Raw genomic sequence first — 72,089 nt, 5'->3', positions numbered from 1 at the left:
CCTATTTGTGATTGTTTTTAGAGATTCTAGAGGTTTTATACTAGTGCTGCCACTAACAACTAATAACTAATTTTGTTGTATAACTCGCACTCCTCCTTGTCCACAGGTGGCAGCAGTGCGGTGGAGGCAGAGTGGCAGCAGTACGATGGAGGCAGAGTGGCAGCAGAGCTGGCCTAAACAAAACAGTCTTCAGCCCTTGGAACCGCACCTGGCTCTTTGGCCCCAAGAACAAACCTTCCCGTCATAGGTGCCTCTGATAGTGCATCACTCACAAGAATGGTAACAAGAATGCACTTAAAGAATGCCCTGGCAGGAGCATCACATATGAATACTTTCACAGACAGTTGAAGTGCTTTGCCTCCATGAACAATGCCATCTTGCTGTAACTGCTGCAACTCCTGGAGAAAGTCACTTAAGTACTCTTCCTCTGAATTTGGTTTAGCAACTCCACAGTAGATGGCCACAATGAAAGGAGCAAAGTTGTGAAAGTTGCAGAGTATGGGCCACATTTGGAAGTTGGAGGATTTAAAAAGTGGCACACCATCAATGTTAAAGCACAAATGTAGGTGCTCAACGATTCCTGGATGCTGAGACAAACGTTTGGTTTTGGAGTAGCATTGTCGAGAATGGTCAGAAAAATCTACCAAAAAGTTTGTAAATTAAAGGATGGAAAAAGTATGGGATTTTAAAATAGAAAATGTGTAGGAACCCTGTTAAAAGAAACCTTTTCTCTGTCTCTCTCTATTCAACTGGATCTCTCAATGTTCTCCAACATTCCATTACTTGTTACTACATTGTACATGTTGTCATACATTGTTCATATTTAGCCATATTTATTCTGCCCTTATAAGATAACTACTAATACACTGCACATATTTAATTTATATTACTCTAAACCACCTTCTATAAACCAACTGTATACTACTGTCTACACGGCACTGTATATGCACCACCTGTCTATACTTTGTATATCACTTTTCTGCTTTTTTGCTAGTTAGACACAAACTGCATTTTGTTGTCTTTGTACTTGTATTCTGCACAAATAATCAAAATATGTCAATAAATGCTGATGTAATTTTGACATCAATGTTTGTCGCATTTATGTTTATTTGACATTGAAGCTTGATATTGAATGATATCAAAACAACATCAACATCTTGACATCAAATAGATGTAGAATTGACATCAAATGCCAACAAAGCTTGACATGGAAATGACATGTTGATGTAGAATAAATGTTGAATTGACATCAAAGCTTGACATTGAATGATATCAGAATAGCATCAAAACGACATCAACATCATGACATCTTGATGTCAAATAAATGTCGAATTGACATCAAAGCTTGACATTGAATGATATCAGAATAGCATCAAAACGACATCAACATCTTGACGTCAAATAAATGTTGAATTGACATCAAATGCCAACAAAGTATGACATCAAAATAACATCAAAACGACATCGCGGAGGTCAAAATCTTGACGTCAGATTGACATCAGTACATTGACGTCGATACAACTTTCATTCTAGACCTGTTTCTAGACGTAATTTTGACGTCGATGTTTGATGTTATATTGATGTTGAATTGACATCAAATGCCCACTGGGCACCGGTGCAGTGATCTGATATCAGTTGCTTCTTTCTAAGCTCCCTTGTCACCTCTTAAAGAGAGGCAACTCTTTTCTTAAGACACCTGGTCTTTTGCTGCTCCATTCTCATCCTCTTTGTATATTTCTCCAAAATCGCCACCATGCTGTCATTCTTTCTTTTTAACTAGTGCAGTGCCCGTTCAAACATGCTGTAGCCCAATTACATGCCTGCAGGTAGGCTTGCTTTAAAAATAGGATAGGGAAAAACATAATTCCAGGTAAGCATTCAATAATGAATAGGCCTACAGATAATATAATAATTGTGAAGTGAGCAGAATTAAGCATGGCTGCATGTGACATTTTTTACAAATCAAAATGACATAATCCTAACAGCTGTTTTGAGTCAAGGCTATATGCTTAGGCATAAAAAAAAAAAGGTTTGGTTCCTGTTGGTTGTCAGTTGAGGCCATGGGTCGGTAGGGAATTTTTTTTTTTTTCCAGTGGCAGTAAGGGATAAGTAGAAAATCAATCCCACCAGGATTTCGCGAGGTTTTTTGAGACTGTTGCGACCTAAAATGCCTGGATGGAAGTTTGCGGTGATTTTAGCTGTTTCTTGTGGAGAAATTGCGGGAGGAAGTGAAAGTTGCAAAAATAGTTTAAATTTAGGGCAATTAAGGTTAGTAAGACCAAAATCACACTGATAATCTTCATGCGTATTAAAAAGGATAATCAAAGGTAAACAGTAAGGATTACAGAAAATCAAAGTAGGGCATAAAAAAAAAAAAAGTTTGGTTCCTGTTGGTTGTCAGTTGAGGTCATGGGTCGGTAGGGATTTTTTTTTTTTTTTTTTTCCAGTGGCAGAAAGGGTAGGTAGGAAATTGCGGTGATAGCGGAACAAACATTTAGTCAACATGAATAAGCAATATTTCATTTAACACCTTTAATAAGTATTAACCTCAATACTGTCACAAACCTTTCCAGAAAGACTTTCAAAATAACATTTAACAATTCAAAACATTGAACTGTACCACAGAGGCATGAAAGGAAACTTATGGCAGCCATTGACACAGGCTCACTTTTGCTTTCCATATGGTCTGGCTACAATGTGCTTCTTGCCAGCTCTAATACAAACTTGGCAGCAGGGTAAGACAGTTTTGAATTGTTCTAACAGTGATGGCAAGCTGTTTCCTTGAGGTCCACCACAGTGCGTGCATAGATCCTGCCTCCCAAAAGGTGCACGGTAGTAAGCCAACTCTACAGGATCCCCACATGAGAGAGCCAACCTGACCTGGACAGTTGATCAGGATGTCCGCGCGGTAGTAAAAGGTAGTAAAAGGTAGTAAATAGAATCTACCAAAATTAAGGCCCTTGAAAGGTAGTAAAAGGTAATAAATGCAATTTGACTTGGTAGTAAATTTTTCATCACCACCTCAATATGAGTTTACATTTTTTGCTTAATATTTGTGTCTACATGTTTTAACTTCATCTTGCCTAATTAAAAAATATATACTGTACGTGCTAACAGGACCTGAGTGAGTCGGAGTCGATAGCAATGACGTAGAAGTAAACTGTGTAGAGTTCCGTGGTTGACAGCCTATCAGCGACGCCAACAAACAACATTTTCGCCTTTTTGCTTCAGTTGATATTACAGGATGCAGGGATGCTTTTCGGCGACTCTCGCGTTTTTCACGTCATCTAGGCCCTACCGCAGGCTACCAGAGCAGCGTTTATCATATGGGCCTGCTGGTCCGGTGTCCGGTGCTTCTGTCACTCATCTAATAATATTTGTTCATGTAGCAAAGGAGCGGTAGATGTAGGCCTAGGCAAGCCTATCACTCTGATAGCAGCTAAAAACATATAGGCTACACTCACTCCGTTAGGAGGCAACTCTCTCAGTTTACACTAGGCTACTTCAGCTGGAAGTTTTAACAACTGTGGACTTGACTAGTGTAAGCTTTTGTTCAGCTGACGGTAGCGCTGCCATCTGACTGTGATCATCTAGAACCGTGCAATAAAATTCCACCTATCCCATCAGTAACAAAGTTCGAACTAGTCACTGACATAGTAACCGACAACATTTTTTTAACGCCCTAGACCTAGTATCTAATGTTACGGAATTGCAAGAAAACGAGTGAAAACAATTCCTTAGTTTTAACCACGCAAGTGCGCGTGTCATTTATTAAAACGGTAGAAAACGGAATCAAAGACGGTACTGTCCATCAACAAAAACAGCATGCAGTTTAAAAGTCCCGTTATTTAAAGTCCCAGACATTTAAAGGGAAAGCGATCACTCAAGACAGACCTACACCACAACTGAGTGATGAACGTGAAATTCTTTGAATAGCCTACAAAACACTGCATTTAGATGACAACTGCGTGAAGAACCACGCTAAAGTTAATGGCGAATTAAGTTTATGGCATTCACATTTAAATCATTCAATAGCCTATGAAAACTTGATCAGTTAAATTGTTCTCATAAAAGGAACAGCAGGCCTACAAAATATTCCAAATAGGCTAGTTTTATTGCAGTGACAGAAAACTGCAACATATGAGTTTAAAACCATGTTAAATTTGAAAGCATCTAGCTAGTGACAGGAGGTTTTAGGGGGGGAAAGAAACTCTGTAACCTACTTGATTCCACAGTCAATGTTCAGTATTTGGCCTATAATTTAGCCTATAATATTGGCATTTGAATCCATGAAAACTAACCAAAATCTATAATTTCCTATCGACAACAGACCAGTAATGCATCGAATCGCATTGCTACACATTTTGAAGTATTGAAAAGAATCAAATCATTGGCTTAAATAATCTATATTTTATCAAATTGTGATTAAACTTGATTTACACTCCTTACCTACCTACCTAACTGTTGTTTTGGGAAGTATTTATCATGCAAGCATCGTGCATCCATGCTGAGTAATGCAATGAAATCATAGTTTTCAATTTTGCATTAGTAAAGCAGTCCACTGATGTGCATGTTTTCACGGACTGCTTTGTGTCAAATGTGCAACAACAATACCAATAATAATAGCTTTATATATCCATAAATAGATTTCTGGGCCTATCCTTAGACTGGAGTGGTTTTTTTTTTTTTTTTTTTTGGGGGGGGCGGGGTAGTCGGTGGTGTTTGTTCTTCATTTTTCACCACACGTGTTTGGTGTTTTAGCGTCATTTGTGCCAAGGTTATCATTCACCTTATTAGGGCTAAGGGCTTGGGTTAAGGTAAGGACAACTGAAACTGAACTCCTCGACACTACAAAAAAACATTGTCATTGACAATGACCATACTTAATGATCACAATTAGAAATTATTAGTCTACCTAATATTTATGATTTATACCTTATAGCAAGTAGTAAGTGGTACCCCCCCCCCCCCCCCCCCCCAAAAAAAAGGGCTGCTGCTTGATGTCGTGTTGGTAGTAAAAAATATTGTGGAGGTAGTAAAAAAGGTAGTAAAAAGTAGTAAATTCAACTCTATGATTCCTGCATATACCCTGTTGATGCAAGAACATGACTTGGCTCCAGGATGTGACTCCCACAGGTGTAGTCAAAGCCGTCATCTGACAGTGCTTCTGCTAGTGTGGACTGGTGGCGAGAGGAGAGGAGCCGCATTGAGTAGATAACTCGTGGTTTGGAACACTCCATGCAGCTAACTACGGCCCGTGCATGCTGGGCAGTGAACAGTCCAGAATCTTTCTGTTGCTTCTCCAGTGCGTCTGACATAAAGAAGTCAACACATGCAGCTTGCTTGTGTTTGTGGCACTGTTGGACAGAAGGTCGATGGTCGTCATCTGTGTCTTTGCCCATAACCTCAGCCAGAGACAAGTAATGGTCACCTTCAATTAAGCACAACACAAACATATTTAAGTATTTTGCTTTCAACTGTGGGCGTCATATGAATATGTGAACAGATGTAATAATTGACTAAAGCATGTTGAGTGAATAATTCACAAAGTTTGCCTACTTTACAATGTATTGAATGTTAAAATACATTCTTACCAGAGGCATCAGGCATGGGGTCAGGAAGCCACATCATCTTTTCAGGCGGGAGGACTGGTACTGAGCAGCATTCAGTGTCATCACATTTGCATATCTACAGAAAGAAAGAAATAGAGATTTTTTTAGCTATATAGCATCTTTCATACATTTAATGCTGCTCTAAGTCCTTTACAACCAATATATAATAAAATAATCATTGAGTTAAATGAAAATAGTCAAAAACAGGGAAAAAGTTACCTGAAACATATACTGGCGTTGCCGGCAGTGTTTCTCCACCCACCCTGTGAATGCTGGATCCTTGTCAGCTTGTTGCTTGGTCACAGTTGCTGGATTTATTGCTGGGAAGAGTGTTCTGATTACCTTCAAAACAGAATCTTCTTCTGCATCTGTGACGGCATCTATGACTGTGATTGGCTCTCCCTTCAATTTCAGCCGACCGTAGCGTCCTGCCACCGTGTCCAGCACTGGCGCAACTGAAGTGCTCCAAGCCTCAGCCAGCTCTTTGTTTTTCTCACCAGCTTTGCGGATCTCTGCCATAGAACTGCACCGCTTCAGCAGGTTTTCCATGTCTTCTCCTGTCTTGTCTCTCTCCAATGCACAGTTCTGCAGGCCAATGTTAAGTATAGCCATCACCCTCTCAACTGGATTCTGCCAGCTCTGGCCTGGAGCTGCTCTGCAGGCAATGAGCATGTCCAGTGCTAGCATCTTAAATATTGCGATCAGACTGAGCTGAACTTTGACCAGTAGGGTGCGATGTTCTGTTCCACCATCACTGTACTTGACATGGATTGGTTTGCATCCTGAAGGGTCTTCCTGTGCGAGCCTTACTGTTGCTGCTGCATTTCTGTATGCAGTAGACTTTTGGAAGACAGAGTCCTGCACCACAATCTTTACCTTGCCACTGTACCATGAACCCTCTGGCTGACTAGGGACATTGGGTTGCATGTATACAGTGGATGTGATGGACCCCTTGCCCGTCATGTCATGATCCAGTGCTACCAGTTGGCTGGTTGAAGGTGTGATTGAGTGGCGACCTCGGACACCGGTGGACACAGGTTGCCCTGGTTCTCCAACTGGGATCTTGGCCTTATCGTCGATGAATAAGCCAAATATGTCTGAACGCAGCTGATGCATGCGTAGGCGCAAGAACTTGAAGAGCGCAGCACAGAAATGCGCATCAGGGTGAGATGCTCTGAGCTGTCTTCGCTGGATCTTGTACTTGAGTTCAAAGCGTGAGGTGAAGTTCAAAGCTCTCCGGGTGTAGGGATTCTGTGGTGCAAATTGCAACCTCACAAGGGCTTTGCTGGGCACCCTGGTTCCTTCAGGGCATTTGGACTTCACCTGTTCAATGAGATCCTCTAGCGACAACCACTGCGAAAGGTGGGCAGTGCCATGTCTCCGATCATCTGCAGCAGTGACTTCATTGACTGCTTCTTCCATTTTAGAGAAGAACTCCTCAAAGTTGTCACCAGGACGACCACTGTTAAGGGTGCGCAAGTCGACAATAATGCCAGGCTCTCCCTGGAGAGCCACTTGGATGCGCTGGTTCATGAGACGATTCGATGGGGCTGAAGAATCAAGTGAGATTTCCTGATAGATTGCCTCTACAATGCTAGGTGTCACCTTAGCTACGTTCGCTACCTTCCTCTTGAATTCTTTTTTCATGTATCTGGTGTGGTACTGTGGGAGAAGTGGCTGCAGAGAACTGACAACTCGAGTGGTCTGGGTCAGCTGCTCGTCCTGTGTTCTGGTGCTTTCCACTTTCCACAGAAAGGTGATGCCAGTCTTGCTGCCCCCAGGTTGGTATTTCAGCACATCGACAGCTACAGACAGCTGGATTCTGTTAATGAAGTCAAATCTGTGCCATGAACTTCCAAAGGATTCCTCCAGGTGTAGTCTCATCCAGGAGCACAGGTATTAGAGTATCTGTTTGACACATAACATTGTCCAGCAGCTGGTACCTTGCAGCCACCTCGGATGTGTTTTTGTGGTGTGTCACCGAAATGTTCTCCGATACAACTCTGACAGGTGTATGTGAGCTATGATTTGCAGATGCAGTATTTCTCTTCCTCTCCAGGTACTCTGTATACTTCTGAAGGCATGTGGCAAGACTGAAAATGTCCTCCCTTAGTGCTCTCCAAGCATCAGTTGAGGACATGTATGATCGGTCACACAAAGACAACAGGGCTTGGGAGTGACACTTCAGAATGGCAGCAGACATGGGTTGCTCCTTAATTTTCTTTCTCTTCACTTCATTGTATCCCTCAAAGCTCCAGCACGATGGAATAGCATGCACATCCCTGTCTTTGAGAGACGCATCGCGGATAACAGTGTGTTGGTTGGTAATGCACCAGAGGCCATTTGTTAGTGTCTGAAAATACAAAAAATAAAAAAGTCAGCTTTTTAATATTTAAGTGGCTTAATATTTTAACATAACTAATATACATTTTTATACATTTAAGTACACTACAAATCAGCAAGCATGTAGCTAACATATAACTTCTACCATTCTGCCTGACACAAAACTACTGAAATATTTTGTTTACGTAGGTGTGATAATTTGGAGTAGGCTATGTGTACATTTCCGTATGTGTGATAATCTGCACGTATTCTGGCTACCTATGTCTGTGGATCCAATCCACTGACCCTATGGCAAAATGGACTAGTCTGGACTTGTTCTAGGTTTAGCCTATACATTTATTATTTTCCTGTAACCTCTTTATTCAGTCGAAGCAGAAGGCTTTATGAACAACCTCACATTCACGAACCTCACTCCAACTATTGCTTAGCCTAAACATGTTATCCATATGATATGAAAAATATATTTTAGGCTAACAAACATGTCATTAGCCTACAAACGTTACAGCTCACTTACCGTCAGCAAATACGACCCTTCCCAGACAGCAAAATATATTTGGGCCAGATTTGGTCCAGATCTTCATTAGCATTTGGCGCAAATCCTCTAAACGGACCTGCCCCGGGGTCATTTCTTCCAACGGGCCAATACCGGAACAGGTTGGAATTACGGATCAGAGACAGATCTGGGCCAGAACTGGCCCAGTACAGTTAATATTGCCATGGCATTTGGTGCGGATCTGGCCCAGACTCATATTCTACATCTGGGGCTCATCTGGCCCTGGTCTGTGATTCATATTTAAGCTATCAGACAATAAGACCCACACAATTTGTAATTTTCAAAATAGTTTTTTATTTTAAAAAGGCAAAAGAGAACACTGTGTCCGCTAGCCTAAGCTTAGGCCTAGGCCTACAACATAACAGAAACCAATATGTGAAATATAAGGCTCATGTTAATAAACAAACTCCGCTAAACGCACTGAAAGAAAATGTCATGTTAACATAGTCCGTTGCATCTAACCGGGTGATGTCCCGATGATGATGACGACGGCGCTCAGCTGTGTCGGAGGAAGATTACTGGCAGTCTGGGGAGCACTGAAAGCACAGAACAGTTGGGCGATCCTGCAGATCAGCAGGTCGGTGGACTTTGACAGCGACAGTTTGTTGTTTCGTGAGAGTTCTTCGACGTTAGCTAGGCTACTCAATCCAGACTGCAAGGCAGGCTATCATGGCAGCTCGCAGGTCAGCAGCAGTTCCTTGGTCGCGGCAGCGGCAGATCTCTCGCAGAGGCTAGTAGCTGTTCTGAGAAATATTTTCGAGCAGACGGTGAATAGCAGCGCCGTTCACGGATGGATGTCAGAGGACCAGGGCAAAAACTAGACCAATGGACTAACGTTTAAGTTAGGCATCAACCTGCGATTCTTCCTCACTGCTCCTGTGAGACGTACAAAAAGCACACAAAGCAAAGAAACAAAGAGTAAATATTAGATTCAACATCCAGATTATTTATTTTATAACAGTATAGTATGCCAACAACGCATTGCATCCCAAACCGGATAAACTGGAGGACAGCGACAATTCTTGTGGACCTTCGATAAAAAGCTTTACAGCCAAGTTTTTCCACTCTAAATCCATTTTAAACAGGCTTAAAAAACGCTGGCCGTCTAAAGCTACCTGCAGTGCTACTAGCAGCAAGGCTAGCTACAGACAATTGGCTACGAATTTGCAGCTAGCAGCTAACACACAATGGACACGATATTAAGCGATTTTGGTGAATAATAAGCAAAGCTCACCAATTTAGCCTTAAAGCTCATGTTCACATAGTTGTGGATGCATGTTTAAAAGAACCTAGACTACAAGCTAACCGTAGCTACCCAGCTTGTCTGGCACGTTTCAGGTTGTCAGAATTTCGGAGTAAACTAAGTTTGTAAACTTTCATGTTTAATACAGAACAGGCCTATATGTTTGTAAACTTTCATGTTTAATACAGAACAGGCCTAAATATTTAGCAGACTAAAATGACATCAACACCAGTTTACATTTAAAATGATAGGCCTACTTATAATGTACTTACCAATAATCACAAAGACGGTGCAGCCTGTAACGTTAGTCTTCCACTCTGCATAATCACATAACGTAGTTGCAGTAGCAGGTTTATGTGGGAGAAAAGTGTTCCGTTAGTTGTGGCGCGTCAGGTCTGCGCAGCTCCTGCAGATCTGGCCCACACCCGCCGGGCGGACTCAATTCAGTTGTGGCGCGTCTGGTCTGCGAAGCTGCCCCGGATAGGCGCCGCACCCGCTGGATGGACTGTCACAGTCAGAAGCTACAGACAAGTCTGGCGCAAAGTTGGTGCAGATCTGCATAGTGAGTGCGACTGCTGCGCGAATCTGCCGATTCAAAAACGGATCTGGCACAGATGTAAATGCTGTCTGGGTAATTGGTTCGTGCTCTCTGGCACCGAGAAGCCCACTCTTCGAGTCCGCAGGCTTTTCAGGATGTCATTTCTCAGTTCGTCCTTTTTTGTCAGTGGCACTTTGGGCGGGGGCAGATGAGTGAGTTGTTGAGCTCGAAAGAGCATCAAGAAGGCGGACGGAGTTTCAGTAGGGGAGCGCGGGGCACAAAGTAACGCGGGGTTAAATGTAACACGGACTTTTTCCCTATTTGAAGGGGGTTGATCGAGGCATGCTATTGGTCAGTTAATCACATTACTATGAGACGGTGTTCCACAAATTTTCAGTCAGTATGGACGTGTTTCCACGTAGATCTGCAGCAAAACGCCTTTTGAAGACATCAACTTTAATGTCTAGGTGGTACTTGTCTTTCCATTACTGAGTTGTGGGTGCAGCTCACTGACTCCAATCTTCTATCATCTTAATAACCGTCTTGTAGGCTAAAAATGAACACCGTTTTGAAACATGTAGCCAACTCATAGCAGGAGCTAGCTTATCTTATAACAAACGTGACCCAGCGGGGTTAGTTGTAACGCGCTGTTACAACTAAGCCACTCATACTGTACAATGATGTTGCAATACAAAAATATGCGCGTATTAGTGTTAGTTTAGTTAGTTGTTGTGATGTTTTGCATTTTGCCTCATGTGTTTTCAGGTTTGAGGGCTTTTCTTGGCAGGATTGACCTTGGTAAGACTCTTTGCTTCCATTGGCGCATATTTCTCATGTTATTTCTCCGTATAGAAAATAAAGTCAATTTTCGACACACGTCTGTTGTTAGTTCATGACTTATGTATCATAAATAGTCAGATCCTATTCTATCATACACATTCAGATACATTTATTGAATTCATTTAATTAAAAACAGCCGTTGGGATGAGTGTTACAACTAACCCCGCATATGGGGCAGGTTGTAACATTTCACCTATCGCCACTCTCGGTGGAATTGTAAAAGAACAGTAGCTCCTACAAACAAACTTCCAGTGCATATGTGTAACAGAGATATGTATGTTGCTTGTTAAAAAGTATAACTAGTGAAACTCAAATGATTTTAGAATTATTTAGCCATAACCAAAAAGTGTTACTTTGTGCCCCGCGCTCCCCTAGGCCTATTTTTAGCCGTGGAGAATACACATTCTGGCACTGGGCTACACTTCAGAACCAAATATTTAAACTGAAATAGAGACATGACGTTACTGACTATTGAACCAAGGTGCTTGTTGGGGGTCGACACGACATCGCTAGCGATATCTGTCCATTTGTCAGCTCGGTCAACTTTGCCGGCTGCAGATACGAAAATACAAGGGCACGTTTTCACCTCTTTAAGGACATCGTCAAATGACTTTATACCCAACCTCACTATTCTGGTCTCCACGCTGGACTTGCATGGACAAATCACTGACACGTTGCACATGTCCATTGTAACAGAAAGATGAATTAACAGAAGATGAATATTCGTGGCGGGTGATTCCGACTGTTACTTCACGTTCACATTGTGCATCAGAGCTGTGCATCAGAGATTACGTTTTCGCCACCTACTGGCAGGTAGGCCTATTCAGAACATAACAAGTGGCCCAGTAGTAATCGGTGCTTGGTAGTGACAAAACGTCTTCGTGAACAGCTGTGCACTAGGCTATTTCGTTTGTTAGCTTTTTAAAAAGAGAGAATACGCTCATCCCTATTACATAATGCAATGGGGTAATTAATGTAAAAGTTCGCCTTTTATTTGTGGATTTATTTAAGCCTAGACTATTTAGTGTTATTTCTTCCCCAAGCTCATAAAATAAATTTGGGTCGCACATAAATGGACAGGGTCGGTCGGAAACCGGAACCCAAGAATTTTTTTTTTTATGCCTTAGCCTATTGAATAACTTGATACAGAAAACAAACCATTTTGTGGAATGATGCATCATATGAAATTTGCAACGGTGTGACTCAAAAACAGTTATTGACGTCCGGAGCAAGTTATCATTTGGTTATTGCGTGACGTTCGGTGCAGGACTTTCTGGGGACGTCACAGTCAGGTCCCTCGGATGACATTTGCATTTGGTCATTTCAAATACCTCCTAAGGACCCGACAATAACGTTATACCGGGGACATGGGGGGGACATTTGTTTATTCACATGTAACAGGGTGGTGCATAGGAAGGGCCAAGGGGCCAATCAAAGTAGCCTGACTACGCCACCCTGAGGCCTAATGCATCAGGGAATCTTTAAGAGATCGTACCTCTAAACAGAGACAGCTCGTTCAGGTTCAGATATTACACAGAGTTTGGGAAGTGGAGATCTGAGGGTGGCAGTTATGGAAGTCCACACAAATATCATGCAAACATCATAAAACGTTCACCTGTTACACAGCAAAGGCACACAGCAAAGCTATAAGCAGCACACCAGAAACACCACACGTGTGCTTAGACTAGACCTCCCTCAGAGCCACCTCCCTACTAAATAAACATAAAAGTAGGGATGTGACGCTCGAAGCTGACGTTTCGAAACAGTGTCGAGCTTCCGAAACGCAAGTGTTTCGAAGTGTGGTTCAAAACGCCCATGTCACGTGACCATGGCTTAGTGAGGCTTCGTGGTGTTTCAATTTGGTTTGGACAGGTGCACAGCCTTACCGCGCGAGCCAATTACCCGAGTAAACACCTGTTTGATCTAAATTACAAACACATCCTATCTTTGTGGGTTTTTTGTGAGGAGAGAGATTTTGAGAGATATAGCGACAGAGACATATAGAGATATAGCGATTTATAGTGCATTCTTGTGATTGATAGGTTAGTGATATAGATTAGTTGACAGGCTAGAGACAGACAGTGAGCGATAGTTTAGATAGATATAGTCTAGTGACGTTAATATTTAGATAGTAGCAGAAGTAAAAAAATATATGACTGATGCCTTTATTTCAAGAACAGCTGACCCTTTGAAAGACTGGCAGGAGAGGAGAGTGGTTTATCCAAACCTAACTGTGATGGGCAAAAAATATTTGTGCATGCCAGCAACAAGTGTGCCTTGTGAAAGAATTTTTTCCAAGGCTGGGGAGGTTTATTCAAAAACAAGAAACAGATTAAATGCCAAGACGGCAGAACAACTGTTATTCCTAAATAAAAATGTATGTTGACATACAAAAACTGTGTTGTTTATTTTTCCCATGTTGTACCTGTTTAGTCTAACCTGCTTCACATGTATCCTTTATTTCCCTACAACATGTTCCCAAAAAAAACCCTGGGCCATAAGCATAGCCTACATTTTAAAACCATTGTAGCATTTTCCTCTCCAGCATATTCCAAAGGATAATGTACTATGAAACTGAAATAACAAAACATCTAACTGGCAGATATAAAAAATATTCTTGTTATTGAAGGCATATAGTCTGAAATTTCTAAGCACCAGCAGGAAATCGAACACCGGACGCTCCGGCCGAATGCAAGTGTGTTAACCACTCAACCACGTAGCTGTGGACGAAATCGTGCGTTCCATGTTGGCTATTTATATTCTTCGTCTGAAGCAGTTGTGCTTCACGGTCAAAATGTGATGGTGACATCTAGTGGCTAGTTTTGCTAACATGGAGTTACGGGTGTCGGATTGTTTCGAAACCTCGACACATTCCGGCGCAATTGCTTCGAACGTTTCGTTGTTTCACAAAGCCTCGTTCTGCCCATCCCTACAGAACACAGAAGATTAAACAATGAAAACACCACAATATACATAACATAAAACCACAAATGTTTATGGGGAGACAGCATACCTGACGGTAGCACAGACAGGGGCTACACCAGTGGAGTCTACATTGCTACTCGCAGGCACTGTGTCCGAGCGAGTGTCCCGTTGTTGTGAGCGAAATTTGGTCTTGGGTTGATTTTGTGGTGATGTTTGCATTACCTTGCTCCATCATGATTATATTGTATATCAAAATCTTTGCCATTGCCAGGAAGCACGCCAATGCCATCAGGGCAGCTAATAATAATCAGATCAATGTAAATGAAAGCAAGAATGAGAACATGCCCAAACGATCTGAGAGAAAAGCTGCCAAAGTGCTGGGAATACTTGTGTTTGTATTTTTGTTATGTGTTGTTCCATGTTTCACTGCTAATGTCATGGCTAGGTTTATCAACGGCCAAGTGTTAGAGATTGTGCTAAACTGCACAAACAGTATGGTTTACCTGAATTCTTTGTTTAATCCAGTTATTTATGCTTTTTTCTACCCATGGTTTCAAAATAGCATTAAGTTGACTCTGAGGTGTCGTATATGTACCCCCGAGTCCTCTTTCATGCAGCTGAAGTGATTTTTTTTGCTGTTCTTGGTTGTAACAACCATGGGCCTCATTAGATGTACAGTAGATAGATAGATATACTTTATTCATCCACAAAGGGAAATTATGTTTCAGTAGCCATACAAACATCGTTCACATATACATACATACATACATAAATTATTCTAAAAATGTTATTCCTCTCTCTCTCTGCTCAGGGGGAAGTCCTTATAAAGTGCTGTTGCAGTGGGTAAAAAAATATTTCTGTATCTGTCTTTCTTACAGTTTAGTTGGTGTAGTAAGTTGTGTAGGATGTGAGCCATTGTCCAATATATTTAAGATTGTGCAGCATCGTTCTCTCCACCAGCAACTCCAGGGTTGCTCCTCCTTCCTTGTGATCTTATTCGTTTTTTTAGTGTCCTTGGCTGTAATGGTACTGCCCCAACAGATGGCAGAAAAGAAAATTGCACTTTTGCACTTGCATTTTGCTGCACACATTAAATGACCTGAGCTTTCTCAAGAAATAGAGTCTGCTCTGACCCTTCTTGTATACAGCCTCAGTGTTGTATCTCCAATACAGTTTACTGTCTATAAGAACCCCCAAATATTAGTAGTTTTCTACAATTTCTTCTTTCTCACCCAGATTTGAAATGTTATTTAGCTCAGGCCTGGCCCTCCTAGTCCACCACCATTTCACTTGTCTTAGCCACATTCAAGACAAGGTGGTTGCTCCTGCACCATGTCACAAAGCCGTCCACCAGTTGCCTGTACTCCGTCTCCTCATCATCACTGACACACCCCACAACTGCAGAATCATCTGAGAACTTCTGCGGGTGACAGACATGACTTAGAGTTGTACTGGAAGTCTGAGGTGTACAATGTGAAGAGAAAATGAGACAGCACACCCCAAATGTTAATAGGGCCTAGTTGCCTATTTTAAGTGGGTATACTGAGATAGTGATGCTTTTGAAATGGGTATACTGCGTAGTCCTGCATATCACGTAGACTACACCACTGTCCAAAGCAAAAAAACATTAGCCCTACAACTCATCTATGCCTCCGGGCTGCTGATGCCCGGTTTTGTTATTGAGGGGCTGTAGTGTCGTGTTCTAATGTCAGGCGAGGCTGCTGGTTAATCGTTGTTCGAGGTTTTGAACAGCTCACTTGTTTTTTCTGTTGTCCAAAATCTTTCTTTTTAGTAAACTATGTGTACACGAACAATGTTCTTAATGCTCGAGTTCATATGTAGAGACACTGATGATGCTTCGATCAAAGTTTCAAGTTATGTCGAGCCTTCTTAGTGTTTGAAAAATAGCGATTTTGACCCGACCATGTAGCCTATTAAACTACAGTTTGACTCGGGTACGTTCGTAGCCTATTTCAAGTGACAAAATCTATGACTAAAGTTTAGCTGACGATATAACATCCTACTCCACTGTGACTTCGTTCATGACACTCCTACATTTGCTCAAAGATTTCATAAGGGACCGTTCGTTATTTATAAACGGGGTCACCGGAGGAAAATAGGGGAGGGTCATGTCTTTTTATTCTTTGTTGAGGGGAGGGTCACCTAACTTTTTTTTGTCTAGGAGGGAGGGTCACCCATCTTTTGTATTAATGAAAACAGCAAAAAATCAAAGTGGCTTGTTTGATTGTTGATTTCTGTCGCCATATAACGTTCTCTTTCGTTCCATATAGCTCTGTCAACATTGAACAATGAAAATGAGGGAGATTTCCCGGGTTTCTCACGCAAAATACGGAAAATGTCAACATTCGTCCCCATTAACGTTGGAGCAACAAAGTAGCCTACTTTATTCACGCCTAACAGCCTATATCCATTTGGTCAACTTTATCCAGACCTAAAAAAGCTAAATTTAACTTTGGTTTACTTGTAGTTTACCGTGTAGCCTAACTTAACCTGTGTGCATGCTTAACACAAAGCATACTTGTGCTTCATTCATCCACACATCCAGCTCCTAACGTTTTGACAAGCATTTCTACCAATTGACCTTGTTCCTGCCCATCTCTAGCTTTGCTGTCTCCATCCTTTCTGTTTTTGTTGTTTGCAAAAAAATATATAGTATTTATTGGTAACCAGCAACAACTGCAATTTCTTAATGCTGTCATTCTCTCTCCTGCCAACAAAAATGTGTTAGGCCTACGTTCCAAGTAGCAGTGCGTAATTCTGCTTCATAAAGTTGAACAAATACATTTGGTCATATAAATAGCCAGTTTATGGTCTACAGTGTAGTTGGTAAGTTATGGTAGGCCAACTTGGAGTGAATATACAGGGGAAATTCTTTGTCTAGCCTGGCAGGTGCGCACGTAGGCATAGCCTACGGCCGAACACCGCAAGCGCTAATGAATCTTGCTCTCACGACAACCACGTAGTTACTGTAACTTAAATAGGCCTAGGTTAACATCACTCTGAGTTCGCATTCAAGCAAGCAAAACGATGATTTGAATACATCTGTTTCACTGGAAGGGCAAGGGGTAACAACAGGACAACACAGAGACAGTGCAGAATGCAGGACTAATGTTATGAGTATTACAGTAACATGGGATATTCTACGGGAAAATATTAAAACGGCAAGACAGCAGGGAAACGTTAAAATGATAAACCGGGAAAAAGTTGGCATGTTAGGTATTTTTCGGTCATTTGAGAAGGAAGGAGTGTAGCAAGCTCCCAAATTGACGCTCGTCTGAGAAATTGAGTTTTGGATAATGTTCAGCTTCGGCAGCTTTACAATGACTGAGGAAGACTAGAGACGAGTCCATAGCAACAAGTTCATGTGTTGAATTTGTTATTACCCAGTGTGCTTTGTTGAATGGTCTCAATGCTTTATTGTTTTATTTCATGTGAATACTTACTAGAGGAGTAACTTTTCAAGTAGGCTAATGCAGTTGCAGGAAGTGTGCATTTAGTTTCCATGCTTATTGTGTTTCCACAACAATGTTAGGGAGTAAATCTACTGAAATGGCCACCATCTTGGTGAAGTGTGATGTGTAAGATCAGAAAGCAGAGGTTGATTTTAGGACGGTAGCATATGTTGATGTGTTATCATAGCGCGAGCGTGGGCGGAAGACATCGACAATTGGCCCGGGAGGGTCATGTCATTTTTGAAAATGCTGCTGGAGGGTCGTTGAAAATTATATTGCAGGCAGGGGAGGGTCATGCAACTTTTGTTCGAAGCACTCAAAATCCCTCCGGTGATCCCGTTTATAAATAACGAACGGTCCCTAAGTCCTTTTCGCTCCCTACGTTGATGTATTCCAAGCGATCTGCTTCAGGGGCGGGGACGTAGTAATTGAAACACAATGCCTGGGTACGTAATCGCTCTCAGGGACACCCTCTGTTCGCTGGTTGGTCGGCTGTCAAACTGCCGAAGTAAACGAGCGTGAATCAACCTATTCCAGACGGAGTACTGTAGGGAAAAGAAATCGACCGGAAGTACGTAGACAGGCCAAGGCCAGGCTACATAAGAATATGTGGATGAAATGAATTATGTTTTCCATGTCATTTGGTAAAATAAATGCTCAAAAACTCGAAGAAAATCTATTTAGGATTATAGGAGATAAGTGTCTTGTATCATTTCTATAATTTTGGTGAGCTCTACAGGAATTACAAACTATCTCCAGATGTTAATGGTTGCGTATCCTATTACTCAAATTCAATTAAACCCACCAATAGGCTAGCTAGACCTTAGTTTCACAGCCTAGATATGTTAGCAACACAGGGCTTGAAAGCATTGCCTGTATCACAAACAAAAACGAAACAATGCGTGGAATTTATCTGGGAATAGACCTCTCCAGAATAAGTCCCGCCTCCTAACTTCCGTATCCATCCAACTTCCGGGCGTGGATTGTCTTGGGAAATAACATGGCATTTTGAAAGATCGTACCTGTCAAACTCTGTAGGTGACAAAGTATAACAAGCTGCTGTGCAGATTGGCCTACACACTTCTGCCATCTAGTTTCCACTGGATTTTTAGATTTTCGGTGCCGTTTAAGTAGTAATCCAGTGGAAACTAGATGGCAGAAGTGTGTAGGCCAATCTGCCCACCAGCTTTTTCAACTTCGCTACCTACAGATGTTTTACCGGTATGATATTTCGAAACGCCAGGTTATTTCCCATAGACAATCCACGCCCGGAAGTTGGATAGATACGGAAGTTATGGAGGCGGGACTTATTCTGGAGAGGTCAATAGGCTACTGAAGTAGGGGCGAGCTATCTCGCTGGCGTGTTTAATTTGGTTCCTTGGTTAACATAATGTAGGCTATGTTTTTTTGCACAAAATTGCGTCTGCTAATAAACTTAAACACAAACAAGCGTGATCTCCTGTGGAATCCCTGACTGCGCCTACTATTATTTATTGACATCAAACCTGAACGAACGGCAGCTGTTCCTGAAGTTCACTTGCATGTTTTTTTTTTTTTTTTTTAAATTAGCCAACTTTTTTTGCAGTGGCACTTGAATTTCAGGAGCGGCGCTGCGCCGCTGATGAATACATTGTAGGGGAAACACTGCATTCATTACACTAGGCTACCTTTAATAAACGTAGCTACCGTCGCTGAATGCTGAGGCATATTAACTCGGTAGCATAACTTTAGCTATGTTAGACCGCCTTAATTGCGAAAACAGCTGTCATAACATCAACATTAACATTACGTGTTAACATTAAATCTGATTAAATCTCACCAAGAACTGTTAATGTTAAAATTTGAAATACTTCACGTACACGGCTTCTTTTAAGAACTACATGGTTACATTTGACTACTTTTTAATTATAATAACGTTAATACATGGTACCGCTTAATACTGAGGTAAATTAACCTGGTAGCTAACGTAACAGGTAGCCTAACGTCAGCTAACTGCACCGCTATTCCCAGCACAATAAAAAATCAGATACATTAATAATAACACAGTAACTTTTTCTCATTAAACATCTCAATGTTTCAAGTGTCTTCAAAATAAAAATCTCTCTGGCTGTATTCAGTATATGACCATAATAACCATTGTAGGGATGTCCGAAAAGCTACATGTCTGTAAAATTCAGTTAACTTGTTAGTCTGCTTTAATGGCTAAGGTATCGCTAACGTAATGTAGTAGGCTAACATTTACCGAAAAAACTGCACAGAGCTTCCCTGAGAATGCCTGTTAGTACAACCCACAGCACAACACGACATGACTGTCAATATATAAAGTTATTGTAATTACAGCAAATTATACACTTGAACATCAATCAGCCAGATAATAACAGGAGTGCAGGGGAGTTGAGGGATGAGGTTTGTTAAATTTTAAACTCATCAAGTTCAGTGTTGCCAGATTGGGATGAGTGATTTCCGCCCAATCACGCTCAAAAACCCGCCCTCATCAGCAAAAAACAGCCCCAACAACGATTTTGTCATAGAGATCCATTCAACTAAAATTTGTATTTGCCCGCCGACTTATTTTCCCCCGCCCGACGAAGTCAAAAGAAGCCCAATTGGGCGGATATCTGGCAACACTGAGGAAGTTTTGTTTTATAATTGTTCAATAAAACCACTTGTTATGGATTTTTTTATGGACTTGGAGTCATTTTTACTCAAAACTAATGGCTGGGATAGATTCAGCACCCCTAAAACCCCCAAGTTAGACATCTCAAAAGGATTACAGGAATATTGTTTTCCATATGTACATGTCATTCCATGCTGTAACCACTAGATGTCACTGTTGCTGTTAACCCTTATGAAGTTAACTTTTCTGAACCAGCTCCAAAAGAAGAAAACTACCCCACTTCCAACATCCCTCCATTTTAGTATGCCTACAAGAACAGAGTTCACATTTTCAAAAGAAAAAGCAGCACAGTTGCAGATTTATGTGAAACCGATGGCCTCCCATGTTATCAGAAAATTATTAAATTACCGGTAGTTTGTGTTATAAATTTAGGAAATGCTACAGGAATGTACTCGACCCCTTATCAATATTATTTGTTTGATTTTAAAGTGTAAAACTATCTAATAATGCTATATAAATAATATATAAAGTCTCTAGAATAATTAGATTATGTCAAAGCGGCTACCAAGAGCAAGATTTAAATGGGAAGTGCAATTGAGAGCGAGCAGGGATGACTGGTTTGAAATGCCATCATTCTACCTGCTGCATCACAAAGCAGTGCAGAGCTGGAGTGTATCATGATTTGTAGAACAACACGCATGGCAAATTAATGATCTTTTTTAATAAGTATATTTTTCATAAATTTATCAGAACTAGTAAATACAGTTAAGCTCCTAAGTTTTTGAGCCCATGCTAAAGTTGACTAAAAAGAGGAATATAAAATTGTCTTTTGGAAATTGATCTTAATGCCTTAATTTCCTCTAGTAATGCTTAATTCTTAAAGTAAAAAAATTAGTAAATATCCAACCTTTAAAGGTTGTATCAGCAATGGCGGGGTAACGTCACTTCTGTTGACATTCAAACAAAACAGAGAGCTAGCTCACTACTCCCTCCCCCTCTCTCCCGTGCAATTGAAACTCTCCTGAATGCGCATCTCGTTGGTTAATGGTTGGAACACTTTATTTTGCCTTTGAGTGGTTGGCAACACTTGTTGGTAGCAATTGTTTTTGTGTGCAGATCTCTATGCATCCTGATAAAGTTCCCTTGGCCTTTGGAATTAAAATAGCCCATATCATCACATACCCTTCACCATATCTCACGATTGGCATGGGGTACTTTCCATAAGATCATCTCTCAATGCAAATCAAACCAGGTATTATACAAACTGAAATAAAACCATGCCAATCTCTATAACGGTGATAAGAACATGAAAACACAAGTTGATGGAACCGTCTTTTGGGACTCTGTTTCCAGACAGCTTAAAAAAGGGCCAGGCTAGTTCAGTAATAGCATAAATTAGCATGCATAAGTGAGCATAAATTACCATGTTTTTTTGTTATGGAATTTTGTTATATATCTATGCACTTTAGAGTGGGTAAGACTGTTTTTAGTGGCAGGCTAACACATACTGATGACTTGCGCTAGCCTAGCACCTGCAAACTCTGCAATTAGAAGGACTGGATGAAATGTGTTGAAAACGGTCTCCACTGATAAATATCACACTTCCTAACTTGGAAATGAGGTCCTATGTCCAAAATCCTGAACCACCCCTTTAAATGATGACGGCCTCAATTCTTGCATGAGTTCCTCACTGAATATGAGCCAGCCAGACTCCAAGGCCATCACCAAATCTAATCTCTAGTAGGCCTAATGTTCAATTTCTCCAATGACATGTCAACGAAAATTGAGTGTTGTGTTGTTAACTATGGTGTAACTTTGCATACCAAAGGTCACTGGGAAAATAGGGGGTGGTGTTTAGCCTACATGGGAAGCCTAAAGGCCTATACTTCTGGCATTCCACTTTACATTTCAAGTTACTTGCACATTACTTTTTACAAAAAAAAAACTCTTTTGAATGAAAGTAACTGTAAGTTAAATATCTAATATTTTTCTTCTAACTAAAAGTGTCTCTCCAGGCAAAAAAGGTTCCTGACCCCTGCCCTAACCTTACACCAGATGGAGCAAGAAATGGAAGCAATCCAAACAAAATCACCTGCTGTCATATTTCCACTGCATCCAGGAACAAGGAAATGTTGACACCAGCACTATAAGAGCATAGTCTTGCATAGTCTCATTACCGCATGTGCTTGAAGAATGCCTTTTGTCAGATAACACATCAGGGAACTAAGAGTGGGGTTCTAAACAGGTGACTAGTGTTGTGGCTCTCTTAGGCTGGGGTGATATTGATTGTTTGGCACCATGTCAGAAGAGGAACTGTGGCAGTTGATAGGAGGAAGCAAGTGGCTCTGCATGTCACTGTTCAACAACAACAACGCGTTAATTTATATAGCGCTTTTCTCAACACTCAAAGCGCTTCACAAGGAAGGAGGGACCTCACTAACCACCGCCAATGTGTAGCAGCCACCTGTGCACGGCAGCCATTATGCGCACCACACACCAGCTTGAGGTGAAGAGTGAGGGAGCGAATGAGCCAATTACAGTGGGGGATGATTAGGGGGGCTGATTGGAAGTTTGGCCAGGACACCGGGGGGATCCCCTACTCTGCGAAAGTTCCATGGGATCTTTAAACAAAACAGAGAGCTAGCTTGCTACTTCCTACCCTCCCTCCTGTGCAATTGAAACTCTCCTAAACGCGCATCTCTGTGATTTGCTGGACCAGTTTGTTATGTTTTTATGGGCTAGGTTTGCCCAGGTTGTTTTTGTTGCCGTTTTTGGAGCCTGGGCTGTCCACAGAGATCACGTTTTTTTACAGTGTATTCAGGACACAGACAGCTAGCGGATGGTTAGGTGATGTTTGCAGTAAGTAACATAAAATGTTTTAGCCTAAAAAAAATGTGTCGCATCGCTTAGAGCACCTTTAATCACCACAGTGAGTCAGGACCTCGGTTTAATGTCTCATCCGAAGGATGGCATCTCCTACAGTACAGTGTCCCCGTCACTGCAGTGCTGTCAGCCATGGCATCTCCATTTATGTTAGGGACCGTTCGTTATTTATAAACGGGGTCACCGGAGGGATTTTGAGTGCTTCAATCAAAAGTTGCATGACCCTCCCCTGCCTGCAAGAAAATTTTCAACGACGCTCCAGCAGCCTTTTCAAAAAAGACATGACCCTCCCCGGCCAATTGTCGATACCTTCCTCCCACGCTATAAAGCGCTATGAAGGCACATCGACTTAAGCTATCGTTCTAAAGTCACCCTCTGCTTTCTGATCTTACACATCACACTTCACCAAGATGGTGGCCATTTCAGTAGATTTACTCACTAACATTGTTGTGGAAACACAATAAGCATGGAAACTAAATGCACACTTCCTGCAACTGCATTAGCCTACTGGAAATAAGTTACTCCTCTAGTAAGTATTCACATGAAATAAAACAATAAAACATTGAGACCATTCAACAAAGCACACTGGGTAATAACAAATTCAACACATGAACTTGTTGCTATGGACTCGTCTCTAGGCTTCCTCAGTCATTGTAAAGCTGCCGAAGCTGAACACTATGCAAAACTCAATTTCTCAGACGAGCGTCAATTTGGGAGCTTGCTACACTCCTTCCTTCTCAAATGACTTGAAAAGGCCATTTGCACAATTTCACAAATAATCACAGGGACCGAAAAATACCTAACATGCCAACTTTTTCCGGGTTTAGGCCTATCATTTTAACTTTTCCCCGCTGTCTTGCCGTTTTAATGTTTTCCCAAAAAATATCCCATATTACTGTAATACTCTCATAACATTAGTCCTGCATTCTGGCCTGTCTCTGTGTTGTCCTGTTGTTACCCCTTGCCCTTCCAGAGAAACAGATGTATTCAAATCATCGTTTTGCTTGCTTGAATGCGAACTCAGAGTGATGTTAACCTACAGTAGGCCTATTTAAGTTAACGACGTGGTTGTCGTGAGAGCACGAGTCATTGGCGCTTGCAGTGTTCGGCTGTAGGCTATGTCTACGTGCGCACCTGCCAGACTAAGAGCCAAAGAAATCCCCCTGTATATTCACTCCAAGTTGGTCTACCATAACTTACCAACTCTACACTGTAGACCATAAACTGGCTATTTATATGACCAATGTATTTGTTCAACTTTATGAAGCAGAATTACGCACTGCTACTTGGAACGTAACACATTTTTGTTGGCAGGAGAGAGAATGACAGCGATTAACAAATTGCACTTGTTGCTGGTTACCAATAAATAGGGCCTACTATATACTCACTGTACTTACTTAACTACTATGTCCACTCAAAACCTGAAGCCCCAAAAAAAAATGTGTGCACAATCTGTTGTCTGTCTTTCCTCTGTTTTTCCAATTCCGGATATAATTTATCATTCATCAAAAATAATTCTAATATATTTCCTATAACTGTAGCTTTCTTTGCTGGAGAGCTCACCATTTTGCAACTGGGTCATGCTGCAAGTGCAGACAGAAAACTTCCTTTTTATTTAGACTTCAAAACAAAATGGTCTGGTTTGGACTGGCCAGGAGCCACTTTTTTGTCTAGCTTATGTGGCCATGTGAGGTGAGGTGCTGTTGCTTCTGTTTTTGTGGCAGTGGCACTTATCACTGTCTGTTTATGTGGCATATTATGTCACTGTCAGAGACCACAACAGAGGAGGAACTAAGAGAGAAAAAGGAAGCTGGGTGGCAGTGCCCCTCAGTGTGTGCCCCTGAATAAACCAGAAGTACCAGGGGTCGGTGGTAGTGTGGGGGCTAGCATGAAGTCAGATACTGAAAGGGACAAAAAAAACGGTATATTTGGCCCAAGCAGCCCTCAAATCAATCGGGCACACCTAATTAAATACAAAATCCTTGCATTACCCTTAAATATGCCTAAATTTTCAACTAAGTGTCGTGATGCACTGTGGACAAACGTAGGCCTCACTGGCTATCACTCTGACTGATCAGAGGTAGCCATGGAGCACATTATCTCCATATTCAAGTAGGCTATACAAGCAATTATGAAAGAAAAGTTTCTGCTTGAATTCAAAGTATCATTTCAAATTATTCAATAGGCTACATTTAAACTACAGTATACAATGTTCAATAGATAGCATTACCAAAACATCACTGAAGCTTATGTGTAAAGAACTAAATTAACTACAGTTGTAGATTGTGGTAGACCTTATTGTAATTTATACCAGTAGGACAACTGAAACAACACAAAATAAACAGGGCAACTTTGTTGCCTGTTGGTGGAAATATTTTATTCCTGTAGGCTATACTACCTACCTACTTTACTGGTGCATTTTAGAACAGTACAGCTACATGAACTAATTCCCTTTAATGTCTTCCAGTAGCCTATAGCTTACTTGGCTTGTGCATGAATATAACTTGACGTTTTGTAGCCTACATTTCCGTCAGTCTACAGTCTTTTAGCCCATCTTTACCAAGAGAACGCTTCAGAGATAGAACCCTTTCCACACTACTTTGAGAGACCAACCACCACTCATGCCATCGATGTTGAATTATGGGCGTCTGACGGAAACTGATCAATCTGACCAACAATTAACGTTGATTTGACACTCTATTGCTGTCCGGGTTTGCAAATTATTTATTTAGAAAACTTAAGTTGCACTATTTGTTATTATGATCACAGCAGGGCCTTACTTTGTTGTCATTACCATACTATGCTGTCATTACCATATCATTACATTATCGCAATGAATAAGTCATCATAATCATCATCGTCACCATGTCATGTCACACAGCCTACCTGCTCCATCACTGAGTTCTTGTTATCATGTAGCGTCAACTAGGCTACACTCTTCACCACCTGCTCACTGTCCCTCTGCTCTGTATGCTTGTATGCTCGTTCAAATTCAACGAACTTCAACATGTTGCTAGCCTACTTGCAATATTTTTGAATCTTCTACATTGGTGTTATTTTGGCACAATTGGCAAAATCGGCACCCGCTGCAATTTCAGCGTGTAGGCTACTTCGCGTAACTATTTTGATGTGCTGACAGAACATATTGTCCAACAGTTGTATAACATGTCTAGCTTATGTGGCCCCGTGAGGTGAGGTGCTGTTGCTTCTGTTTTTGTGGCAGTGGCACTTATCAGTGTCTGTTTATGTGACATATGGCGTCTCTGTCAGAGACTACGTCTGAGGAGGAACTGAGAGAGAATAAGGAAGCTGGGTGGCAGTGCACCTCATTGTGTGCCCCTGAATAAACCAGAAGTACCAGGAGTCGGTGGTAGTGGCTAGTGCCTGTCAGACACCTCCTTCTCCATGGGCTTGTGGAACTGCCAATCTGCAGTCAACAAAACGGATTTCATTGCTGGATATGCCACCTTTCTTTGGAACTCCTTGCTCTCACTGAGACTTGGATCAAACCAGAGAACACCCCTCGCCCATCTGGACAAGGAGGTGGGACGGGCCTGCTTATTTCCAACAAATGGAAATTCAGTCCGCTGCTGCCTTCAAACAAATAATGTCTCATTTGAATACCACGCCATCAGCTCACCAACTAGGTGACTTTATGGATGAACTGGACACTGCTGTGTTCCATCCCTGAGCATGACTGTCCGCTACTCGTCCTCAGCGATATGAACATCCACTTAGAAGCCCCACCCTGATCCACTCGTTTGACCTTGAACTGGTTTGCAGCCCACCTACTCACAAAGCTGACAAAGAGCTTGATTTGATCCTCACGCGGACAAATCAACCTAACCTAACCCTAGTGCCTTCCATGCAGCGCTTGGAAGACGACATTGGGGGCTTAAAGAAGCCCTATGCAAGTCTGGTTATTCCTTCGCTGTTTCTGGGTTTTCGCCTGATTTTGGCTGGCATTTTTCACGACATAGCTCCCCCTGCAGCTTCGGTAGCAAGTGACTGCTACGCTAAACCCCCACTAGCTAGCTAGCCATCAAGAAACCAAGCTAAACACATACAGGGCTCACAATAAAACGGTCGAGCAAACACATTGTTCAAGAGACTATCAAACCACATTACAAAAACAAAGTTCACCCAAGGGTAGGCAACTTACAATTTCAGCAGCAACAAAGCCAAGTCGGAGTCCGTTTTGCAGTCTTCTTAGAAACTACAATCTTACTAATGGTTGAGTTTTGACACAATCTGCAGTTCGTTCCTTGTGTGTGCATGAGTGTACTATTAATCACGTATGGCTGAAGATTTGTCAGTTGTACCTTAGCAGTACGGCTAACTACTTGGGTTGGTCCTCTGGGCCTATATTATGTGTTTTGTTTTCTTGTCCCTCGTCATGATGTATGTTGAATAATTTATATCTTGTTACCCCTGCCAAACACAAGCAAAGACACTAAGGGCCCTATCATGACATTCTAAAGTGCATTGTCACTCGTCAAAAGTCTATTCAAATTTAGTAGGATGTCCAGTTCACATTGGGAGGGGTTTCGTTCTCAAAAGTGGAGCGCATGGTGTAACAAGGTGTTCCTAGGTCTTTTAATCAGTCATATGGGTGTGTTTGGGGCGTAACATCATTTTAAACCAATGAGAATGACATCTGTCATTCCCTTTAACGGCGCAACGCGCGATATGTCAAATAAATGCATCGGTATTTTGGCATTCAACGGCGCATTTGAAGGAGGCTGCTTGCGAGACCATATGGAATAGTCATTCTTAAACCATGCTTTACTAAAACCTAGCATAGCCTTCACACATTTGCACTCGTCTATTATTTGAACTCATTGGCAAAGTGAAACTAACTTCACCAAGGAGTCAGTCAACGACAAGACAGTTATATGCAGTTACTTTCACTATTGACTGACAATGGGTTACCATCGAAAACATAGGCTGGAAAAAGCAACACTTACCCTAATGTTGCTCAAATGACTGAATAAAACAACGTTTATCCTGCAGAGGAGTTGCATATATCTCGTGACAGTGCGTCTTCAGCTGTGCTCCATACGTGTCTCTCGCCTCTCCCCTAATCACTTTTAACCGTCATTACCAATTTGCAAATGATGGTGAATAGTATAGATGTACAGTATTTCGTAATATCTTTATTCTAATTATGTTTCCCATTGTAATCGTGCAATTTGTAATGCTTTGCATGGACGTGCGCTGGTGTGCGTTCATGAATGATAGAAGGATGGTGCGTGCACCTGCCAATATGACTGTTGACATGCGCTCTTAAAATAGCATATGAACAACTCGCCATTGACTTCTGACCAGGTTTAGGTGGTGTATGATAGCGATTTTTAGACAATGCGCTAGGTCCCTCCCTAGGTTGTTAATTGCCACACCCCTGGGCGCAATGCTTAAAAAATAAACGTGCAAAATAACGAATTCAACTTTCCGCGAATGAATAACGAGTATTACGCCATGCGCTGGTGGCCCAAAATACAGCCCTAAATAAAATATTGACTGCTTGTAACTGCCTCTGGTTCTATCCATTTATTTGGGTAACCTGCAAAACAAAAATACATGGTAGCTATAGAAGCTAGCACTCTGTCACAGTTGATACATGTTTGTCACGTTGTAAATAAAACACATTGGGTGTTGGATTGGGATTATTGATTACACTTTGGTAAATTTTTTTGTCACGTTGTAATTAAAACACTGTTAAAGTTCTCCTTCACCACTCAGGTTCCCTACTACAACAAGTCAGCTAGAAATGAAATCAAGCAGAACAAAAACACCTCCCAGCGTGTTCCCCTGGCATTAAGGTGTGGTTCAAGACAGGGTTATTCCCACTCCTAGAATTTCCGTGACTGTCACTCAAACAGACCACAGTGTGCTCTTTGTCTGATTTGGGCATTCCAGAGAGCAAATAACATGACACCAGCTCATCAACCCTGCAGAACCAGCTATGTTATGCAGCCATGATGGTGCCTCAGGGTATATGCAGGAATCATAGAGTTGAATTTACTACTTTTTACTACCTTTTTTACTACCTCCACAATATTTTTTACTACCAACACGACATCAAGCAGCAGCCCTTTTTTTGGGGGGGGGGGGTACCACTTACTACTTGCTATAAGGTATAAATCATAAATATTAGGTAGACTAATAATTTCTAATTGTGATCATTAAGTATGGTCATTGTCAATGACAATGTTTTTTTGTAGTGTCGAGGAGTTCAGTTTCAGTTGTCCTTACCTTAACCCTAGCCCTTGAGTTATCCTAACCAGTCCTTAGCCCTAATAAGGTGAATGATAACCTTGGCACAAATGACGCTAAAACACCAAACACGTGTGGTGAAAAATGAAGAACAAACACCACCGACTACCCCGCCCCCCCAAAAAACAAACAAAAAAAAAACCACTCCAGTCTAAGGATAGGCCCAGAAATCAATTTATGGATATATAAAGCTATTATTATTGGTATTGTTGTTGCACATTTGACACAAAGCAGTCCGTGAAAACATGCACATCAGTGGACTGCTTTACTAATGCAAAATTGAAAACTATGATTTCATTGCATTACTCAGCATGGATGCACGATGCTTGCATGATAAATACTTCCCAAAACAACAGTTAGGTAGGTAGGTAAGGAGTGTAAATCAAGTTTAATCACAATTTGATAAAATATAGATTATTTAAGCCAATGATTTGATTCTTTTCAATACTTCAAAATGTGTAGCAATGCGATTCGATGCATTACTGGTCTGTTGTCGATAGGAAATTATAGATTTTGGTTAGTTTTCATGGATTCAAATGCCAATATTATAGGCTAAATTATAGGCCAAATACTGAACATTGACTGTGGAATCAAGTAGGTTACAGAGTTTCTTTCCCCCCCTAAAACCTCCTGTCACTAGCTAGATGCTTTCAAATTTAACATGGTTTTAAACTCATATGTTGCAGTTTTCTGTCACTGCAATAAAACTAGCCTATTTGGAATATTTTGTAGGCCTGCTGTTCCTTTTATGAGAACAATTTAACTGATCAAGTTTTCATAGGCTATTGAATGATTTAAATGTGAATGCCATAAACTTAATTCGCCATTAACTTTAGCGTGGTTCTTCACGCAGTTGTCATCTAAATGCAGTGTTTTGTAGGCTATTCAAAGAATTTCACGTTCATCACTCAGTTGTGGTGTAGGCCTAGGTCTGTCTTGAGTGATCGCTTTCCCTTTAAATGTCTGGGACTTTAAATAACGGGACTTTTAAACTGCATGCTGTTTTTGTTGATGGACAGTACCGTCTTTGATTCCGTTTTCTACCGTTTTAATAAATGACACGCGCACTTGCGTGGTTAAAACTAAGGAATTGTTTTCACTCGTTTTCTTGCAATTCCGTAACATTAGATACTAGGTCTAGGGCGTTAAAAATGTTTTGTCGGTTACTATGTCAGTGACTAGTTCGAACTTTGTTACTGATGGGATAGGTGGAATTTTATTGCACGGTTCTAGATGATCACAGTCAGATGGCAGCGCTACCGTCAGCTGAACAAAAGCTTACACTAGTCAAGTCCACAGTTGTTAAAACTTCCAGCTGAAGTAGCCTAGTGTAAACTGAGAGAGTTGCCTCCTAACGGAGTGAGTGTAGCCTATATGTTTTTAGCTGCTATCAGAGTGATAGGCTTGCCTAGGCCTACATCTACCGCTCCTTTGCTACATGAACAAATATTATTAGATGAGTGACAGAAGCACCGGACACCGGACCAGCAGGCCCATATGATAAACGCTGCTCTGGTAGCCTGCGGTAGGGCCTAGATGACGTGAAAAACGCGAGAGTCGCCGAAAAGCATCCCTGCATCCTGTAATATCCAAGGGGGCAGGCGAATTCCCGGAAGTAGAAGAATCGACGTAGGCTGGAGGGACCACCTCTCTGCTAACTCCCGTAGAAGTCCATTCATTGTAAGATTTTTTTGAAATACCATAACTTCATATAACATATATCCTGTGCCGATATTGTAGCTTCTGTGTAATCCACATAAACACTACAAAGGCTAAACAGACTCCACTAGCTCGTCCGTAACGTTGGTTACCCGTAAGAAGAACGGTTAGCTTGTTCGGTTGGAGGGAAGCTAGCTTTGACGTAATCTCTCTTTCGCGCCGTAGGGAGATAACCGTATTGTTTGGATAAGAAGCTCAGTCCACCTTGCCTATGACGGTAACTCATAAGCAAAACCTAGCATACACGACCGTATGTTAAGGTAAAGCATTACACAGAGGGAACCTAATAATAATAAAAAAGTAAACCTAATTTTTAAAAAAAGGGCACTAATCATTTCAGAGGTTTTCGATGGATTGACCGTAGGTCGGAAAAGTGGAAAAAAGATTAGCCTCAAGGCTAAAACTTTGTTTTGTTTTAGCATGACTGTTTTTGAAGATGATCATGTAGGCTATGGTAGCTTCAACATTAACTCGACTTGGTGAGGATGATATAAATAATAATACATAAATAAATGTTTAACTTTGATGACTTTGAAGGCGAAGGAAGTGTAAGAAGAATTTCTGTGTATCTATCATATGAGTTACAAGATTCAGTTCGATGGCTAACGTCACGAAGTTAAGTGTGAGTCTGCGCAGTACTGGGGGGACCAACTGAAAAATCGTTCTATTTGACTCAGTGCCCTCCCATTGAAAACGACGGAGTCTGTTCGTCCATTTCTTTTACTGTCTATAGACCTCTCCAGAATAAGTCCCGCCTCCGTAACTTCCGTATCCATCCAACTTCCTGGCGTGGATTGTCTATGGGAAATAACATGGCGTTTCGAAATATCATACCGGTAAAACATCTGTAGGTAGCGAAGTTGAAAAAGCTGGTGGGCAGATTGGCCTACACACTTCTGCCATCTAGTTTCCACTGGATTTTTTGATTGTCGGTGCCGTTTAAGTAGTATACTATAGACTATACTACTCAAACGGCACCGAAAATCAAAAAATCCAGTGGAAACTAGATGGCAGAAGTGTGTAGGCCAATCTGCCCAGCAGCTTTTTCTACTTTGTCACCTACAGAGTTTGACAGGTACGATCTTTCAAAACGCCATGTTATTTCCCATAGACAATCCACGCCCGGAAGTTGGATGGATACGGAAGTTAGGAGGCGGGATATATTCTGGAGAGGTCTATGGTAATATCAACTGAAGCAAAAAGGCGAAAATTTTGTTTGTTGGCGTCGCTGATAGGCTGTCAACCACGGAACTCTACACAGTTTACTTCTACGTCATTGCTATCGACTCCGACTCACTCAGGTCCTGTTAGCACGTACAGTATATATTTTTTAATTAGGCAAGATGAACTTAAAACATGTAGACACAAATATTAAGCAAAAAATGTAAACTCATATTGAGGTGGTGATGAAAAATTTACTACCAAGTCAAATTGCATTTATTACCTTTTACTACCTTTCAAGGGCCTTAATTTTGGTAGATTCTATTTACTACCTTTTACTACCTTTTACTACCGCGCGGACATCCTGTGCCTCTTCAAATAACTGCTTTTCACTCTTCACACTGTGAATGCAGAATACCAATATTACAATACTTTTCTACAATACTTTTCTACAATTCTACAATACAGTACTTTTTACAATACCTCTGGTAATGTAAAATACAAGAGAAGATGACTTCATGGGTTTAAGATACCAAAGGGAAGAGGTGATGAGGGGCATAAATGCATTTCTACCATATGCATGTTTGGGTTGCTGTGATTTGAAAAGAGTGATATGCATGTTTGGGTTGCTGTGATTTGAACAGAGTGATATGCATGTTTGGGTTGCTGTGATTTGAACAGAGCGATATGCACGTTTGGGTGCAGCCATGGCCTACTGGTTAGCGAACTTGTAACCGGAGGGTTGCCGGTTCGAACCCCAACCAGTAGGAACGGCTGAAGTGCCCTTGAGCAAGGCACCTAACCCCTCACTGCTCCCCAAGCGCCGCTGTAGCAGGAAGCCAGTGTGTGCTTCACCTGACTGTGGTTCCAGTTCAGTACAGTGTCATGTTGATGTCATGTTGAGCACAACAGGGTCCAGTTCAGTCCAGGATATCCCCTTACAATGTCATGTTGACGGATCTCTTTTCCTGGGAATCGAAACATTCTCCCACAACACAAGCTTCAAGTACGCATTCTATTAAACATACCTGAAGTCACAGCTTTTACCAACTTGAAAGACCAGTCTGGCAAATCTGATGACTTTGGTTCAGATACTTTCTACCACTTTGAATTAGGAAAAAGCAGAATGAGCATTCAAATTCAAAACAAATTGACTCCGGATGTTGCTGATTTTCCAAATGGGAAGTATGCCTACCGGTAAATGAACTTGGTTAGGCTATTAAAGGAGAACTCAAGCCATTTTTAAGGAAACAAGTCAAAAAAAGTTGGTGCTACCTAATTAAATGTTTGGCAGCTAGCGGCTAAAGCAGCCAAAGTAGCTACAATGCTATGCTATGGAGGCATTAGTTAAACTGTGTGCCTCTTACCAGACTCAAAATATCATTACAAGTGTTGTGCAACATGATCAGAGGCCTTGCATGACACCATTGTGAGTGTTCATCTCAGTAATTCTGAAAAAAAGTAGCCTATAGGAATAAGTAAGTCCATACCAAAGTCAAACTCGTGCATTTTCTCATTTTCCAGGAGACCAAAACGTGAAGTTTATTTCCCAAAGAAATGAAGTTTATTCCCACACACACACACACACAAGTCTCCAGATGAGATGTCATGAGATGGTGAAATTTATTTATTGATGAGCAAAAAGGCAGTACTGGCACACACGCACACACACAGGAACATTGTTGATTTGTCGGGGGGGGGGGGTGGGGGGGGTGGATTTACCCCCCTTTTGGTCTTGATATCCCCCCCTCTGCTTAATTATTTCCATCACCATAGGGGGCAACATTTATCCCCCTCTACCCCTCATATAGATTATGCTACTTCATATAAGTGCTGCAACGTGAGTGCTGTCTAGTAAATAATAATCTGACATCAGAATGTCACAAAAACACATTACAAATGGCTTGGCATCGCTTATTCAATGGCTCTCTACCAACCCTGTAGTTTGCAGAGGACGATATCGTCTAATAAATCAGCCAGTGGGCCTAGTGGACAAAAAGAGTGTCCCAGTAACTTCCGTTTTACTTCCGATACAAGGGACCTATCTTTCAAAAAAATATGAACGGGAGTTAATGGAGAGATAATAATTATTTTTTGGTCCAGTTTGAATTGTGCCACGAATTTCACATATGATGTGTGTGAATTTAAAAGATAATTTTTCACGTCAAGAAAGTACTGTTGTTCGATAGACTTCAAAAGTTATGTTGGTTTTGTGCGAATCCGCTCAGTGGACTACATCTCTCGTCTCGAACGATGTACGTCACCAACGTAATGAAACGATAAGATTAGCTGTTATGCTAGTTAACGGTTGCATCTTGCTGCCTGCTATGTCACTTAACAGTATCTAATGTACAGTCTATGGACGAATACAACTTACCTGATGAGTTTAATCCTCTGACTCATGGTATTTTCATCGGCAAGGAAAGCCCAATTAAGACCTGTTGCTGGTAGAAGCTATGCTTGTACAATCTAGTGTGGCTGTGAATGAGCTAACGTAGCGCGACTGATGGGTTTGTAGTCATTGGAATTACGATCTTTCACAATGTTGTAATTCAATAGTTACGAAACAAACTGCAAATGTCTTTACATGAAAAATTGTCTTTAAAATTGACAAACATCATATGGGTAATTCTAGGCACAAGTCAACCGTCAATGATTTCTTTTTCGCCATAGACTGGCGTTCAAAATTTTTTGAAAGATAGGTCCCATGGAGGCAAATGGAAGTGGCGTCACTGGGACACTCAATAACTTTCAGAAATAATCTGTACTGCAAAAAAGAATGTTGATGGTTATTTAAACTATCTAGCGGGTGTTTTACAGCTGCAAGAAATAGATGGTCATGGCCCATGTTCTGGTTCATAAAACTCCAGGTTGCCCTATCATAACTTCACTCTCCAAACTCTTGAATATATTCACTATATCTTTTATATATTTTATTATATTATAACTTTATTACGCACTTGGCTACGGAACGCAAATCTCTGCAGGAGAGAGAATGCACGCCGCAGCGATTACAAAATGTGTTGGCTATTTGGTTACCAACAAAAAGCTGTGGGGGCAGCCGTGGCCTACTGGTTAGCGCTTCAGACTTGTGACATCAGACTTATGACACCATGGAACCACATCATATGTTTATCTCTACTATGAGGTCATATGTTTATCTCTACTATGAGGTCATATTGAGTGTTACTATATCCATATCTTTATAGATAGCTTTATACGGCTCTGACTGTATTCGACCTCTACTATGAGGTCATATGTTATCTCTACTATGAGGTCATATGTTTATCTCTACTATGAGGTCATATTTTTATATTCCTGGATGCCTGTGGCTCTCTTTTCCCTTGATGAGGAAGAATGTTCCGGTAGCCATTCCCAGCAGCCCCAGAGTCAGACCCACTCCACAGAACACTGATGGACCAAGACTGGGCTCAGACACCTCCACATCTGAGGAGGATACACAACACACACCCACAACAATCAGAGACCTCAAAAGTCTTATATTGTTTATGAGCTATCAAAACTTCACAACTTCCAGCTTTTTACATAATCACAATGTGAGAAGACAGTGTAATAAAATACCGCCTGGTTTGGTATTAAACAGGATATATTGAGGAAATTTCACTTTTAGCCTGGTTTGGTATTATTATATGTAAACCAGGTTTACAGGCCAAGTATACTTGCATATACAAGGAATTTGGTATCTGCATTTATCCCATCCGTGAATTAGTGAACACACAGTGAGGTGAAGCACACACTAACCCGGAGCAGTGAGCTGCCTTGCTACAGCGGCGCTCGGGGAGGGCACTTCAGCCGTGGATGTGGGCATGGGAAAGCAGTGCTCAACCACTTCAACTGCCCACATTTTTCCTACTGGTCAGGGATCGAATCGGCAACCCTTCGGTTCCAAGCCCGAAGCCCTAACCAGTAGGCCACGGCTGCCCTATATTGGAGATATACTGAGGAAATTTCACTTTTTCAGTGCTTTTACACATAAATTTGGATATAGATAGCTAACAGAATAACACAAGCTGCACAAGACTCCACTTCTGGCTTAAAACGACCCGACTCCACTCATGACTGCAGAATGAAAGTGTGGAAGTTTACATTCGTCATGCAAGTTCAGGACCTGTTAGCAACACCATCATGCAGGATACTTGCTTTTGTAAAGGAACAGGTGTTGTTTGTAAAGGAACATATTTTATGTCCTTAAAGCAACACAATGCATTGCATTTACTTGTTTAGTATGTGGTGCCAATGTGGTGCCAATAATAATTAGTCTCACCCCACTCTCTTGTCATGGGCTCATCTAGTGCAGAGTGTTCCACAGTGCACGTGTACATGTCCCCGTCCTGAGGGGTGAACCGCAGGGTGGAGAACACGTTGAAGGAACCGTCGTTATTTATGTAGACCTGGCTTAGGCTCACCCCCTGTGTCACATTCTTGTTGTTCCTCGTCCATCTCACCGTGAGTTGAGGGGGATAGAACCTGGTGATGTAACAGATGAGGGTGTTCTCAGACCCCAAAAGCACCTCCTCACTGGAATACACGGCACTGACTGGTGGCTCTGCAATGTAACATTTATTTTTACTTTATTCTTAATGAACAGCACAATTATCGTTATACTGACAAATAATAAAACTCCTTTTTTACTCCAAAAAAATCATATTCAACACAATATCGAGGAAGAGACGTTATATAATGACATTATATAAGGACAATATCGAGGAGGAGACGTTATATAATGACGCTATATAAGGACAATATCAAGGAGGAGACGTTATATAATGACACTGACTGTGCTCATAGGACTGATGTCCCATAAATGGATGAACTGGACTAAAAGCTTTTTCTCTTTGGAGATCTAAAACAGGGCCCGTATTCACAAAGCATGTTATCTTACTATTAGGAGTACTAAAAGATTTTGCTAGGAGTTTTCTCTTAAAAGTTATTCATAAAGCCTCTCAGACCTAATCTTAGTATTTGGAAAAATGGCAACTCCTAAGAGTGAGTCTTCGTTACTATGATTGACGTCATTACTCATGCACAAGCTTGATCGAAGTGACCACCATGATTGGCTGGATTATAGGGAGGGAAAGTGAAAACAGCGCCCCAAGTGGTTGCATTCCTATCGAAGAGCTCCTCCAATGTTAAAACCACATAGATCTCAATACAAATTTCAAGTTTTTGCCTGAAATTGCACTGTGCCTATTTACAAGGGCATTGTTCCCACCTCTTTTGGGGCCTACCATCAAATGTTGGACCTCTTTAGAACGCTGAGAACCTGTAGTTTTCGTAGGAAACAGTCAAAATAACTGTGTGATGTACTCACACAGAGTTACAGAGGCTAGAATATATTTTTTTCTTTCTGTCGGATTACAAGCATCTCTGAACTGACCACCTCTGGGTCACTTGATATCCCTTAGAAACACAACTGAGCCCTAGCACCAGGTCTTGTGAGGCTGTGTGCAAAAGTAGATCATAATAGAATGAAAATATGAGTGCTTTAGACCATTATTTGGCAAGGTATGCTCATGCGTTTTGTAAAATGCCTATGGAAACTCCCCATAGGACTTGTTGTTATCCAAAATGCATACTGACACTCAAATGCTTACTGCACATGAACCCCTTTGTGTAGAAGCATAATCCTGGTCTCAAATGAAAGGTAACATTAGAACATTTAGATTGTATGTCAGGTGTTCTGATATAGACTGACTACACAAAATATGGAATAATTACAAAAAAGTTTTTTATTTTTGCATTTACTTTGTTGGTTCAATGAGTGTGTATAAGATAAACTTTACATCTGTACAACTAATATTGGATAATACAACATGAAGATTTAATTTCTATGGATTCTTGTGAATATTTCAGTAGGCTACCCAATATGTTGCATCTACTTATGGTGCTGCAGCTACACTGCAGCCAGAAGTCAGGGTAGCACCAAAAGCGGAGGATGGGGAGGGGTAGCCTGACGAGCCAGACCCACATTAAAATGTAGGGTCTGGGCACTCACCGTTCGCAGTGCTCAGTCCGAGGGGCGGAATAATCAGTTGTCTTTCAAATTCCCTCTGCACGCAATAGGCAGGGATTAAAGTGAAAAAAATCGTTTGACTGAACTTTTTTCAGGCCATAAGGCATACGTTGTTCATATCTACCTATAGAGATAGCACCCCTTTTGCGGTCGCGACCTATTGGTTTTTAATGTACAAAAAGATGCAAACAGCAAAGTAAAGGGAGTATTCGCCTTATTCACACGGCGGCCATTGTTTAAACCAAAACGAGGCTACAGGCTACACTTACTATATAATTAATGCCACCTACAGGCAGTGTTGGGCAAGTTACTTCAAAATCGTCAAAGTAATTTGTTACATTACAATATTACTGTCTCTGAATTGTAAGGCATTACACTACTATTGTATTACTTTTAAGTTACTTTTACCAAAATATCTAGAAATTGAATTCTGGAATTCTAAATGCAGTTTATTATGCTCAATGCAGCTCATTCCTTCTAATGGAGGGCGATGTGGTATAACATAATGACTGAGCTAGGCTTAAGGCTAACAACAGTAGAATGCAATAGGCGCAGTGATGGCTCATGATGCAATACAAGGAACAATCATAGCCAGAATTTTGTTAAAAGCAGACAAAAGGTCGAAGTCTGGTCAATTGTGATAGAAATGCTGTAACTTTAGGCTTAGGCCTACTCATTAAAATCAACAGAGAGCCCACTACCTGTATATTGTAACCCAAAACTTGTCAAGATAGGCTACACAGTGCCGCTGCTGGCCATTTTGGTGCCCTAACTGGTGAAATACAGTATAAACCTAAGTATGTCATCATATGGTCAACTATAAAGATGTAGGCTAATCTGCCTGTTCCCAGGGATGGGTAGTATTTCTGAAACATGTAATATGTATTTGTATTTCAAATACAAAATAGTATTTTGTCATTTGTATTTTATTGGGTTCAAGGAAATGGCTCTGTATTTTGTATCAAAATACTTTATTGGTGTGTATTTTTGTATTTTAGAAATACTGCAAAATACTATATGTGAAACACACTAAAAAAGTAGATACTACACACAGGTGTAATGAATAATTGGTAATTAGGCAACAATGGTTTATTTTTATCGCAATCAGCTAATGTGATAACAGCTGTGTTCAAAGACACTAACAGCTTTTCAGTGACGGCTATTGTTGAAGCATCAGCTCTGGTCTGAAGCACTGGTGTGAAGTCGTACGCAAGTAAAGATGAGCAAGTTTACCTGTGCAAGTTCACATAAGGACACCGACAAAAGCAACCATGTCCTATTGTCTCCATGCCAATCTTTAACAGAAAAAATGTCAGATATCTCAATGAACCACAATGACATCAATAGATGGTAAGGTGTTGAGTGTGTTTGAATTTCCTTCCTTGTAGCATCCATTTCTGCATTCTACAGTGGGGACAAGTTCACCTTTATGCATACGGTTTATATTGCGTCGCTTTACACATAATGTTAGTTGCATTGATTAAAAACTGTAACAATAATAGTAGCCTACATGGGGTGGCATAGCAGTCTATCTGTTCAAGTCATAGGTGACACCCAAAATGAATGACCTCCCCTGACAAGAGTTCGCGATAGTAAGAAATTGTCTACATTGATGCACGGAAAGAACACAGCCTACGCTTCTTCTCCGAATTCGCACATAGAGCTCACAATATCATATCCAAAAAAGTTAAACGGATTGGCCAACCTCATCAGCTGTCTCGATTATGTCACTATAATCCAACTTTTAGACCGTTAGTCCTCCATACGTGTTCTTTTTTTTTAAGCAAACGCCCCAGGCCAATGAGACAAGCGTGTAGCCTCAACATAAACAAAGCGGAACTTATGGCTGAGGTAGGCTATCTTCTTGAGCGGTCACTGATTGAGACACAGAAAGTTCTCAAGAACACTATTAGGTCTTTAAACATTTACCATCACACACATTAATTCATCGGACCTAATATTTGTAGTTGCCTTAAAAAAAGGAAAAGAAAAGGTGATAGTCCCGGGGACTATTTTTTTTCTCATCGGATCTGCATCGATCTCAAATATGACATTTCTAAAATCAAATTGACGGAAATCCGTCGTATGTAGAGGTGGATTTTGTCGTTCGTTCTCATGACAGTTCGCGTCGTTCAGTTCACCAAGATGATTCGTTCTGAATCGTTCGTTCTTTCGTTCATTCGCATTTCCGGTAGCCTACAACGTAGTTCAGCAGTGAATCATGGAATGCAGGTTCTCAGCTCCTCGTTTGTGAAAACGGTCAACACAACACTGTAATTGTAGCGGCAAATATAGCTGCAACTTCATGATTATGTGTACTTTTAGACAAAACAGCAGTAGCTAATGTGTTCATTCACCTTGACATTACATATTGAAGGTAAATAAAGTAGACTACGGCTAGAACTAGATCAGCTAATTTCTTTTTTAAAAATGTGTTCATTCATAAAGACCCAGTAGGCTATGCCGACAAACATGTTTAAAGGCTTGGCAGAAAGATTATATTGATGAAAAGGTTTCAAGTCCCCATTTTGCCTAGGCTACAGAGCCATAATCATCTGCTTCTTCTGCTTCACTCTGCCAAGAACGAGTGACTGACTTAACGAGAACGACAGACCGAAGTGAAACAGGTGGGGGGGTCTTGTATGGAAGCATATGAGTAGCTTTATTCAAATGAGAATGCAATCTGCAATATGCAATTCAAAATGACATTACATTATGCAATTGCCAATTCATTATGTAATTTAATATTGCAATTTGCAATAATTTCCAACAAATTGTATTTTAATTTGCAAAGTGACAATGCAATCCTAAAATCAATTTGAATAATTTTGGTTAAAAAATAGAATAAACATGGATTGAATTGCATTCCATTTTGCCATGGTACTTCAGTCTCAAAATCCAAATGGCAATTCCTTTTGCTTTTCAATTTTCAATATTCAGTTTAATCATTTAACTGTCAATTCGTTTTGCAATTTAATATTTAAAGTGCAATGTAGGATTGCATTTTTAAAACATATTTGGCAAAACTGTCAATGCCAGCTTGAAAAGATTTTGGATTATTTTGGGCAAAACGTTTTGCCATCGTTTTGAGGCATTTTATTCAAATGGAAAAGAAATAGCGCCCCCCGTGATTGCATTGCACTTTGATCACGCTCTTTGTGTTGCAAAATTCAAATGGCCATTCAATATGCCAAACGCATTGCAATCTGTCAAGTCTCTCGTCAAGGCGGGAACTAGGCTACGTCACTTCCGTGTTTACGTCTTACCCAGTTAGTGCTTGCAATGGAGAAGTTTGCAGCTGCACTAAGGTCTCTGGCTGATTATGTAGAACACCACCGTGTCAACGAGTCTGACTCAACGGACAGATTACTGAAAATGGACGACAGAGTGGGCTATCTAGCCCTACTTGTCCGATTTGATGTCAACCTGGTCCGTTCAAAGATTTCTGAGGCCTTACAGCTAATGGGGGCTAGACGGTGGGGAGACCTTCTGTGGATACCACTGGAGGGAATAGAGGGTTACCTCTCCTATTAGGGAGATCGCGGAGCTCTTTGGAGTTCACAGGACAAGTAGGGCTAGATCGCCCACTCTGTCGTCCATTGTCGTTAGTTAGGCTAAAACTCACAGCCTTTCCTTGCCCTGCTCTCTCTCTCTCTCTCTCTCACACACACACACACACACACACACACACAACGGAGACTCCCCTCCGTGGTCTGGCTAGCCTCATAAGCAAACCAGGGGGTGCGGTCGCTTCGGGCCCACGTTTGGCCAAATCTATCTCGCTGAATTGTTGTATACGATGCTTATTTGTAGGCTACTAATTGCTGGGGGGAGGGATGCTACTAAAGTTGCCGCTGGTTGGCAAAGTTATCAGCAGCAACATAAGAGCCTTAATAATGTAAGAACACAGCTGGGTCTCGCGGACACTAGGCCTACTCGCGGTCACGGTTAACATTATTCATCAACTGTGACATGATATGTTTGCGGCGCCAACACCCCCCACCCCCCCCCAAAAAAAAATGTGCCCCCTTGAAAATCGCAAATGCCCCCTCTGTCACTGTACTCTACAGCCGGGTCTGTCGGCCAGAGACTGCAAACTCCTCCATTGCAAACGCTAACTGGGTAAGAACAGAGAATGTCTAATAAGACATTAGCCCGTAGACAGATTGCAATGCGTTTGGCAGATTGAATGGCCATTTGAATTTTGCAACACAAAGAGCGTGACCAAAGTGCAATGCAATCACGGGGGGCGCTATTTCTTTTCCATTTGAATAAAATGCCTCAAAACGATGGCAAAACGTTTTGCCCAAAATAATCCAAAATCTTTTCAAGCTGGCATTGACAGTTTTGCCAAATATGTTTTTAAAATGCAATCCTACATTGCACTTTAAATATTAAATTGCAAAACGAATTGACAGTTAAATGATGAAACTGAATATTGAAAATTGAAATGCAAAATGAATTGCCATTTGAATTTTGAGACTGAAGTACCATGGCAAAATGGAATGCAATTCAATCCATGTTTATTCTATTTTTTAACCAAAATTATTGGAATTGATTTTAGGATTTCATTGTCACTTTGCAGATTAAAATACAATTTGTTGGATATTATTGCAAATTGCAATATTACATTGCATAATGAATTGTCAATTGCATAATGTAATGTCTTTTTGAATTGCATATTGCAGATTGCATTCTCATTTGAAAAAAGCTACTCATATGCTTCCATAGTCTTGGCGTGAGAACGAACGAACGAGACTGAAGAGACATTTATTAACCTGGCATGACACAGAAAATACAAAGACAGCATGCATTTAGACAGATATTTAAATGTAAATGCCAATATTGAAATGCAAAATTGAGTTGTTAATGTAAACCATTAGCCTATCGTTATTTTTTATCGTATGCTCTCCAACTAGTCTCACTAGCCCATTTGTTTTTTTTCATGGAAACGGTTGCTATGCTTTTATGCCTCTCATTGGCTAATTCGATGAGAACGTTTTAGAAACAATACAGACAACAGCATACGATTGGTTTGGCTCTCGCCTTATTTTTTACAGTCTATGCTTAGGGCCCGTCCACACGGAGACGCTTTTTAGGTTAAACGCAGAGGTTTTGCTTCGTCTTGGCCGAGCGTCCAAACGAATCCTGTAAACGCACTGCCCGAAACCGCACCTTTCTGAAACCTGGAGTGGAGAAATCTGAAACCGTAGCCTGTTTGAATTCGTTTAGACAGCGAAACCGCACATCCTGCTTGCGTATCGATGATGTCATTGCCACACCTCAGCTGCCCTGGACTTGCACTTATAGTATTGCCTAACAATACTAGTTTTCATACATGACATTACCTACGATTACACTCCGTAAGATAAATATCACAACTGGTGCTGCGCAGCGCCGATAGCTTATGACTTGGTGGACTGAACACTGTTTTTCCAGGTGTTTTTTTATGCATTCTAGCTACTGTCAGTGACGCGAGAGAACTTAAGTTATTAGGAAAGTGCGGTGTAAGTTTAGGCTACATTAATTTGTGCGTAGTGCCAGTGTCATTCATTTATTTTACATGTCTTACAACATACATGCATTCACAGTCGAGTGAAATCAGATATAAGCATACAAAGACGCTTAGAACTCACGTTAAGCCGATGGTAGCACACTGAATGCGAATGCGCGATTTGATGCAGACAAAAGTATTGACTGTTACTAACGAGGGTTTTATAGCAATAGTATAAATGTGGCGACAGAATAGCCTAGAACTTGGGTAAGCCTTGTGTTTAGTAGCCTAATTGCGGTAAATCTAATGTGAATCACGGACTATCCTACAACCAAAGAAAGTAAAGGTGATTAGTAGGCCTACCTGCATTAGCCAAATAAAGGACGGGACTGCACCCTTCACAAACCGTAAAATAAAGTTTATTAGTTTTACAGTTGACTACAGTTGACAGTTCACCATCAGTCCACACAAACAATTCTGGTTTCCTTGCACTAGCCATTTGGTCGTAGCCTATCTATCTATCTATCTAGCCTATTCTGTCTGTTTGTAAAGCGCAAATTTTGGTCAATTTCTGTAAAGAAACAGTGCCACCTATAGGCCTGGGGTATGAAGTAACGTGTTGAGTCGTGTTGAGATGGATCCGTTTGGACGCAAATATTCTTGATGCGGTTTCAGGGAAGACGGAGGAAAAAAAGATCGGTTTCGTACGTGTGGACTAGCCCTTAGGAAGCTGGGCCATAGGCATTCACAGCAGCACTAGGTCAGTGTGATTCAGCGACGAACGAAAGAACGAACAAGAACTGGAAAGGCGAACCAGTTCAGGTCGTTCATTTTAAAGACCCGTTCAAAGGAACTAGTTCGTTCGCGACCGACCCACCTCTAGTCGTATGACGGAGAACTTTAATCCTTGAATAGGACAGCGGCAGCGCTATGATTCCCATGCATTTCCCACCAGCGGAGCTAGTTGGCTAGTTCAAACGTTTGCCAACATAATAAAAGCTTAACTCGTGTCACACTGTTCGCCAGCAGCAACATCCATTTTATTGGTTTTCAAGTAGCAGGGAATTCAAGCCAAACCGTTGCAACTCTGCCATCAATCATTATGTTAAGCCCCACTAACGACTCTATACACGATTTCATTGGCCTGATTAAGTTTTGATTTCTGGAGCTCACAAGCCAACGGAGAGTTGCTAGACTAGCCCTGGCAGCAAATATAATTGCTAGGGGCGCGTCTAGATTTCTAGGCTAGGGGAGGGGGGCATTTGGATCAAATTTAATTGAGAAATAATAAAATTAATCTGAAAATGTAAAGCACTATACAGATTGTATATGTATAACATTACTATGCTACATAGCAATATGGTGCATACAATTGATTTAGAATGTTGGGGGGAGGTGGGGGAGGGGGGTAACCGTCCCACCGGCGGGATATGAAAACTAACTGGTTTTCCCATAGACCTATTCTTAAAAAAAATATTGTGAAGCCAAATCAGCGAAGTTATTGATGACATCTCACATCACCCTATTGCTTGACACCTGGTCTGGACATCGTTTAGGCTGGACTATCACTGCAATACGGTGAATAAAGATCAACAGTCTTCAGAGATCTCCTGTCTGCATTGTCTCCTTCGGACGCTTGTTCCAGAGTGCTAATTAGTAAGTAGTTAAGTGATAAATTGTTCATTGGATTCGGAAGTGGACCGGTTTTTCCACGACATTATCCACCAAAAATATTTTTCAGTGTGTATACAATAATAAACTACTAACTGTGAACATCTCAGGCCCTATTTTGCCTTCTTTAAAAAATCGAAATTGCTCCTTTCATGGACCTCTCCAGAATAAGTCCCGCCTCCGTAACTTCCGTATCCATCCAACATCCAACTTCCGGTCGTCAAATGTCTATGGGAAATAACATGGCGTTTCGAAAGATCGTACCTGTCAAACTCTGTAGGTGACAAAGTAGAAAAAGCTGGTGGGCCGATTGGCCTACACACTTCTGCCATCTAGTTTCCAATGGATTTTTTTATTGTCGGTGCCGTTTAAGTGGTAAACGATTATTAATCCTAACCGGGAGCTAGTTCCGATGTACGCGGGCGGAGGAGGGCGTTAGATCTTGCTCACAACCCAGTCACAACGTGATGGTCATTTTCACGTGTGATTCATGCGTGGTTACAGTGGTCTATTAATGTAAATCGTTTGCAAGGTTCAGCCTCTTTTCAACATGACTTAACTTTGGTTTGACTGTGCGAGTTTGTTGACTGTTATTGAGATATTTGAAAAAGAAAGAAATTGCCGATGAAGACACTAAAGACATGACGAGATGAGATTTTTTTTCACGAATAACAGATAATAATAATAAGCAGACTAAGAATCAGAGGCTGAATCGTATTGAGTCGATAGCTTTATTTTGCATGACCTTGATCAGAACAGTAATGTTTTCAGAATGTATTAACAACCTATCAAACATGATGATTTCACGCAGGGTTAGTGCCACCTCTGTAGACAGGCTCTGGTGCAAGGGGGCAGGCGAATTCCCGGAAGTAGAAGCATCGATGTAGCGGTGGTTATCAACTCTCTGCTAACCCCATAGAACGCCCATCCATTTAGGATTTTTTTGAACTCCCATAACTTCATATAACATATATCATGTGCCGATATTTTAGCTTCTGTGTTATCTACATAAACAATAAAAGGCAAAACAAGACTCGACTACCTCGTACGTAACGTTAGGTTCCCGTAAGAAGAATGTTTAGCATGTCCGGTTGAAGGGAAGCTAACGCACTGAAGGGAGATAACCGTATTGTTTGGATAAGAAGCGTAGTCCAGCCAGCACGGAAACTCGTGAACAAAGCTATGTAGCCTACAATAGCATTGTAGCCTATGTTAAGGTAAAGCATAGAGGCAAGTAAACCTAATGGAAAAACAGTAGTTTTACCGTTAGGTACTCTAACGTTAATCATTTCAGAGGTTTTTGATGGATTGACGTAGGTCAGAAAAGTGGAAAGAAGATTAGCCTCAAGGCTATAACTTTTTTGTTTTGTTTTACCATGACTGTTTTCGAAGATGATCATGTGTGGTAGTTTCAACATTAACACGACTTGATATCACTTGTGAGGATGATATTAATAATAATACATACATTTTTAACTTTGATGACTTTGAAGGCGAAGGAAGTGTGAGAAGAATTTCTGTGTAGCCTATCTATCATACGAGTTACAAGATTCAGTTCGATGGCTAACGTCACGAAGTTAAGTGCGAGTCTGCGCAGTACTGGGGGGACCAACTGAAAAATGACTCAGTACCCTCCCATTGAGAATGACGGAGTCTGTTCGTCCATTTCTTTTACTGTCTATGCTCTGGTGTCACGAACTCCATTTCAGTGAAGACAAACTATGAAACATTGCCGTTGCTATGCAACCTTGACTGGGGAAGTCACAGCATCTGAATCAAAAAACCCAGTGGAAACTAGATGGCAGAAGTGTGTAGGCCAATTGGCCCACCATTTTTTTCTACTTCGCCACCTACAGATGTTTTACCGGTATAATATTTCGAAACGCCATGTTATTTCCCATAGACATTCGACGCCCGGAAGTTGGATGGATACGGAAGTTATGGAGGCGGGAATTATTCCGGAGAGGTCTATTTATGTTTCATAAATGAACTACAAAAGAAGTCACGTGACTTTACCCTTCGACATTACTCATGGTAGCATGGTTTGTTTATTAGCCTGGTTAGCATTGACACTTAACACTTACTGCCAGCTCTTCATGTGAGTAGGAGCACAACACAAGTTATCCTGACATAAAGGTAATCACCACACGGTTTACCTCGTGCTCTGTTATTACAAAAATATTTTAAGCCAGCAAATTGCCGTTTTCATCAGTTAGAGATGAAGCGCCCAAACCGGTGACGTCACATGCATATGGAAGGCATTCAATTAAGTTCCTAATAAGGGCTGAGATATATTTTTCTAAAAACAAAATCCCATCCACTCCACTAAACTCTAGGAACGCAACCAGTAGGTGGCGATGAGATTAGGCTTTCCCTCCCTATAACGCGGGAATGATGCCAAAAACCTCCCCTACGACGATGAGTGACAGGTCTTTGCTGGTGAGAATGCATGCGCTACACAAGTACTGCCAAGGGTGGAATATTATGAATAAATAGCCTAAATGAATAAAGAGTAAGACAAAGTAAATAGCCTAGTAACATAATGAAATACACTACTGATTGATGCAGTATCTTTGCAACATGTTTTACATAATCTGTATGAAGACACATAGCCTATACGTATGTAAATAGGAGAAACAATTTAATTTGATTTAGCCTACAATGGAACGTTACATTTGGTTTATATGTTGACAATGAATGGTTTTGGTTGTTGTTGGTAGTGTTATTGCATCCCTTAGTTACAATCAGTGTTGGGTGTAACGCGTTACAAAAGTAATGTAATTACTGTAATATATTGTTGTTTGCGGTAACGTGGTAATGTAAGGCATTACAAAAAAAAATTGGGTAATATTTTACTCGGTACAAACTTCAGTAACGCGCGTTACAATGCATTTAACCCGAAATTAAGTGGTGTTTTGTTTTGATACATATTCGCAAACACCAGGCGAGAACAACAGAGGAGAAAAAATCAGCGCAAAATAGTAGAACATTATCTCCTGATACTGGTTGAATATGCAGCAGACTCGCAGGCGGACTCTATTTGCGGGATGGACATAAGCCTACGCTCATTATTTTCAGCTTGTCAGAGACAAGGCTATGAAGAACATAATAGTTAGTGCACTTTGTGTGCGAAACCGAAAGATCTCTCTATGCCTCGCGAAATAGCACAAGTAAATTAATGAAACATCTAAAGTAGTGCCACTGCCACGCTAATCTTTTTGATTCTTGATAAAACACAAACTATGCTGTTGTGCATGTCAGCTTTGTGCTGTGAACTTGAATTGAAGAGAATAAGGGGATAGAAATGCAGAAAAAGATTGTGTAGCCTGGCAGTGCCACCGCTCCCACCACGCGCATCACGCACTTTGCGTTGGGCACCAAAGGACAGAGGGGGCACCCAAATGTAACCAATGAATAGTAGCTTTATTGCAAACTGCGTTTCACTCTTCATCAATAACGTTTACAATGTCAAAATGCACTAACACGATGTTACATGCAAGTTTGATACCTTTTGGGTTCTCTCAATCACCACGTAGTACTAGAATTGGTGGGTCTTCAATCATTCGTTTTCCAAGCATTTAGGCTACATGAAGCACATGATATGCTGAGTCGACTGAAACGCATTCCATTCAGATAGCTAGGTGGATACCAGGCTCATAATTCACTTGTATTCGCAAAACGAAATGTGAAGCAACATGTCATTGCATACTTCCATTTCCAAAGCAATGAAGGTTGCTTCAAACAACTTAACATTGTGCATATTATTGTTAATATTGTGCTATCAATGTAACTCAAACAAATAAGGCTTGTAAACAAGAGCTGGCAAAAGGGCATTATGACAACGTAAAGATCAATGCTCTTAAAGTGACAGTGCACCATTTATAGGTAAAACATAATTTCTTCAGAAATTAATGTTTAAAAACACACAGGTGTTTGAGTGTTTGAGTTATCATTTAAATGTCACTCACTCAAAGCCACTCACTTAGGGCACCGAAATGGCCAGCAGGCCACCATCTTGACATGTCTTTATTAAAGGAACCGTATGTAAAAAATGTATTTCAATTAATCATAAAATTGCCCTGATATGTCACTAGACATTAAGATATCATGTTCATTTCAAATACTTATATCACTGACAACAGTAGTCTGGCCAGGATATTGTCATTTAAAAAGTGAAGTTGCAGCCCTCAACTGATGTTGATGTCATGTTGTGTTTTGGCCTAATGCGCCACCCTCCACCTATCTACTAATCACAAAGTCAGTAGTGTTTCGTCATCCGGTTGCCAACTCTGCCAGTCAGAGGGGAGGGGAAGGGGATACACCGCTCTACAGTAATTTGAAAGTGATTGTAGTACCAGTTTTGGCCACAATCTTACATACGGTTCCTTTAAGCTTTGATTTACAATATAGTAGGCTCTCTATTGATTTTAATGAGTAGGCCTAGGCCTTAAAGTTACAGTATTTCTATCACAATTTAGCAGACTTTGACCTTTTGTCGGTTTTTAACAAAATTCTGACTATGATTGTTCCTTGTATTGCATCATGAGCACTGCGCCTATTGCATTCTACTGTTGTTAGCCTTAAGCCTAGCTCACTCATTATGCTAAACCACATCTCCCTCCATTGGAAGAGCAAGCTGCATTGAGCGTAATAAACTGCATTTAGAATGGCAAATCCATATTTCTAGATATTTTGGTGAAAGTAACTTAAAAGTAATGCAATAGTAGTGTAATGCCTTACAATTCAGAGACAGTAATATTATAATGTAACAAATTACTTTTAAAAGACAGTAATAAGTAATACATAATACATTATGATTTTGAAGTAACTTGCCCAACACTGGTTACAATGCACAATTATTTACTCATGATTGAGAACTGTGACGTGAAATGCCACAAAAAGCGGCTTAGGATTGTTTGTGAATAGGTCTTAGTGACTTAGGAGTCCTCTTGACTTCTTTTAAGCTGTCCCAGACTTAAGTGCTACTTTTAGGTCTAGATGCTTCGTGAATTACTCTTAGTCAAAAAAAATCCTAAGAGTCCTAAAGTTATGAGTGACACGCCCATTATTTTTAGGAGTTGCTCCTAAATTTGCATGTTAGGAGCTAATTTTAGCCTTACAATTCTTTGTGAATACGGACCCTGGACAGGCCTAATCCAAGTATCATGGGACACTTTCCCTTACAGTACAAATGTTTTGATTAAAAAATTAAAGGTATATAAAAAAATCTATCTTACCTTTTGCTTCTGGAGGATAACCAAGTTCTCTTGCAATAGATTCCATATCCTCCTTAAATTCCTTCATTTCATTGTAAGCATATGCATACACAATTCTATAGTATTTGTCCCTAATCGCCTGGCTTATATTGTTTGTGTCAACAACTGCCTTGTCCTCGAAGTCCACATACAGTACCTGATTGTCATTCACATGAGCTGTAAAGTACTTCTTGTCTGTGTCACAGTAGATGTCATTGATCGTAATTTCATAAATATCTGGAACACAAATGAAATATACAGAAAATACATTACATTTGAGCAGGCATTCCCTATAACAACTGGAAAATACATTACATTTGAGCAGGCATTCCCTATAACAACTGGTTTGTTTCAGGTTTTTGTTTTTGCACAATGGAATACAATTTGTGCCAGTTGTATTGAAATACAATTGACCCTTCGCTAAGCCATGGCCGAAAAACCGCCACAGGCCAATTTAGCAACCCGTAACTGACGACCTGTGAGTCATGAAGGGCACTTATTTGGATGTGTGGTGCCCTAACCCACGTAAAAACACAGTGAAATAACATGTTACACTATAGAAAAATTATATAATTGGGAATTGTATATCTATAAAAAGTGGAATATTGCATGATATTTCCATAACCCCGAAATACATGCTTCACTATGACGGCAAGAAGTTGTTAACAGACATTCACCAAGACGTACAGCCCGCAGTGTTGTGTGTAACGTGTTACAATAACACAAATGGTAAAAAGTAGTGTAACGCGCTACTACTGAAAATTTGGTAACGAAACGTAGTTCCTTTTTCAATTTGGTGCAACGTCACTTTTCTCAGGGACAGATTTGACAGCGACACTGCTTTCTCAGCTGCGCACTTGTGCAATAGTCACAAGCTCCACACGGATGGTACGTGACAGAGGCTGGTAGCATGAAGAGCAATCACGCCAAGCGAGAAGCAGCCAACACTAACTTTTGAGGGATAGAGGTAGTCCCATTACTTTGAACTTGTTGAAAATACGGGGAGAAATGGGAGTGCACTGTAAGGTGTACACTGTGCCCTGGTGAGAAACTTTTGTCCACTGCTGTTAACTCAACTGCCAGCCTATTGATACGATTTGCACTAGCTTTGCACCAATTTCGGAGGAGCCTGTTTAATGAAAGAGTATAAGGCAATAAAATAAGCCATTTTGTGTTCACCTTTAATGCCCATAAGATGTATCGAGGCTATGTTATTTGATATTGTTTCATAGGGCTTTAGTGGTGGTGTTGAAGCCTATAGTCCAATGTTCTCTTGTCAAGTGCTCTGTTTGTAGCCTTTTTTATAATAAAGAGCACAAAAAAAATACTTATTATGTCCTCCATAGTAGAACTTTATGTAGGCCTACACATTTAGTAGTAACGAGTAACGTAGTAACGAGTAACGTAAAAAGTTACTTTCCATAGAGGGTAACTAAGTAAAGTAATGGATTACTTATTAAACAAGTAACCTGGCACTCAACACCCAGAAGACCCAGGAGATCATTGTGGAACTTAGGAGAACCTTAAGAGCAAGGCACACAGCCCCCTTCACCCGACTTCTACCGCTGTACCATTATGAACATACTCACATACTGCATCTCTGTATGGCACAGCAACTGCAATGCTGTCGATCGTAAGGCACTACAAAGAGTAGTGAAATCTGCCCAAGGGTAGCCTAGAAATCTAGACGCACCCTAGCGGCAGCGAATTAAATTTGCTGCCAGGGCTAGTCTAGCAACTCTCCGTTGGCTTGTGAGCTGTAAAAATTAAACTTCTATCAGGCCAATCAAAACGTGTATAAAGACGTTAGGCGGGCTTAACATAATGATTGATGGCAGAGTTGCAACGGTTTGGCTTGAATTCCCTGCTACTTGAAAACAAAGAAGATTCCCAACTAGCTGGTGGGAAAACGCATGGGACTCGTAGTGCTGGCAGCGCTGTCCTATTGCGTGCAGAGAGAATTTTGAAAGACAACCGATTATCCCGCCCCTCGAACTGAGCACTGCCAACGGTGAGTGCCCAGACCCTACATTTTAATGTGGGTCTGGCTCGTCAGGCTAGCCCAAAGGACTATTGGCTCCCAACTCCCCTCCATCCACAACACATATCATAAGTGCTGTACATCCATTATCAAGGATGCCACCCACCCAAACCATGGTCTTTTCACCCTACTTCCTTACATGGCATAGCCTGGCTAGCGCCACCACTTCTCAATGAGACGTGGTCTGGGAACCAAACGTTAATTTTCTCGTATTTGAAAAAAATGCCCAGATCCGTTTATTGGGTGCCACGGATGTCTTATCAAATGCGTCTGTGCATAGCTCATCATCGTCTTGCTTTCCCCCTTGTTCTGTGATTGGTCCCCTATCTCAGGCGAAAATTTGCTCCATGGTCTCCAGGCTGCCTTAGCAGCGTGAATCAAATCGCGCGCAAGGCAGCATGGGAACACCCAGGCTATACATGGCAGGTGATCCATGCCACTTTACTTCCCTCCGTTCCAGGCGATACAGGAGCCTGCGCTCCCGCACCAGCAGGCTCAGGTACAGCTTATTTCCCAGAGGCTGTAACACTGCTGAGCAAAACTACACCTCCTGTGTTTAGCATTTATACTTATTTGCATTTTAGCTGTTTCTAGTTTAGGGCAATTCCATGCAAAGGTCATCCTTACCATGGAAAAAAAAGTTGTGCATACGCAAATAGAACTGTTGTTAACATTTTCATTTAGGTCTATATTTTATTGTTTGTAACTGATCTGATTGAATTTGATGGAGAATGACACTCTTTTTACATCATAAATATGGTGTGCAACCATACAGAAACAACATATTTCACATGGTAATATTATACATATTTCAAAAGTGGATAAATGGACCCAATGTTCAAACAAATTGTGTCATTTGACAAATTCCAGATTGACAAGGGAATGGTAGAGTAATGTCTATGCTCAGCTTGCCTTTAAGAGCACAACTCCTTACATTTGTAAGGGTTTTGTTTTTAAGTCAGCAAGTTCCATGGCCATGTCACATCCATAACGTTTTATAGGAAAAGTTTATGCTACAAATACAGTGTTGATGCGACAATGTCCATAGTGTCTGTGCAAAGCTGATTTATATCAATGTAAAGTGTGATGACCAAATTGTGCCCCTTTCTTACTTTTAAAACCTTTAATGGTGCGTTATGGATGTGACGTTATGGATGTTACATAATGTGAATTTACAAGACTGGGGACTTTATTATACCTCAAAGCCGATAAAACGTCTGTTCTGGTGGCATGTCAGTTTCAACGCATTTCAACTTAGTGTTTATAATTGACATTTCAAAGATTATTAGGTTGATCAAAACCACAGGGAGGCCTTGCCTAACGATTAGCAAAACAAACATAATATTAAAATACCTCCAGTGATTAGCCTAGCCATAGCCTATTTTCAAGTGGCCTAATAACGAAAATCTGAGCGATTATCTTCCTGTAACTGTCATACTGTTGTTGTACAGTAACTGGATTATCGTGTTAGCTGGTGAAGATGTCAACTCATGTGCATGCAAATGTGTGCATATGTGAGTTTGCTTTTGTTTATAAGAGTGTGTGTGTGTCTGTGTGTGTGCATGTGCGTATGCGTGCCTGTGTTTGTGTGTTTGTGTGTGTGTGCGTGTGTGTTTGCATGCCCACATGCGTATGCCTGCCTGTGTGTGTGTGTTTATGTATCTGCATTCATGTGGGTGGGTGTTTGTGCATGTGTGTGTGTGTGTGTGTGTGTGTGCTTGCCTGTCTGTATGTGTTTATGTGTGTGTGTGTGCTTGCCTGTCTGTATGTGTGCGACTGTGTGCGTGCGTGTGTGTGTGTGTGCGTGTGTGCACGTGCGCGTGCATGTACTTTATGTGTGCAAATCACAAATGAGTGGGTATGGGTTAGGTTCATGCGGGCTCTTGAGACTAACATACCATAAATATTTTGTCATCTTGGGTGCAACGGTTCAGGTAGGGCTAGTTATTTAGGGGAGTGGTCACCAAGTTTCATGTTCCCTGGTGTTTCAGTAACCCAGGAATCACTGACCAAAATTGATGACAGTAAAAAGAAAAAATCTTAGTGGATCTTAGTGGGCACTGAGGAAGCAATAATTTCATCGCTAGTTTTTCATGATTACTATTTCAATTGTTTCATATCAAAATTCACTACTTAATTATGTGTTTTATGTAGTTTGTCGAGGACTGGTTCAGACACGTCACATCCATAACGTGAAACCGTCACATCCATAACGCCAGTTTTTCCTACATAATGCATTACAAAAATGACGCATAGTTTCAAAAACACACTTTTTGTGTTCATTCAAGTCTCCTTCATGGTACATATATCATAGTTTCGGCAGTTTCCTTCAAAATTCACAGAGTTTGTAGAAAACCTATAATCTCTCACAAAAGTGTGTCCATTTCATGTCACATCCATAACGCTGATAAAATGCCTTATATTCTTAGGATGAAATTGATTATATGAAATTTGAGGATTTCTCAGTATTCAGAGGACAGAGGTTGCATTAAAAGTTATGCAAATTAATTCACTGATACTAATTTTGCCCCCACTCTAAGGCATTTTGTTTACCAATATGAGTCCAATTGTCACATCCATAACGCTGGAACTGCCCTTTACCTGTTTACTTTTTTTACTACTGCACTGTTTACCTGTTTACATTGACTGCATTGCACTGTTTACCTGTTTACATTTACTCCTACACTGTTTCACCTATGCCCTTGCACACCCAATACTATACATTATATTTATTTATTTTATATTCCATAACCTGCTCATAAACCTGTGCAATATACTGTACATATATTACATGTATATACTATACTATATATATACTATTAGTTATATAGAATGTCTATTTATACTCTACATACTCTACTGATCTCTGTAGACATGTCATCTGGAAAACCTGTATTCATCCACTCTATACACAGTACATTATTAATCTCTATTGTCTACACAACTGCACAGAATACCATACTCAACCTGCACTTGATAGTACAGTACGCTGTGTTTGGAAAATAGGGTCCCGCTGGATTTTCATGTAAAAATTGATTTTTTTGCATATTTTGCTAATATAGAGTCTAAGGAACAAGATTTTTTTTGTCTTCAAATTTTCACAATCCATCTTTAGTGTTTTTTTCTGTATGTTTTAAAATAAGTGATTATATCTAGTACGAAAAGTGATTTTCACATTTTCTTCTATTTTTTTGACAATTAATTCCACTTTTTGCACACAAAACCCCCAGATAATGTAGAAAGGTTGTTGGTTCTAAAACAATATCCATAGTTTTCAAACTTTGAGTGTCTGAAAAGTGTAAAAACACCTCCACCCTTGTTGCCTATGTCAAAAACGATTTCTTAATCTTTGCTTTTCTTGATGCTTTCCTTGACCTGCCATGTCATTCTATTGTCTACCTTAAGATAAATTTGTCTTGGAAATAATCTAAAATAGTACAGGCAACACAGTACACCACTAGGTGTCATAGGCATGGGTAGTTGAGTAACAGTAGGCAAAATTAAGAAACAAAAGAATATAAGGTACAAACAAACAGACAAACCACGGATGGCCCTCTCACAGCCTGAACTAATACAAAAAAAAAAAACTCAAGGGAAAACATTGCTTAGACACTAAACCATGTGCATTTGCTCTCTTTAAAAGCAACGGGTTATCCACAGCCAACAGGCCGGGCGTGCGAGAGAAGCAATGAAGTTTTAGAATTAAGAATGAAGCCATGTTCTTCCAACAACAACAACCACAAACACCCATGCGGCAAAAATATCAAATGACCGGTTGTGTTCTCCCAGAGAGAAAGCTACGTATATGATCACCACCCACGGGTGGGCGTGTAAGCCAGCGCTGCAGGTCAGCCTTTCCACATACACATCTGGCTTTAAAGTTCACCCTCCTGGTAGCATACCTATCTACTGCCAAGGCCTGAAGGGGACGGGGAGAATATTTACTTCTGCTACACTGGCAGAGAACTCATGTGAAACAGAATGTGGGAGGTGGAAGGGGTTTGAATGCTGTCCGGCAGTATTATGAGTGGAAGGTCTCTTCCCCATACGGCCTGATCTTATAGTGTGTGCCAATTCTATCAAGACACTCCACAATTTCATACTTGGTAGACACCCATGTATCCTGGATTTTGTGGCGACCGTTAAAATGGTTCTTGCAAAAGAGTCACTGTACATTATACTTAGCAGACACTTCTTGACCAAAGTCACTTACATACTGTATGTCAGCTATATTACAAGGGATCACATTGTCCCCGGAGCAACTTGGGGTTAAGTGCCTTGCTCAAGGGCATAACAGTGAAAGCCGGGAATTGAACCGACAACTTTCAGGCTACTGCACGCTAGCCCAGCTCCTTAACCACTACACTACCACTGCCCACTTGAAAGACTAGAGTGCCAGGTGGTAATATGGGTACAGTGTCAGGACCGCACACTGCAATCTCCCAGAAGAACTACATTTACTGAGTTAAAAACATAACTGATGACCCTGGTGGGTCGAAACGTTGCGTTATGTGTTATGATTGCAGTGTGCGGACAACTACTCTTCTTTCCTTGATAAGCTTTTTTGTCCTGCACCTGGCCTCAGTGAGGTTGGATGTGCATACAACCACTTTGAAGAGGACTACAGTGTTAGGACCACCATGCCTACGATATGCCGCAGCCTCTTCTAAGTGTCTCCTAGCACTAGCATAGACAGAAGTCAGGTACTCTTGATGTTGCACCACCCAATCAGTCGGTGGACTGTCCCTGTGGTCACCTCCAGTATTTCCAAGTAGGTAGTCGACTGGTAACTGTGGCTTCTGACCGAACATAAGCTCGTATGGGGAGTGCTGTGTGGACTGGTACATGGTGGTATTATAGGCGAACAGGAGCTGAGGGAGCAACTGGGGCCATTTACGCTTCTTTTCAGGGGGTAAGGTCCTGAGCAAGTCATGAAGTGTCCTGTTGAAAGTGGTGGTTCTAGTCTTTGTTATGATGTAGGTGTCACACAGGTGCTTCAACAGCTCCCCCTCAAAGCTGCGCCCCTGATCAGAGTGGATTCTCCTTGGCACACCATACACATAGAACCATCTCTCAGTTAGAATCTTAGCTACGGTGGAAGCTCTCTGATAAGGGGTGGGAAAGGCCTGGGTAAACTTTGAGAAAACATTTGTGACTACCAGAACGTTCTCCTATGCTAGCCCAATCCAAGAGAGTAAAGTCAATGGAGATTATCTACAAAGGCTTAACAAAGGCTAACATATTTCCCAAGAAGGTTCTGGCTTGGGTTGTCTTGCTTTAGCAACCACACAGTGCTCACACTCAGAACGCCACTTTTGCATCTCATGCCACATCTGGGGCCAGAAGCACCTCTGTCATATCAAATCTGTGGTCCTGTCCACCCCCAGATGGCCGTGGTTGTTGTGTAGGCTAGTGAGCACTTCAACTCGCAACACCTTTGGCAGCAAAAGCTGCAGCACTGGATCCCTGGAAGGAGGAGCCTAGATCGCTCGGTACAAGGTCCCATCCACTTCCTGCATCTGGGACCACTGCTTTATCAGCTGCGGACTTCCCTTGGTTCACTCCACTTGTCTTAACGGGTATGTGGTCGTCCCTGTCACCAAAACCACAGGTATCTGGAAATACAGGGATCAGTACCTAGCAGGACTTTCAGGTCTCTTTTGGTTTGACCAGGGATGGTGTCCACCATACAAGATTCTGTCATCCAAGAGTCTTGGATAGGTGCACTCGAGGCTTGCATGTTGGCTATGGCAAGCGGCAGGGGGACGTCCAGGCTGTGTGACACAGATCGCAAAGAGTTGTGGGAAGCCTAGAAAGGGTATCGGCATTGCAATTAGCTGTCCCAGGACGATATTTGATGTTATAATAAAGAGGGCAAGCTGAGAAACCCTGCACTGTTCCAGAGCGCCCAGTTTCGCTGACTGCAGGTATTGGAGGGGTTGTTGTCAGTGTACACGGTGAACGTGTTGCCCAGGAGATACTTGCCATTTTGATTGTGATTGCCCACTTGACTGCAAGGAGTTTGAGTTTCATGGCACTATAATTTGACATGTTCCTCTCACTTGGCCGCAAGCCCCGGCTAGCAAAGGCTATTGGTCGCTGTAACCCATCCTTCTCCTGTGACAGAACTGCCCCCAATCCTGCATGGCATGCATCCGTCTCTAAGATAAAGGGATGACTGAAATCGGCATAACCTAGGACTGGTGCTTGAACAAGCCATTCTTTTGAGGCTCTGAATCCAGAAAAAGTTCTGAAGGCAAACCTGAACGTCACTACATTTAATGTTAACTATCCAATATTCAGATGTCTGTAATTGAAATGTATGCAAATTAGCGCATAATTAATGAGATATTGTTAAATTACATGCATAAACATATATTTTCAGAAAACTTGTAATGCAAAAAAATATTGTCTCTACATAAATAATCAACTAGTAAAGTTTCATAAGAATACCAAAGAGTTACATTTTTTACCCTATTCACCCATTCTATGTTGCCTATGGAGGCCAGTTTTAGGCCGCAAATGCTAATTAGCAGGTTTAAAACTAAAAAATCAGCTAAGTAAATATGATATTCAGAATCAGCACCCAAAAATTAGGCAGAATACCCTCTTTACCAGTGTTTTCTCACATTTAACCCCCAAGTGACAGTAGTCCCAGTCTTAATTATGCATTATATAAATGATGATGTCATCTAAGTGTGAAAATGGATCGTGAAAATTTGAAGACAAAAAAAATCTTGTTCCTTAGACTCAATACTAGCAAAATATGCAAAAAAATCAATTTTTACAAGAAAATCCAGCGGAATTACACAAGACACCGTACTATGATATGTAATGCTTCTTTGCACTTCTGGTTGGATGTCAACTGCATTTTATTGGCTCTACCTGTAGGCTACTCTGCTAAATGACAATAAAGTTGAATAATCTAATCTAATTAGTTAGAAATAAGGTAAACAGATGAGTCTATAGACACTTTTTTCCAGATTCCAGATCACTGGGAATTAATTTGTCACTCGAAGAGAATGAAAAACAACTTCTCTCCTTGGACCCGCAATGCATTCATACAAGAAACTGTCCTGATGTATGTGTTCTAATGTTTGCATATTTGTGTATAATGTGTTAGTTTCTGCCAGCTCATAATTATTCAATTGTTTGCATATGTGTTATTGTGTTAGTTTATGCCAGCTCATAGTTATAGTCTAGTAAGTCAGCCATTACTGTTAGAGTAAAGTTCTGAAAGTGGCTCTACTTACATTGACTTCCTGTTGAGAACGGAGGACATGTAACCCATAGACAAAAGATAGCAAGCTTCATGCTAACTACGCTAATACAACTATCTGTGCTCACCAATATACTCTAACTCCAGGAAATCAACTGCATCAGAGAAATATTCTGCACCTCTTTAAATATGTTACAACTTCAAAGCAGCGTCCAATAGGAGCACTTTCATTATTTCCTGTTTGGTTGCACAACTGACAGTAGTCTTTCACACGCTATGTTCACACACAGCCGTCTCCTGTTCGAGGGAGACCATGTCCTGCTCAGAACTGATTTGTGCTTGTCTCCTGCCGCTAGTATATCTACTCCTTGGAGTAGGTAAGTGCAAAAACAAATACTTTTAATACAAACAAAGCAAGTGTGTATACAGTCAAGTCTTAACTTGTGTCATACCATTCAAATTAGCAATGAATATGAGGCTATAATGTTTTGTTTGTTTGCTTGTAGATGGATATTGCCAGTACAGATGGATACGTTGCTACTCCAACTCGATGAGTATGACTGACATGGTTTTTGTAGAGTCATACTTTTACAATAAAATGGAATTCTTAGTGTTTAACAGCACTGTCGGTTGGTACGTGGGCTATTCAGGTGTTGGTATGCGTTTGGCAGATGAGAAGAATAACGATACATTCCTTCTGCCATTTGAGCGAGGCAATGTTGACAGATTCTGCAAATTTAGTGCTAAAATGTACAACAGCCATGCAGGTGACAAAACAAGTGAGTACATAATGGATGAATAGACAACAGTTTCTTACACATGTGACACAATTTCTGAAACCATCACTTATAGATCAAAACCTCACACCATGTCTGACAAAAGCTAATTATTAGCCTTACACTAAACTTTCAAAACGTTTTGCAAAACATTACGAGCATAATGTGCATTTGAAGACAACATGTTCAAAACACACTTTTGCAGTTGAGCCCAGAGTGAAGCTGAGTTTGGGGAAGCCTTTTAGTGACAATCACCCTGGCATGCTGATGTGCAGCGCATACAACTTCTACCCAAAGATGATCCGTGTGACCTGGTACAGAGATGGACAGAAGGTGACCAGCGATGTCTCGTCCACGGAGGAGCTGGCGGATGGAGACTGGTTCTACCAGATCCACTCCCACCTAGAGTTCACCCCCAAGCCTGGAGAGAAGATCACCTGTGTGGTGGAGCACGCCAGCTTCAAGGAGCCCAGAGAGTTTGTCTGGGGTGAGTTCTTAATTCTCGTCAGTACTTGAAAAAGTCCGATATTGGGTTGTGCTTGTAAATTGTGCTTAAAATATAATGCAAAAATATGATTTTAAAAAAGCGAACACAGTTTTGAATGCATTGTTTAATTTAATGTTGTCCACACGGTGTTTTGTAATTTGTGAGAAAAAGGAGTTAACTTGCCACAATATACATGTAATTTCAATACAAAGAAAACACGCACGCACACACACATATATTTTGCCTATATATATATATGAAAATAATTAGGAAAGTAAGAATTAAGAACACTGCAAATTTTTCTGATGTCATCCCATGGTTGGTTGCTGAGTGACATTCAAATGAGTTGACGGTCATATTCAAATTTGCAGTGGTCACTTAACTGAATATGACCGTCAACTCATTCGAATGTCACACAGCAACCGTAGGTTGACATCAGAAAAATGTGCAGTGGTCTCTTATTTTTTCCAGAAATGTATACTGTGTGGCCAAAGAGAAGGAGGTGCCAAATATGTTGTCCAATTTCCTGTTTTCTGATATTAAAGTTATATCTGAAATCCATTCCTTGACCATTACAACTGCACGTCTACTCTGTACTGCCAGAGTCCTCCATGCCCGAGGCGGAGAGGAATAAGGTGGCCATTGGGGCTGCTGGACTGGTGTTGGGCCTGGTGGTCAGTGCTACTGGACTGCTCTACTACAGGAAGACGTCTCAAGGTCAGCAGCTGGGTGTTAGAACAGACAACATACCGTATATTGCATGTCTTTAGTATTACTCTATAGGAAATGTAGACTATACCGTATGAGTGGGTTGTTATGAGTAAGTATTACTATAGTCTAGAAATTGTATGAGTATGGTGCAATTTCTCATGACAGATAGGTCCAAAATAATTTCAAGACAAATGTAAAATGAACCAAAGTGAAGACAGTCTTGTGAGTTTTATCGGTTATTCTGACATAGTATGTTCTCTGGCACAGGGTGGATGATGGCTCCCGTAATAACAGCTTCTACTTCATGACGACCTCCTTCAGAACGGCCTCTACTCCATGACGACCTCTTTCAGAACGGCCTCTACTTCATGACAACCTCCTTCATCTTCTTCTTCATCCTATAACCCGTCACTGGCTGCATTACAGCTTATTGATGAGGATTATTTCATCATAATTCTTAGGGTTTGTGTCTGTTAAAAATGCAGAATTTAATCATGTATAAATGCTATCAAACATTCCTGTGTAGTAATCAATGGGTGGTCATTAGTTTGAACTAAGATGTGTTGGAGGCAACACGTTTTTTTGACCATGCAATCCATTTGCAGAAAAGATTTTGTCTTTTCTAAATAAACATAAAAAAGATGATCTTGTCTTGTTCTTGTTCCAGATACTGGTTGTTAGACTGACTTCAACAAGTGTACAAAATAATTAGAACAACATAGAGTGTCTATGAGTAAGAAATGAGTCGAGTAAGAAAGAGAGGAAATGTGTAGGCTTAGATTTTGATGCAGTAGGCTACAGACTAAACCACATGTTGCTTTCTCTGCTTTTTACCTCATAGGCCTAATAAAATATTCACTTAGCAAAGATAATGTCAAACTATTCTGGCAACGTCTCGTTTCATAACTTGATTGCATTTTTGTCCGCTTTTCATCACATTATTATGACCATTAAATGTAGGCTATTTTGCACGCTAAAATCTGATTCATCACAGGTAAACACAATGAAGAATGGGAACGTAAATTGGATTATGTATTCTAAGTTGTAATTCCTCTGTATGTCCTGTTGGTGACCTCAGTGAGAAGTACTGTTAAGACGCTCTTAGCCGGTAACGAGTACTCTGGAGCACTCGTAGATCTACGAGTGTTTTCACGACGCTCTTAAGCTACGATGGTTTCGGGAAATCTTAAGACGTTCGTAAGAGGGACTTTACGACGCTCTTAGGCTTAAGATGCTTTCGGGGAAGTGGGCCCTGATCTGTCTGCGGCTAGCTTGCCAGCCTTTCCCAGTCATAGTAGCCTACTTCACTTTAGTTGTGAAATATAATCGCATGTGCCATTTTTTGAATGCGGGCAACTGGCTACATTTTGAGAAAGAAAAAAAAATAGGCTAATAACCGCATCTTTAAAATGTGCTCATGATAACGTGCAGCTCGGGATGAAACTAGCAGTTTTTCAGCAGAAACATGCGAGGAACCGTTGAAACTAATCAGTGATTTCACTCTTCCCATAGCCTACATTTTTAAAAGAAGTAAATGGCTTTACAATATTTCAGTCAAGCTTTAGTTAATTTAGATAGCTAACTGAACGTAGCCTATGTAAAATACCGTGGTAAAGTTGGTTTTATATTGGACGTTGGATATTCGACACATTCGAAAAATCAATTTAGCACTGACTATGAGGGTCGAGTTTGTGTCAAACCAACTTTAATGTGTTTGAACAAGGCCTGCCTATATTACACAAAGCTTCTTTTGTCCAAAAACCCATGTTTTGTTTTTATGAATTTTTTATGCTGATAAAAGATTTCAATCTATTATGCGGCTGCACCTTTTGACTTACCCATACTAAAACACATCTCCTGAACTCGGCTTACTGCCCTTTCTAGTACACAAAGCTCCTTTTTCCCTAAAACCTACTCTTTGATTTTATAAAATTTTTAATGTTAAATGTTTCAAATCTATTATGCGGCTTGCCCTTTTGACCTACCCATGTCAAAACTCATCTGGTGAACTTGGATTACTGCTCTATATAGAACACAAAGCTTCTTTTTCCCAAAAACCCATTCTTTGATTTTTATAAATATTTTTAATGTAAAAAAAATGCTTTAAATGCTTTAAATCTATTATGCGGCTTGACCTTTTGACCTACCCATGTCAAAACACATCTATTGCACTCAGGTAACTGCCCTACATATTACACAAAGCTTATTTTTTTTAAAAACTCATTCTTTGATTTTATATAAACTTTTTACCATTCAAAACTTCTATAAATCTACTATGCGGCTTGACCTTTTGACCTACCCATGTCAAAACACATCTGTTGTACTCAGCTAATTTCCCTTCATAGTACACAAAGCTTCTTTCTTCCAAAAACTCACTCTTTGATTTTATATTAATATTTTACTATTAAAAAATTCTATAAATCTATTATGCGGCTTGACCTTTTGACCTACCCAAGTCAAAAATGCATCTATTGCACTCAGGTAACTGCCCTACATAGTACACAAAGCTTATTTTCTTCAAAAACTCATTCTTTGATTTTATATTAATTTTTTACTATTCAAAAATGCTATAAATCTATTATGCGACTTCCACTTTCAACCTACCCATGTTAAAACACATCTGTTACACTCAGCTAACTGCCCTTCATAATACACAAAGCTTCTTTTTTCCAAAAACTCCCTCTTTGATTTTATATAATTTATTTACTGTAAAAAATGCTATACATTTATTATGTGCCTTCCCCTTTTGACCCACCCATCTCAAAACACATCTGCTGCACTCAGGTAATGCCCTTCATAGTGCACAAAGCATCTTTTTTCCAAAAACTCACTCTTTGATTTTACATTAATTTTTTACTAGAGCCCGACCGATCTATCGGCGGGCCGATATTATCGGCCGATATAAGGCATTTTCCAAACTATCGGTATCGGCATTTATAATGGCCGATAAATGAATATTTTAAAAATAACGAAACACCCTTCAACCATGTCATGAGTGTTGCCGTTGTATAGTTTGTCCTCCAGAGGGCACTCTACACCGTCCCTGCTGGCAACACTTGTGTGTAACGTGCCACACATCCTGCAACCTGCTGATCCAGCCAGAGTCGGGCAGAGAGAACCAGTTATCCGCGAGTGAGATCATCAGTGAAGTGTGTTCATGGTGATTTGGTCACGAGACATACATTGCTTGAAATAACAATTAAAAGAACATCCTCATCAGTTCTCTTAACTCAAATAAGCATGACAAAATTCATGAAAACAATGTCCAGTTTTGCTGCTGTTAAATAAGCCGAGAGTGAAGCGGAATTAGCTAGTAATTACGTTACGTTGTTACAGTGTAGTTGACTGTCTGTCCTTTTAACTTTTGACAATGTGACTGAAGATGTATTTCTTTAATAGCGTGACAGTTATAGCAGTGACACGTATCATCTCTCCCCGGCCTGTTATTTTGAAAGCGTATGTTTTACAATTTGCAGTATGACGTTATCCATTGCTAAATTAGGGCTTATCATAGACTAGCTAACCACAAAGCTAGCTAATGCTATGAATATCAGTGGAAGACCGCTAACGTTAACATTAATGAGCTTGGAAACCACAACGAACTTATTCTGCCTAAATAAAGTAATGATTTATTACTAGTATATCTGTAGTTACAGTCCCTGCATTGTAAAATGTAAATTAGACGTGAGAGGAGTGAACATTTAGACATAGATAAAAAGTATCAAACGTAGCTTGTGCAAAACCTAGCTTGTTCATAAAAGTTATCTTTTCTTTTACACGTGTGTGAAATCCAATGACGCCAAGTGTGCGCTTCAGACTGTCGTTCAGCCGCAGCAGAGCTACATAATGGATTTAGATCACTAAATAGTATGTTTTAGAAGGCAGGCAGCAACTGATGATTGAAAATGGTTTGATGTAGCTTGATGGAAATCATTTTAAAAGTGCAGGTAAAGGGATAAGCAAGCTGACATTGTAATTATAAGGTAGCTTATAAGGCAATAGGGACTAATTATTACACACGCACACTCAAACATTTAAGAGTGACCTTTATCTTGTTTAATGATAATACAAATGATGATGATAGTAATAATGTCATCATTATTTTTTGTAATTGTTAAGTCTTAGTTCAAAGTTATATTTATGAAACTTGTTGTTGTTATTGTGTTTTTGTTCAAAAAACTAAGTTTCATATCGTTTCTATTTTTATACATTTTATTTATCAGAACTTTAATATATTTCGATGTTCCTCTGTTCCACTGTGACAATATTATTTAAAAATAAACAAGTTTGTTTTTGAAATGCATTATCATATTATTTTAGTCAATACTCATAAATAACTACAAATAACTAATGTTAGGGAAATCTGTTAATGTTTTGTTCCGCGTTTCTGAAAATATATATATATATCGGCCGATATATCGGAATATCGGATTTTTAAATCAACAAATATTTGTATCGGTATCGGCCTTCAAAATCCTTTATCTTGAAATATCTCAAGATATTTACCTATTTTTTACTATTAAAAATGCTATAAATCTATTATGCGACTTCCCCTTTCGACCTACTCATGTCAAAAAACATCTGCTGCACTCAGCTAACTGCCCTTCATAGTACACAAAGCTTCTTTTTTCCAAAAACTCCCTCTTTGATTTTATATTAATATTTTAATATTCAAAAATGCTATAAATCTATTATGCGACCTCCACTTTCGACCTAGCCATGTTAAAACACATCTCTTGTACTCAGCTAACTGTCCTTCATAGTACACAAAGCTTCTTTTTTCCAAAAACTCCCTCTTTGATTTTATATAATTTTTTAACTGTAAAAAAACTGGCAACTCTGGGTAAACACATGGATTAAGTGCTAATGTGCATTCCTTGTGGATTACAGTAACTTGATGTATTGATAAATGGTGCATTGTCACTTTAAGGACATTGTGTCTAAACGGTTCTCATACTACCCTTTAGCCAGCTCTTGTTCAAATACAAGTTTAGGCTACTCCACAAACTCTTGCCTTGTTTGTTTGAGCCACATCGATAGCATAATTATGCATAATATTAAGTTGTTATAAGCCTTCGTTGTCTTGGATGCATGTAATGTCATGTTGCTGGCTTAAGATTATGTTCGCAATTAAAAACGAATTATGAACCTGTTAGCCACCAACCAAGATTGTTTTAAAAGACAATGCACTATGAGATGAGATAAATTAGGCTATAAAGGGTTTATTTTTCATCTCATCATCTGAATGGTTAGGGTTCTGAAGTAAAGTGAAATTAAATCTAGCAAGTTAGTAAAATCTAACCATAACCATAAGTGTATGTTCTTTGAATCTGAATAGGCATTTTAGTTATGCTAATTAACTATATAGACATGCCCCGAATTTGCACTGCAGATAACCTTACATCTGAAGGGGTAAAAAAAATCCATTCATTAAAATCATAGAACGTCACCAAAACACAAGTTGGACAATCTGGACCCATTGTTTCTGCTAATTTATCAAAACATGCAAATTACCTCATAACTATACATTATACAAAAATGTCCTAAGCACAAATGGATTTTACGCGGAAAAAAACAAGAAACATTGTAAAGGTTTGCAGTGCCTAACTGCTGTGTGTGTGGTTCAACAGGGTGAGTAACGTAGTTCATACATTTGCCAATAGAGGGGGTCAGAGTTACACCATAAATTCTGATGGATCCCGGAGAATGTGAATGTGCCATTTCTTTTATCATAATCAATGATTTATGTCGTAGATCATTGCAAATTGTATTCCATATACATCGCATATTTGATGGAATCCCTATTATCCATGTTATATCTTGTTTTGAAAATCCTTCCCTGGGAGCAGTAGGAACGCATCCCGTTTTCTCCACACACACAAACAACGTTGAAGAAGGTAAGCAGATAAGAAATGCAAATGTACAAATAAAATGAAATAAAAATAAAAACTTGATGCAACATACCAGAGAGTAACACGCCTGGCAAACAATAGAATGAATAGCAGATGCATGAAAATTACACTTTTAAAAAATTCAAATTGACAAATGTGAGAATTTGTTAGATACTAAAGGTGTTCGAATGAAAGTAAAATGAAAGCCTACTGTATACAACAATATCTATATGAAAAGTTACTAAATCGAGACATGAATGAATAAAATTTAACCCAAAAATTCAACAAAAATAATCCTATGCTTAGGCCAAACTACTGAGGCAGGTCAGTGTTGATATTTTGAAACACACATGCCTGCTGCCTGCACTTCAAGCTGGATTCCCCAAGTCTGGAGCAGCACACGAGAGCAACAAGCTGCCCCACTCAGACAGTCACATTTCTCTCTTCATGCAGCAGCTCAAAGATTATTATTGACCTCAAGGACAGATAAAGTTAAACTTAACATAATGTGCGCTAGCTTATAAAGAGGACATGTAACATCCTTATGTTGATGAGTTATGTATAGAACTGGCTACACCATGCGGTTGGCTACTTTACCATTCAGAGAAGTTAGATGAAGGCAGAAGCAAGACGTGACATTTTAATTATGCGCCTTAAACAAAGTGGCATTTCTTCTATCACTTGCTTTGTCATTATCAATTTGCAGTGATTTATATTTGTAATTTCTGAATCGTCTCTATCTTTCTTAATTTCTCTGTCTTTTTTATCTCCTGTCTTTTTAAAGTATGCATCTTTCTCTTGTATGCATCTTTCCCCTCTCTCCTCTCTCTCTCTCTCTCCACCTCTCCTTCTCCTTCTTTATGTATCTCTATATGCCCCCCACCTCTCGCTCTCTCTCTCCCACTCTCTCTCTCTCTCTCTCCCACTCTCTGTAGAGAGGCTTTGGAGACGTCCACTCCAGCTGTGGGCAGCCCTGTGGGGCAGGCAGGCAGGGGTGCCCATCCGGGTCAGATGTTCCTGCCCTCACCGACCCTCATGGCCTTTCATTGCCCCTCTCTGGCTCCCTCTGGGGGGTCTGTCTTCGTGCCAACAACCCCCTCCCCCCTACCCCACACACACACACACACACACATACACACTGACCCCATCCTCCTTGTGCAGTATCTGGATTTGCCACCGAGGACCAAGGACCGGAGTCACCTGTCCACACAATCATCAGCCTGCTGGGATGTCACCAACAGATGCCCCATCAGGAGACCTTTGTGTGTGTGTGTGTGTGTGAGTGTGTGTGAGTGTGAGAGAGAGAGAGAGAGAGAGAGAGAGAGAGAGAGAGAGAGAGGGAGCTGATGTGTCCTGTGTGTAGGTTTGGGTGGGTGGGGGGTAGGGGATGGGGTTAAACAAGTATAAGCCTTGAGCTTTGACCCTCCACCTCCAGCTTAACTCCAGCAAAACAGTGTGTGTGTGTGTGTGCATTTATGTTTGTTTATTTGTGTGTGTCTGTTTTTTGGTTTGTTTGTTTGAGTGTGTGTGCTTATATTATTGTTTATTTGTGTGTGTGTGTGTGCGGTTTGTTTGCTTGTGTGTGTGCGTTTATGTGTTTGTTTGTGTATATTTGTTTGAGTGTGTATGTGCATGTTTATCTGTATGTGTGTGTGTGTGTGTGTGTGTGCCCCTGTGAATGACTACCTACCTCTGCTAATGAAGTGATTCTATAATCTAATCTGAGCGTAATACCCAAAGCTGGGGATCCAGGAGACTTTGACCCCCCCCCCCCCCCCCGCCCAATCCTGCTTCACATGCTCACTCCTGCCCTAGGTTGGGTGGATTTCTTTCTAATTATACATCCTGGAACGAGCGCTTTTTACCCCCTGCAACAAAGCAGTGTATTCATGCAGAGGGAAGGTGTGGAGGTAAGCTTAGCTAGCCTTAGCCAGTTAACTAATTGACAGCATTAGCGATGGGGTGGGGTGGGGTGCTGTGCTATGCGTAACTGCCTAAACAGTAACTAACAGTTTCTTAATACTGCCAATGACTGCTTCACCACGTTAGCGGCGAGATGGAATGCCACAAAGGATGAGGAGGCCACACACAGGACATTGTTTGAAATTAATCTGGACCTAATTTTGACTGAATCAGGCATGGATTTTCAAGAATAAATGTTCTGAGATTTTTAAGTTAATTACTTTCAATTAAATTTTCTATCTATCAATGCACATAAACTGACTGATGATTGATGAAGAACCAAGGCCTGAACCCCATAGAGCAAGCACTAAGATGAAAGTGTAAAAGAGTATTCTATTTTCAACAGGAAGTTGGTGTCAAAACTTGAACAGAACCCAGCACACGGAGTTGGGGGGGGGGGGGGGTTGCAGCTGCTAATAGCTGACATGGGGAAGGGACAGAAATAGAAGCAAACTGCCGGACAGGGGACAGTGAGGATATAGGAAGTCGTTTCAGTTTACTCACAGCGTAGAGTCCACATGGCTTGGCGGGAGAGAAGGGGCAGACCCACAGAAGGAGATAACAGATGAGCTGGTTGGAGGGGGGAGTGACAGCACCATCAGGTTCCTGTAGTGTAGTGGTTATCACGTTCGCCTAACACGCGAAAGGTCCTCAGTTCGAAACTGGGCAGGAACAAGAGATGCTTTTACAGTTAAGATATAGCCTGATAGGCTACGGTTCACTTGCCAAGACATTAGAACTGACACCAATCATACAAAAGGGCCAGTAGTTCTACTGCTGTAGTAATAGTAGAATTTCAGTATTGTCATGAGATGAGTGTGTGTAAATAGCATACAGCAGGTGGGAGAGGGGAACTAGAATCGTGTGTACCTGGACTGTGTGGCTGTGTGTGTGTGAGAGTGAGTGTTTATGTGAGCCTACATGTGTGTAGTTGTTGGACAGTGATGAATGAGTGTGTGAGAGACAGAGAAAGATGTCATAAACAGTTTCTCTCCAGTGTTCCATCTGAACAATAACCCATAATGCACCTGAGCTGTACAAAAAAACCCAGCCATAAATCCACTCGTGTACAACCACCCCCATGGCGAAAGGTCCTTGGGGTCGAAGGTGACCTGCAGAGCATTGTGAAAGAGAAAAGCTCTGATTTCAGGCTGAAACCAGCTTCCCTCTTTTGTTTACAGTCAAACTTGTGGATGCATGCGACCCTGGAGAGAACACTGCAATGAGACCAAACAGCCACTGTTTCAAATACATCACTGAAACCTTCATATTCGCCATGAGACCAAACAGCCACTGTTTCATTGGGCTCCCGAACGTTCGTAAATAGCGTCGCCATCTTGGTGGGGGTAACAATAACTGGAGGCCAATGGAGAAACACGTGACTCTAACTGGAAATTAAACAGGCGTCTCTGATTAAGACAAGTGTTGCTGTCACTCCCCCATAGACAGTAGCCTAAATGTGCTGCCCACAGCAATATAGCGGCCGCGTTTATGTATGCCACCTAATACTAAATATATACTACTAAAAACTCATGCCCAATATGGTATCTAGCTTTCTAATATCTATGGCCTAGTTCACTGCATGTGTCCCTAGTAGCCTAGTTCAACTCAGTCTGGTTATGCAAAATAAAACAGAAACTTCCAAAGAGATGAGTCTCATTTCTACAGCAGGAACTCGGTGCTGTCACAGGGACAACCATCTTCTAATCAGCCCTTTCAGACGTTCTCCACTTCTAACAGGACTGACAGACCGCCTGATGCAGAGTTTACTCAGCGTTTGGGACGTCAAGTTTCAGCACAACAAAAATCCATCTTCAGTGGCAGCATCAACATAGATAATAGATTTGCAAGACAACTTTGGACTAGGTTAATATTATCCCAGTGTCACGTCAACGGTAAATTGTGCTATAAATATGTGAATTACATTTACTAAAATGACTGCAGCTGCAGCATAATATAGATACACCCCACTGATGTTTACAAAACCCCTTTATTTTCACATTTTGTTTGTGTTAAGTAAGTTATAGTGACATAAACATACCTGAATTACCCCTTGCATATTCACTTCGAAGACAAAAAATATCTGTGCTGCACCTTCAACAGCTATTCGTAGATTTACTCGATATTAAATACAATCAAATGGAGTGAACTGAAGTCAGTGAGAGCCCTTATAGCCTACGTAAGAATAGCTCAAATAAAATTAGGATACACTTTATGTTTAAATATTTATATACATCAGTTAAAGGAGAATTCCGGTGCAATATTGACCTAAAGTGTGTTGAAACATGATAGTATAGGAATTCTCCTTTTAACTGATTAAAGCCTATATTTCAGCTTCCAGTAGCAGCAACTGGAATCCATGCAT

General features: G+C 40.7%; 3 protein-coding genes and 1 non-coding gene across 4 annotated transcripts; 3 read left to right on the top strand and 1 right to left on the bottom strand.

Moving 5' to 3' along the window:
- The first annotated feature begins 13,818 nt into the window (after positions 1–13,818).
- LOC143109257 (trace amine-associated receptor 13c-like) lies at positions 13,819–14,680 on the top strand. Its single transcript, XM_076271915.1, has 2 exons — positions 13,819–13,824; positions 14,153–14,680. Exons 1-2 carry the CDS (start codon positions 13,819–13,821, stop codon positions 14,678–14,680), a joined length of 534 nt encoding a protein of 177 aa, XP_076128030.1.
- Positions 14,681–33,880: 19,200 nt separating this feature from the next.
- Positions 33,881–60,098, bottom strand: LOC143109372 (H-2 class II histocompatibility antigen, A-R alpha chain-like). The gene is made up of 4 exons (XM_076272085.1): positions 59,932–60,098; positions 50,620–50,874; positions 36,469–36,750; positions 33,881–35,630 (listed from the first exon to the last, which is right to left on the bottom strand). The coding sequence occupies exons 1-4, from the start codon at positions 59,990–59,992 to the stop codon at positions 35,494–35,496; spliced, it is 735 nt and encodes a 244-aa protein (XP_076128200.1). The 5' UTR covers positions 59,993–60,098; the 3' UTR covers positions 33,881–35,493.
- A 67-nt stretch (positions 60,099–60,165) lies between these two features.
- Positions 60,166–62,516, top strand: LOC143109371 (rano class II histocompatibility antigen, A beta chain-like). Its single transcript, XM_076272084.1, has 5 exons — positions 60,166–60,274; positions 60,404–60,676; positions 60,879–61,160; positions 61,764–61,877; positions 62,139–62,516. The coding sequence occupies exons 1-5, from the start codon at positions 60,211–60,213 to the stop codon at positions 62,177–62,179; spliced, it is 774 nt and encodes a 257-aa protein (XP_076128199.1). The 5' UTR covers positions 60,166–60,210; the 3' UTR covers positions 62,180–62,516.
- Positions 62,517–70,326: 7,810 nt separating this feature from the next.
- trnav-aac (transfer RNA valine (anticodon AAC)) lies at positions 70,327–70,399 on the top strand. Its single transcript has one exon. It is a non-coding gene; the product is annotated as a tRNA-Val (tRNA).
- Positions 70,400–72,089: the final 1,690 nt, after the last annotated feature.

This window comes from Alosa pseudoharengus, unplaced genomic scaffold (assembly GCF_046254945.1).
Source record: "Alosa pseudoharengus isolate Yale_2024_CS ecotype anadromous, Long Island Sound unplaced genomic scaffold, YU_APseudo_1.1 YU_APseudo_1.1_scf_7, whole genome shotgun sequence".
Classification (NCBI taxonomy): domain Eukaryota; kingdom Metazoa; phylum Chordata; class Actinopteri; order Clupeiformes; family Clupeidae; genus Alosa; species Alosa pseudoharengus.
The sequence above is the reverse complement of the archived record's forward strand: the minus strand, read 5'-3'. Positions and strand labels throughout refer to the sequence as shown.

Excerpts from the sequence above, each read along its gene's own strand:
- LOC143109372 (XM_076272085.1), bottom strand. The coding sequence starts at position 59,992 with ATGAAGCTTGCTATCTTTTGTCTATGGGTTACATGTCCTCCGTTCTCA. Across the intron at positions 50,875-59,931 it reads GTTCTCAACAGGAAGTCAAT|ATATTTATGAAATTACGATC; the intron begins GTAAGTAGAGCC and ends TTTGTGTTCCAG. Across the intron at positions 36,751-50,619 it reads TTATCCTCCAGAAGCAAAAG|AGCCACCAGTCAGTGCCGTG; the intron begins GTAAGATAGATT and ends GTTACATTGCAG.
- LOC143109371 (XM_076272084.1), top strand. The coding sequence starts at position 60,211 with ATGTCCTGCTCAGAACTGATTTGTGCTTGTCTCCTGCCGCTAGTATAT. Across the intron at positions 60,275-60,403 it reads ATATCTACTCCTTGGAGTAG|ATGGATATTGCCAGTACAGA; the intron begins GTAAGTGCAAAA and ends GTTTGCTTGTAG. Across the intron at positions 60,677-60,878 it reads CCATGCAGGTGACAAAACAA|TTGAGCCCAGAGTGAAGCTG; the intron begins GTGAGTACATAA and ends ACACTTTTGCAG.